Source organism: Arachis ipaensis, chromosome B1 (genome assembly GCF_059453495.1).
Source record: "Arachis ipaensis isolate K30076 ecotype BB chromosome B1, ASM5945349v1, whole genome shotgun sequence".
NCBI lineage: Eukaryota > Viridiplantae > Streptophyta > Magnoliopsida > Fabales > Fabaceae > Arachis > Arachis ipaensis.
The window spans coordinates 59,165,868-59,237,956 of NC_142436.1; the positions used below are offsets into that span (position 1 = coordinate 59,165,868).

At 37.8% G+C, this 72,089-nt stretch overlaps 3 protein-coding genes and 1 non-coding gene across 5 annotated transcripts; 3 read left to right on the plus strand and 1 right to left on the minus strand.

Annotated features, from left to right (window-relative positions):
• The first annotated feature begins 10,988 nt into the window (after positions 1–10,988).
• On the plus strand, positions 10,989–11,096 carry LOC148576720 (small nucleolar RNA R71). Its single transcript, XR_015903601.1, has one exon. It is a non-coding gene; the product is annotated as a small nucleolar RNA R71 (small nucleolar RNA).
• A 23,030-nt stretch (positions 11,097–34,126) lies between these two features.
• On the plus strand, positions 34,127–37,988 carry LOC148576721 (uncharacterized). Of its 2 annotated transcripts, XM_088503283.1 has the most exons (4): positions 34,127–36,330; positions 36,409–36,720; positions 36,810–36,915; positions 36,984–37,658. In XM_088503283.1, exons 1-4 carry the CDS (start codon positions 34,898–34,900, stop codon positions 37,656–37,658), a joined length of 2,526 nt encoding a protein of 841 aa, XP_088359409.1. In that variant the 5' UTR covers positions 34,127–34,897. The 2 variants fall into 2 exon arrangements, with proteins under 2 accessions (XP_088359409.1, XP_088359410.1); XM_088503284.1 differs by lacking the exons at positions 36,409–36,720; positions 36,810–36,915; positions 36,984–37,658 and adding an exon at positions 37,862–37,988.
• Positions 37,989–42,674: 4,686 nt separating this feature from the next.
• On the plus strand, positions 42,675–45,046 carry LOC107648514 (uncharacterized). The gene is made up of 6 exons (XM_088503285.1): positions 42,675–43,038; positions 43,150–43,385; positions 43,577–43,792; positions 43,899–43,991; positions 44,088–44,189; positions 44,669–45,046. Exons 1-6 carry the CDS (start codon positions 42,675–42,677, stop codon positions 45,044–45,046), a joined length of 1,389 nt encoding a protein of 462 aa, XP_088359411.1.
• Positions 45,047–47,651: 2,605 nt separating this feature from the next.
• On the minus strand, positions 47,652–49,074 carry LOC107618097 (uncharacterized). The gene is made up of 2 exons (XM_016320034.3): positions 48,557–49,074; positions 47,652–47,899 (listed from the first exon to the last, which is right to left on the minus strand). Exons 1-2 carry the CDS (start codon positions 48,951–48,953, stop codon positions 47,736–47,738), a joined length of 561 nt encoding a protein of 186 aa, XP_016175520.1. The 5' UTR covers positions 48,954–49,074; the 3' UTR covers positions 47,652–47,735.
• Between the last annotated feature and the right edge of the window lie 23,015 nt (positions 49,075–72,089).

The following is a 72,089-nucleotide window of genomic DNA, read 5'->3' on the forward strand; positions in this document are numbered from 1 at the left end:
CTTGTAATCCGGGGTCCCACACTTTGTTTTCACACCCGTCTTGAAGTTGACTCTCATTATTAGCCCATCCGGGTGCTGAGCAAGGTGAATTCTCTATAAAGTGACCAACAATCCTTCTAGACCCATCTAGGTGAGCACTACTCTAACCTTTATATCTCATGTTTGATGCATCAACCATAATGAGCCTTGATTTGCAACGCCACCCACGAAACATCTTTCTTTTACGCTTCATCCCACAAAGCATCCCAAGTTGGCCATCCCTTTAAAGCAAACCATATTCAAGTGGGATAATAAAGCTAATAGAAATGAGTTTCACCCACTCAAATGAAGGTGTAGACGGCTGGTGCACGAATTTGTTACATGTCAATGTCAATATTACTATCTTTTCACAAATTCACACAACTAACCAGCAAGTGCACTGGGTCGTCCAAGTAATACCTTACGTGAGTAAGGGTCGAATCCCATGGAGATTGTTGGCTTGAAGCAATCTATGGTTACCTTGTAACTCTTAGTCAAGAAAACAATTCACTTATCAAATTGAATTGCGAGGAATAAAAGAGCATGAAATAAATACTTGTTATGCAGTAATGGAGAATATGTTGGAGTTTTGGAGATGCTTTGTCTTTTGAATCTCTGCTTTCTCTCTGCCTTCTTCTTCACGCACGCACGTCCCTCCTATGGCAAGCTGTGTGTTGGTGGATCACCTTTGTCAATGGCTACCATCCTTCCTCTCAGTGAAAATGGTCCAGGTGCGCTGTCACCGCACGACTAATCATCTGTAGGTTCTCGATCATACCGGAATAGGATTTACTATCCTTTTGCATCTGTCACTACGCCCAGCACTCGCGAGTTTGAAGCTTGTCACAGTCATCCAATCCTAGAATCCTACTCGGAATACCACAGACAAGGTTTAGACATTTCGGATTCTCAAGGATGCTGCCGATGGATTCTAGCTTATACCACGGAGATTCTGATTAAGGAATCTAAGAGATACTCATTCAATCTAATGTAGAACGTAAGTGGTTGTCAGGCACACGTTCATAGGTTGAGAATGGTGATGAGTGTCACGGATCATCACATTCATCATAATGAAGCACGAATGAACATCTTAGATAGGAACAAGCGTGTTTGAATAGAAAACAGAAGTAATTGCATTAATTCATCGAAACACAGCAGAGCTCCTCACCCCCAACAATGGAGTTTAGAGACTCATGCCGTCAAAAAGTACAAAGTTCAGATCTAAAAATTTCATGAGATACAAAATAAATCTCTAAAAGTTGTTTAAATACTAAACTAGTAACCTAGGTTTACAGAAAATGAGTAAACTATGATAGATAGTACAGAAATCCACTTCTGGGGCCCACTTGGTGTGTGCTGGGGCTGAGACTTAAGCTTCTCACGTGCCTGAGCTGTTTTGGGCGTTCAATGCCAGGTTGTAACCTGTTTCTGGCGTTGAACTCCAACTTGTAACCTGTTTCTGGCGCTGGACGCCAGACTGCAACATGAAACTGGTGTTGAACGCCAGTTTACATCGTCTATCCTTGAGCAAAGCATGGACTATTATATATTTCTGGTAAGCCCTGGATGTCTACTTTCCAACGCAATTGGAAGCGCGCCAATTAGACTCCTGTAGCTCCAGAAAATCCATTCCGAGTGCAGAGAGGTCAGAATCCAACAGCATCAGCAGTCCTTTTTCAGCCTGAATCAGATTTTTGCTCAGCTCCCTCAATTTTAGCAAGAAAATACCTGAAATTACAGAAAAACACACAAACTCATAGTAAAGTCCAAAAATATGAATTTTGCCTAAAAACTAATGAAAATATACTAAAAACTAACCAAATCATACTAAAAACTATATGAAATTAACCCCAAAAAGCGTATAAAATATCCGCTCATCACAACACCAAACTTAAACTGTTGCTTGTCCCCAAGCAACTAGACAAATAAAATAGAATACAAATAAGTCACGAAGCAATAATATCTCAGAGTTCTTGAGTGAAGCTCAGATTCTAATTAGATGAGCGGGACTAGTAGCTTTTTGCTTCCGAACAGTTTTGGCATCTCACTCTAGACAAATAAAATAGAATACAAATAAGTCACGAAGCAATAATATCTCAGAGTTCTTGAGTGAAGCTCAGATTCTAATTAGATGAGCGGGACTAGTAGCTTTTTGCTTCCGAACAGTTTTGGCATCTCACTCTATCCATTGAAGCTCAGAACGATTGGCTTCTATAGGAACTCAGAATTCAGATAATATTATTGATTCTCCTAGTTCAGTATGTTGATTCTTGAACACAGCTACTTTATGAGTCTTGGCCGTGGCCCTAAGCACTTTGTTTTCCAATATTACCACCGGATACATAAATGCCACAGACACATAATTGGGTGAACCTTTTCAGATTGTGACTCAGCTTTGCTAAAGTCCCCAATTAGAGGTGTCCAGAGTTCTTAAGCACACTCTTTTTTTTTTGCTTTGGACCTTGACTTTAACCGCTCAATCACAAGTTTTCACTTGACACCTTCACGCCACAAGCACATGGTTAGGGACAGCTTGGTTTAGCCGCTTAGACCAGGATTTGATTCCCTTAGGTCCTCCTATCCACTGATGCTCAAAGCCTTGGATCCTTTTTATTACCCTTGCCTTTTGGTTTTAAGGGCTATTGGCCTTTTCTGCTTGCTTTTTTTTTTTTTTTTGCAAGTTTTGTATTCACTGCTTTTTCTTGCTTCAAGAATCATTTTTATGATTTTTCAGATTATCAATAACATGTCTCATGTTCATCATTCTTTCAAGAGCCAACATATTTAACATTCAAGAATATCAAATTCCAAAGACATATGCTCTGTTCAGGCATTCATTCAGAAGGCAGAAAGCATTGCCACCACATGTAAACAATTAGAATTTGTTTTATTAAAAACTCGAAAAATATTGCCTCCTTATTCTAAAGAAAATCTTCTATTTTATTCATGTTTAATGATGATGAGAAAAATAAATTATAGCTTAATTGGAGATAAAATCACTACTAATTACTACTGTAACTTCTAAGGTAAAACTCAAATAAGAACAATTTAACAGAGTTAAGGCCAAGATTAGAATTTAACAACCTTGAGTTTGGGATGTGGATGTTCCTCTAGTCTGTGGGGTGCTTGGTCCTTCCAGAGATAACTTCTGACGCTTCAGTTCCTTTAAGTCATGCCCTTGCTCTTCTTGTTCCTTGAGCAGTTTGCAGAGCATACTATTTTGATTTTGCTGTTCTTCCTTTATTTGGTCCATAGATTCTTGCAACTTGGTAACATATGCTTCAAGCTGTTCCCAATATTCAAACTGAGGGACTTCCGAGAGAAATTCTTGTGCCCTCCTCTTGATGGGGTCATCATGCACTTGTTGTTTTTCCATTGTGGTTTTAGTGATTGGTTGCTCCACTGAGATGTACTCCGTTATTCCCATCCTTACTCCAGCATCCTTGCAAAGCATAGAGATTAGGCTTGGATAAGCCAGCCTGGCATCCTTGGAGTTCTTGTTTGCAAGTATGTAGAATTCAGATGGAATCAGTTGATGAACTTCCACTTCTTTTTCCAACATAATGCAATGGATCATCACTGCTCTTTTAATGGTGACTTCAGAACGGTTGCTAGTGGGCAATATAGAACGCCCAATGAAGTCCAGCCATCCTCTGGCGACTGGTTTGAGATCTTCTCTCTTGAGTTGATTTAGGACACCCTTGCTGCTGGTGGTCCACCTGGCTCCAGGGATGCATATATCCTCTAGAATCTTGTCCAGGCCTTTGTTTGTTCTCATCATTCTTCTATTAAAGGAGTCTGGATCATCTTTCAGCTGAGGTAGCTTAAAGATCTCCCTGATTTTGTCAGGGTGGATGTGAACAATCTTTCCTCTGACCATAGTCCGATAGTCATAGAGGGCAGTTCCAGATATTCTCTGCCTGTCTGTTTGCCACAGATTAGCGTAGAACTCCTGAACCATATTCCTTCCCACTTTTGTTTCAGGATTAGCTAGGACTTCCCAGTTCCTGTTTCGAATCTGCTCTTGGATCTCCGGATATTCATCTTCTTTCAGATCGAACTTGACTTCTGGGATCACTGATCTTACACCCATTATTTTGTAGTAATGGTCTGAATGTTCTTTGGTTAAGAACTTCCCTTGATTCCAAAGTAGTTTTGCAATACTCTCTTTCTTGCCTCTTGGAGTGGGTTGTTTTCCTTTAGGAACCATGATCTTAGTGGGTATGGTTTAGTGATCACGGATAAACACACCAAACTTAGAGGTTTGCTTATTGGTGCACGAAATTGTGATGTCTAGGCTCAAACTATTCCTAGCACGTGAGCAACTTGGTACGCGTAATCGTGATTACACATTCATAATTTGTCACAACTTCGATACAACTGACCAGCAAGTGCACTGGGTCGTCCAAGTAATACCTTACGTGAGTAAGGGTCGAATCCCACGGAGATTGTTGGTATGAAGCAAGCTATGGTCACCTTGTAAATCTCAGTCAAGCGGATATAAAATGATTATGGAGTTTTCGAATAATAATTAATAGAATAGGGATAGAGATTCTTATGTAAATCATTGGTAGGAATTTCAGATAAGCGAATGGAGATGCTTTTCGTTCCTCTGAACCTCTGCTTTCCTGCTATCTTCATCCAATCAGTCTTACTCCTTTCCATGGCTGGCTTTATGTGATACATCACCATTGTCAATGGCTACTTTCGGTCATCTCTCGGGAAAATGATCCAATGCCCTGTCACGGCACGGCTAATCATCTGGAGGCATCACCCTTGCCAATGGCTTCATCTTATCCTCTCAGTGAATAATATGCTCACGCACCCTGTCACGGCACGGCTATTCATCTGTCGGTTCTCGATCATGCTGGAATAGAATTTACTATCCTTTTGCGTCTGTCACTAACGCCCTGCAATCGCGAGTTAGGAGCTCGTCACAGTCATCCAATCATTGAATCCTACTCGGAATACCACAGACAAGGTTTAGGCCTTCCGGATTCTCTTGAATGCCGCCATCATTCTAGCTTACGCCACGAAGATTCTGGTTAGGAGATCTGAGAGATATTCATTCTAGCTTACTTCATGTAGAACGGAAGTGTTTGTCAGGCACGCGTTCATAAGGGAGAAGGATGATGAGCGTCACACATAATCATCACCTTCATCACGTTCTTGGGTGCGAATGGATATCTTAGAAGAGAAATAAGAAGAATTGAATAGAAAATAGTAGTATTTTGCATTAATCTTTGAGGAACAGCAGAGCTCCACACCTTAATCTATGGAGTGTAGAAACTCTACCGTATGAAAATACATAAGTAAAGGTTCAGGCATGGCCGAGATGGCCAACCCCCTAAAACGTGATCAATAGTCTCCTAAGATGAACAATGGATTACAACTGAGACCAAAGATTCCTAATACAATAGTAAAAGGTCCTATTTATAATAAACTAGCTACTAGGGTTTACATGAGTAGGTAATTGATGCATAAATCCACTTCCTGGGCCCACTTGGTGTGTGTTTGGGCTGAGCCTGAGTGTTGCACGTGTAGAGGTCCTTCTTGGAGTTGAACGCCAGTTTTTGTGCCAGTTTGGGCGTTCAACTCTGGTTTTGGCTCCTTTTCTGGCGCTGGACGCCAGATTTGGGTAGAAAGCTGGCGTTGAACGCCAGTTTACGTCGTCTATTATTGGCCAAAGTATGGACTATTATATATTTCTGGAAAGCCCTGGATGTCTACTTTCCAACGCAATTGGAAGCTCACCATTTTGAGTTCTGTAGCTCCAGAAAATCCACTTTGAGTCCAGGGAGGTCAAAATCCAACAGCATCAGCAGTCCTTCTTCAACCTCTGAATCTGATTTCTGCTCAAGTCCCTCAATTTCAGCCAGAAAATACCTGAAATCATAGAAAAACACACAAAATCATAGTAAAGTCCAGAAATGTGAATTTAACATAAAAACTAATGAAAACATCCCTAAAAGTAACTAGATCCTACTAAAAACATACTAAAAACAATGTCAAAAAGCGTATAAATTATCCGCTCATCACAACACCAAACTTAAATTGTTGCTTGTCCCCAAGCAACTGAAAATAAAATAAGATAAAAAGAAGAGAATATACTACAAATTCTAAACTATCAATGAAACAGAGCTTCAATCATATGAGCGGGACTTATAGCTTTTTGCCTCTTGAATAGTTTTGGCATCTCACTTTATCCATTGAGGTTCAGAATGATTGGCATCTATAGGAACTTCAGATTTCGAATAGTGTTATTGACTCTCCTAGTTCAGTATGATGATTCTTGAACACAGCTTCTTTATGAGTCTTGGCCGTGGCCCTAAGCACTTTGTTTTCCAGTATTACCACCAGATACATAAATGCCACAGACACATAATTGGGTGAACCTTTTCAGATTGTGACTCAGCTTTGCTAAAGTCCCCAATTAGAGGTGTCCAGGGTTCTTAAGCACACTCTTTTTTTTGATTTGGACCTTGACTTTAACCGCTCAGTCTCAAGTTTTCACTTGACACCTACACGCCACAAGCACATGGTTAGGGACAACTTGGTTTAGCCGCTTAGACCAGGATTTTATTCCTTTAGGCCCTCCTATCCACTGATGCTCAAAACCTTGGGATCCTTTTTATTTGCCCTTGCCTTTTGGTTTTAAGGGTTATTGGCTTTTTCTGCTTGCTTTTTCTTTTTCTTTCTATTTTTTTTTCTATTTTATTTTTTTTTTCGCCCATTTTTTTTTCTTTTTTTTTCTGCAAGCTTTGTTCTTTGCTGCTTTTTCTTGCTTCAAGAATCATTTTTATGATTTTTCAGATTATTAAATAACATGTCTCCTAGTCATCATTCTTTCAAGAGCCAACATATTTAACATTCTTAAACAACAACTTCAAAAGACATATGCACTGTTCAAGTATACATTCAGAAAACAAGAAGCATTGTCACCACATCAATATAATTAAGCTAAGTTCAAGGATAAATTCGAAACTCATGTACTTCTTGTTCTTTTGATTTAAAACATTTTTCATTTAAGAGAGGTGATGGATTCATAGGATATTCATAACTTTAAGACAAAGTTACTAACTACTAATGATCATGTAATGAAGACACAAACATAGATAAGCACATAACATAGAAAACGAAAAACAGAAGAAATAAGAACAAGGAATGAATCCACCTTAGTGATGGTGGCATTTCCTTCTTGAGGAACCAATGATGTCCTTGAGCTCTTCTATGTCTCTTCCTTGTCTTTGTTGCTCCTCCCTCATTGCTTTTTTATCTTCTCTTATTTCATGAAGCATGATGGAGTGCTCTTGATGTTCCACCCTTAGTTGTCCCATATTGGAACTCAATTCTCCTAGGGAGGTGTTGATTTGCTCCCAATAATCTTGTGGAGGAAAGTGCATTTGAGGCATCTCAGGGATCTCATGGAAATGAGCTTCTGGCGCCTCTTGAGCTCCATGACTGGGCTCTCTTGCTTGCTCCATCTTTTTCTTAGTGATGGGCTTGTCCTCTTTAATGAGGATATCTCCCTCTATGTCAATCCCAACTGAATTGCATAGGTGGCAAATGAGGTGAGGAAAGGCTAACCTTGCCATAGTGGAAGACTTGGCAGCCACCTTGTAGAGTTCTTGAGGTATAATCTCATGAACTTCCACCTCTTCTCCAATCATGATGCTATGGATCATGATGGCCCGGTCTATAGTAACTTCAGACCGGTTGCTAGTGGGAATGATTGAGCATTGAATGAACTCCAACCATCCTCTAGCTATAGGCTTGAGGTCCAATCTTCTTAGTTGAACCGGCTTGCCTTTGGATTCAACCTTCCATTGAGCTCCTTCTACACATATGTCCATAAGGACTTGGTCCAACCTTTGATCAAAGTTGACTCTCCTTGTGTAGGGGCGTGCGTTCTCTTCCATGTTTGGCAAGTTGAACGCCAACCTCACATTTTCCGGACTAAAATCTAAGTATTTCCCCTGAACCATTGTAACATAGTTCCTTGGATCCGGGTTCTTACTTTGATCATGGTTCTTGGTGATCCATGCATTGGCATAGAACTCTTGAACCATTAAGATGCCGACTTGTTGGATGGGGTTTGTTAGAACTTCCCAACCTCTTCTTTGAATTTCATGTCGGATCTCCGGATACTCATTTCTTTTGAGTTTGAAAGGGACCTCGGGGATCACCTTTTTCTTGGCCACAACATCATAGAAGTGGTCTTGATGGGCTTTGGAGATGAACCTTTCCATCTCCCATGACTCGGATGTGGAAGCTTTTATCTTCCCTTTCCCTCTTCTAGAGGATTCTCCGGTCTTAGATGCCATCAATGGTAATGGAAAAAAAAAAGCTTATGCTTTTACCACACCAAACTTAGAATATTACTCGTCCTCGAGCAATAAACAAAAGAATAGAAGAAGAAGAAGAAGAAATATGGAGAGGGAGAGGGAGATGTGGTTTCGGCCAAGAGGAGTGTAGAGGGGTGTGTTGTGTGAATTTGATGAAGAATGGAGGTCTTTATATAGGGAAGGGAGGGGGGTTAAGGTTCGGCCATATGGGTGGGATTGGGTGGGAAATTGGTTTTGAATTTTGAAGGTAGGTGGAGTTTATGAGGTAGGTTTATGGGGAAGAGTGGATGGATGTGAGTGGTGAAGAGGTGATGGGGAAGAGAGTTTGAGGTGATTGGTGAGGGGTTTTTGGGTAAGAGTGTTTATGGGGTTGTGTGAAAGAGAGTGGTGAGAAGAGGTGAGTGGAGGTAGGTGGGGATCCTGTGGGGTCCACAGATCTTGAGTGGATCCTGTGGGGTCCACAGATCCTGAGTGGATCCTGTGGGGTCCACAGATCCTGAGGTGTTCAAGGATTTACATCCCTGCACCCATTAGGCATGTAAAAATGCCTTTGCACCTAACTCTGGGCGTTCAGCGCCAGGTTGATAGCCATTTTGGGCGTTCAACGCCCATTTGTGTGCCATTTCTGGCGTTGAACGCCAGAACCATGCCTGTTCTGGCGTTCAGCGCCCAGAAGCTGCCCATTTTGGGCGTTCAGCGCCAGAACCATGCTCTGTTCTGGCGCTGAACGCCAGACAGATGCTCCTCCAGGGTGTGATTTTTCTTCTACTGTTTTTAATTCCGTTTTCAATTTTTATATTTATTTTGTGACTTCACATGATCATGAACCTACAAAGACATATAATTAAGAAAAATATAGTTAGATAAATAGAAATTGGGTTGCCTCCCAACAAGCGCTTCTTTAATGTCAATAGCTTGACAGTGGGCTCTCATGGAGCCTCACAGATGTGCAGAGCTTTGTTGAGACTCTCCAACACCAAACTTAGAGTTTGGATATGGGAGTTCAACACCAAACTTAGAGTTTGGTTGTGGCCTCCTAACACCAAACTTAGAGTTTGACTGTGGGGGCTCTGGTTGGCTCTGCTTTGAGAGAAGCTTTTTCTGCTTCCTCTCCATGGTTGCAGAGAGAGATCCTTGAGTTTTAAACACAAGGGAGTCCTCATTCCATTGAAGGACTATTTCACCTCTGTCAACATCAATTACAGCTCTTGCTGTGGCCAGGAAAGGTCTTCCTAGGATGATGAATTCATCCTCTTCCTTTCCAGTATCCAGGACTATGAAATCAACAGGGATGTAAAGGCCTTCAACCTTTACTAACACGTCCTCTACTTGTCCATAAGCCTGTTTTCTAGAGCTGTCTGCCATCTCTAATGAGATTCTAGCAGCTTGCACCCCATAGATTCCCAGTTTCTCTATTACAGAGAGGGGCATGAGGTTTATTCCTGAACCAAGGTCACACAGAGCCTTAAAGATCATGGTGCCTATGGTGCAGGGTATTATGAACTTTCCAGGATCCTGTCTCTTCTGAGGCAATGTCAGTTGATCCAGATCACTTAGTTCATTGATGAACAAGGGAGGTTCAACTTCCCAAGTATCAATGCCAAATAATTTGGCATTCAGCTTCATGATTGCACCAAGAAACTTGGCAGTTTGCTCTTCAGTAACATCCTCATTCTCTTTAGAAGAGGAATACTCATCAGAGCTCATGAAGGGCATAAGGAGGTTCAATGGAATCTCTATGGTCTCTAGATGAGTCTCAGATTCCTTTGGTTCCTCAGAGGGAAGCTCCTTATTGATCACTGGACGTCCCAGGAGGTCTTCCTCCTTGGGATTCACGTTCTCTCCTCTCCTCACAGGTTCGGCCATGGTGCTTATGTCAATGGCCTTGCACTCTCCTTTTGGGTTCTCTTCTGTATGGCTTGGGAGAGTACTGGGAGGGATTTCAGTGATCCTTTTACTCAGCTGGCCCACTTGTGCTTCCAAATTTCTAATGGAAGACCTGCTTTCATTCATGAAACTTACAGTGGCCTTAGATAGATCAGAGACTAAGTTTGTTAAATTAGAAGTATTTTGTTCAGAGTTCTCTGTCTGTTGCTGAGTGGATGATGGAAAAGGTTTATTATTGTTAAACCTGTTTCTTCCACCATTATTAAAGCCTTGTTGAGGCTTTTGATCCTTCCATGAGAAATTTGGATGAGTTCTCCATGATGAGTTATAGGTGTTTCCATAAGGTTCACCTAAGTAATTTACCTCTGCTATTGCAGGGTTCTCAGGATCATAGGCTTCTTCTTCATAAGAAGCCTCTTGAGTACTGTTGGATGCAGCTTGCATTCCATGCAGACTCTAAGAGATCACATTGACTTGCTGAGTCAATATTTTATTCTGAGCCAATATGGCATTCAGAGTATTAACTTCAAGAACTCCCTTCTTCATAGGCGTCCCATTACTCACAGGATTCCTTTCAGAAGTGTACATGAACTGGTTATTAGCAACCATGTCAATGAGTTCTTGAGCTTCTGCAGGCATTTTCTTTAGGTGAATGGATCCACCTGCAGAAGTGTCCAGTGACATTTTAGATAGCTCAGATAAACCATCATAGAATATATCCAAGATGGTCCATTCTGAAAGCATGTCAGAAGGACACATTTTGGTCAACTGTTTGTATCTTTCCCAAGCTTCATAGAGGGATTCACCTTCTTTCTGTCTGAAGGTTTGAACATCAGCTCTAAGCTTGCTCAGCTTTTGAGGAGGAAAATACTTGGCTAAGAAAGCCGTGACCAGCTTATCCCAAGAATTCGGGCTGTCTTTGGGTTGAGAATCCAACCATAATCTAGCTCTGTCTCTTACAGCAAAAGGGAAAAGCATGAGCCTGTAGACTTCAGGATCTACTCCATTAGTCTTAACAGTATCACATATCTGCAAGAATTCAGTTAAGAACTGAAAAGGATCTTCAGATGGAAGTCCATGAAACTTGCAGTTCTGCTGCATCAGAGAAACTAATTGAGGTTTCAGCTCAAAATTGTTTGCTCCAATGGCAGGAATGGAGATGCTTCTTCCATGTAAATTGGAATTAGGTGCAGTAAAGTCACCAAGCATCTTCCTTACATTATTATTATTTTCGGCTACCATCTCCTTTTCCTGTTCGAAAATTTTTGAAAGGTTATCTCTGGATTGTTGTATTTTAGCTTCTCTTAATTTTCTCTTCAGAGTCCTTTCAGGTTCTGGATCTGCTTCCACAAGAATGTTCTTATCCTTGCTCCTACTCATATGACAAAGAAGAGGGCACAGAAAAATAATAATAATAATAGAGATCCTTTATACCACAGTATAGGGATCCCTGTGTGAGTAGAAGAAGAGGGGGAGACAAAGAATGTAATATAATGGAAGAAACACAACTGTGAGGATGGCAGAGATGTGAGATGAGATGTTAGGATATGAATGAATAAATAGAATAAGATGGGGGAGGGATAATTTTCGAAAATTATTTTGAAAAAGAGTTAGTGATTTTTGAAAATGGTTTTTGAAAATTGTTGGTAGTTTTTCGAAAATTTTTTTTTTAAAATTAAAAATAAAAATAATTAGTTAATTAAAAAGAAATTTTTGAAAAAGAGGGGAGATATTTTCGAAAATTAGAGAGAGAGAGTTAGTTAGGTAGTTTTGAAAAAGTTAAGAAACAAACAAAAAGTTAGTTAGTTAGTTGAAACAAATTTTGAAAAGATAAGAAGTTAGGAAGTTAGAAAAGATATTTTGAAAAAGATAAGATGAGAAGATATTTTTGAAAAGATATGATAGAAATTAGTTTTTGAAAAAAGATTTGATTTTTAAAATCACAATTAATGACTTGATTCATAAGAAATCACAAGATATGATTCTAGAACTTAAAGTTTGAATCTTTCTTAACAAGCAAGTAACAAACTTCAAATTTTTGAATCAAAACATTAATTGATTATGTTATTTTCGAAAATTTGGTATAAAAATAAGAAAAAGATTTTTGAAAAATATTTTTAGAATTTTCGAAAATAACTAAGAATTTTGAAAAAGATTTGATTTTTGAAAAAGATTTTTAAAAAGATAAGATTTTCAAATTGAAAATTTAATTTGACTCATGAGAAACAATTTGATTTTAAAAATTTTTGAAAAAGTCAATCCAAATTTTCGAATTTGATGGGAGAAAAAGGGAAAGATAATTTTTTGATTTTTGAATGTTTATGATGCAAGGGAAAAACAAGAAAAATGATGCAATGCATGAAATCTTTAGATCAAAACAATGAATGCATGCAAGAATGCTATGAATGTCAAGATGAACACCAAGAACACTATGAATGTCATGATGAACATCAAGAACATATTTTTGAAAATTTTTAATGCAAAGAAAACATACAAGACACCAAACTTAGAATTCTTTAATGCTTAGACACTAAGAATTCCAGAATGCATATGATAAACATGAAAAGACACAAAACAAAAAAATCATCAAGATCAAACAAGAAGACTTACCAAGAACAACTTGAAGATCATGAAGAACACCATGAATGCATGAGAATTTTCGAGAAATGCAAGATGCACATGCAATTGACACCAAACTTATGATATGACTCAAGACTCAAACAAGAAACAGAAAAATATTTTTGATTTTTATGATTTTCTAATTTTTTTGGATTTTTTCGAAAATTATATGAAAAAGAAAAATAAGGATTCCAAAATTTTTAAGATGAATTCCAGGAATCTTGCCATGTTAGTCTAAAGCTTCAGTCCAGGAATTAGACATGGCTCACTAGCCAGCCAAGCTTTCAATGAAAGCTCCGGTCCAAAACACTAGACATGGCCAATGGCCAGCCAAGCTTCAGCATGTAATTCAGATATGACATGCCTGACATACTCATTCCCAAAGGAATAGACATGGCTTTACAGCCAGCCAGGCTTCAACATGCTTCATGAAACACTGGAATTCACTCTTAAAAATTTTGAATAAAAATTTTTTTTGAAAACATTTTTATTTTTTTTTTTTCGAAAACAGATGAGAAAATTTTAGAAATATTTTTGAAAAGTTTTTTTTGAAAAGGAAAAGAAGGTTACCCAATCTGAGCAACAAGATGAGCTGTCAGTTGTCCAAACTCGAACAATCCCCGGCAACGGCGCCAAAAACTTGGTGTTGTTGCCGGGATTGGGATCTCAGACGATTCTTGGCGCCAAACAGGAACAATTAAGTCCCCGGCAACGGCGCCAAAAACTTGGTGCACGAAATTGTGATGTCTAGGCTCAAACTATTCCTGGTACATGAGCAACTTGGTACGCATAATCGTGATTACACATTCATAATTTGTCATAACTTCGATACAACTGACCAGCAAGTGCACTGGGTCGTCCAAGTAATACCTTACGTGAGTAAGGGTCGAATCCCACGGAGATTGTTGGTATGAAGCAAGCTATGGTCACCTTGTAAATCTCAGTCAGGCGGATATAAAATGATTATGGAGTTTTCGAATAATAATTAATAGAATAGGGATAGAGATACTTATGTAAATCATTGGTAGGAATTTCAGATAAGCGAATGGAGATGCTTTTCGTTCCTCTGAACCTCTGCTTTCCTGCTATCTTCATCCAATCAGTCTTACTCCTTTCCATGGCTGGCTTTATGTGATACATCACCATTGTCAATGGCTACTTTCGGTCATCTCTCGGGAAAATGATCCAATGCCCTGTCACGGCACGGCTAATCGTCTGGAGGCATCACCCTTGCCAATGGCTTCATCTTATCCTCTCAGTGAATAATATGCTCACGCACCCTGTCACGGCACGGCTATTCATCTGTCGGTTCTCGATCATGCTGGAATAGGATTTACTATCCTTTTGCGTCTGTCACTAACGCCCTGCAATCGCGAGTTAGGAGCTCGTCACAGTCATCCAATCATTGAATCCTACTCGGAATACCACAGACAAGGTTTAGACCTTCCGGATTCTCTTGAATGCCGCCATCATTCTAGCTTACGCCACGAAGATTCTGGTTAGGAGATCTGAGAGATATTCATTCTAGCTTACTTCATGTAGAACGGAAGTGTTTGTCAGGCACGCGTTCATAAGGGAGAAGGATGATGAGCGTCACACATAATCATCACCTTCATCACGTTCTTGCGTGCGAATGGATATCTTAGAAGAGAAATAAGAAGAATTGAATAGAAAATAGTAGTATTTTGCATTAATCTTTGAGGAACAGCAGAGCTCCACACCTTAATCTATGGAGTGTAGAAACTCTACCGTATGAAAATACATAAGTAAAGGTTCAGGCATGGCCGAGATGGCCAGCCCCCTAAAATGTGATCAATAGTCTCCTAAGATGAACAATGGATTACAACTGAGACCAAAGATTCCTAATACAATAGTAAAAGGTCCTATTTATAATAAACTAGCTACTAGGGTTTACATGAGTAGGTAATTGATGCATAAATCCACTTCCTGGGCCCACTTGGTGTGTGTTTGGGCTGAGCCTGAGTGTTGCACGTGTAGAGGTCCTTCTTGGAGTTGAACGCCAGTTTTTGTGCCAGTTTGGGCGTTCAACTCTGGTTTTGGCTCCTTTTCTGGCGCTGGACGCCAGATTTGGGTAGAAAGCTGGCGTTGAACGCCAGTTTACGTCGTCTATTCTTGGCCAAAATATGGACTATTATATATTTCTGGAAAGCCCTGGATGTCTACTTTCCAATGCAATTGGAAGCTCGCCATTTCGAGTTCTGTAGCTCCAGAAAATCCACTTTGAGTCCAGGGAGGTCAGAATCCAATAGCATCAGCAGTCCTTCTTCAACCTCTGAATCTGATTTCTGCTCAAGTCCCTCAATTTCTGCCAGAAAATACCTAAAATCACAGAAAAACACACAAAATCATAGTAAAGTCCAGAAATGTGAATTTAACATAAAAACTAATGAAAACATCCCTAAAAGTAACTAGATCCTACTAAAAACATACTAAAAACAATGTCAAAAAGCGTATAAATTATCCGCTCATCACTTATCCTCAAGCAAAAGAAAAGAAAGGAGAGGGATAGAAGGAGAGCTAGTGTTGAATGGTGGATGAGAGGAGGGAGGCCGAATGTGGCTTTAAAAGGGAGAGGGGGTTTTCGAAAATTTTAAAAAGATAAGATAGAAGATATGATTAAAAAATAAATCTGATATGAAAAGATGTGATTTAAAATTGAAAAGATATGAAAGATATTTGAAAAAGATAAATCTGGATTTTGAAAAAGATAATGTGGAGATTTCAAAAAGATAATGATGAGTTGAAAAGATTTTAGAAGGAAAAAAAATATAGATTTGTTTTGGAAAATTTGAAAAAGAGTTGGATTGGATTGAAAAAGAATTTGTGTTTATGGATTAAGATACATTTGATATTTTTAAAGTAGGGTTTTTAGAAATTAGGAATTTTAGAAATCAGGGTTTGTAACATGTTTATGCAAGAAATCATGAATTGAAACATGAAAATTAAAATTAAAATGAAAAATATGAAGTAAAAATAAATTTACCTCCTCCCCTCCATCCTGGCGTTAAACGCCCAAATGCTGCATGTTTTGGGCGTTTAACGCCCAAATGCTGCTTCTCCTGGGCGTTCAACGCCCAGCTGTTGTTTCTTTATGGCGTTGAACGCCAGGAACTCCTTTGTCACTGGGTGTTTTTTTGAACGCCCAGGACGTTGTAAATCTGGCGTTAAACGCCCAGAAGGAGCTTCTTTCTGGCGTTTAACAGCCAGATAGCTATCCTTACTGGTGTTCAACGCCCAGTGGATGCTTCTTTTGGGCGTTGAATGCCCAAAACAGACTTTTACTGGCGTTTTCTTGCCAGTGAGCTCTCTTTCTCTATTTTTGTGTGCTGAATCCTTCTATAACCCTGTGAACTTATACAATTGACTCTTTACCTTTGTAGCAACGAACTTTATATAAACAAATAAAATCAAGAATAGGACAAAATAACAGAAAAAGTCTTCCCAATGGCTGGGTTGCCTCCCAGCAAGCGCTTCTTTATTGTCTTTAGCTGGACCTTGCTAAGCTTTTAATCTAGCTTCAGCCTTGAGCACTCTTGCTCAACATTGCCTTCAAGATAGTGCTTGATTCTCTGTCCATTAACAATGAACTTCTTATCAGAATCAATGTCTTGAAGCTCCACATAACCATATGGTGATACACTTGTAATCATATATGGTCCCCTCCACCGGGATTTCAGTTTCCCGGGGAATAGCCTGAACCTAGAGTTAAACAACAGAACCTTTTGTCCTGGTTCAAAGATTCTAGATGACAGCTTTCTGTCATGCCACCTTTTAGATTTCTCTTTATAAAGCTTGGCATTTTCAAAAGCAGTGAATCTGAATTCCTCTAGCTCATTCAGCTGGAGCAATCTTTTTTCTCCAGCTAGTTTGGCATCAAAGTTTAGGAATCTGGTTGCCCAGTAGGCCTTATGTTCCAGTTCCATGGGCAGGTGACAAGCCTTACCATACACAAGTTGGTACGGGGAGGTCCCTATAGGAGTCTTGAATGCTGTTCTGTAAGCCCACAGAGCATCATCTAAGCTTCGTGCCCAATCCTTTCTACGGGTACTTACAGTCCGTTCCAGGATTCTTTTTAGTTCTCTGTTAGAAACTTCAGTTTGCCCATTTGTCTGTGGATGATATAGAGTCGCCACCTTGTGGCAAATCCCATACCGGACCATGGCAGAGTAAAGCTGTTTGTTGCAGAAGTGAGTGCCCCCATCACTGATTAGTACCCTAGGGACACCAAACCTGCTGAATATATGTTTCTGGAGGAACTTCAGCACTATTTTAGTATGATTGGTGGGTGTGGCAATGGCCTCTACCCATTTTGATACATAGTCAACTGCCACCAGAATATAAGTGTTTGAGTATGATGGTGGGAAAGGCCTTATGAAATCAATTCCCCATACATCAAACAACTCAATCTCCAAGATTCCTTGTTGAGGCATGGCGTAACTATGAGGCAAGTTACCAGCTCTCTGGCAACTGTCACAGTTACGTACAAACTCTCGGGAATCTCTGTAGAGTGTAGGCCAGTAGAAACCACATTGGAGGACCTTGGTGGCTGTTCGCTCACCTCCGAAATGACCTCCATATTGTGACCCATGGCAATGCCATAAGATGCTCTGTGCTTCTTCTCTAGGCACACACCTACAGATTATTCCGTCTGCACATCTCTTAAAGAGATAAGGTTCATCCCACAAGTAGTATTTTGCATCAGAAATTAATTTTTTCTTTTGTTGCCTGCTGTACGCCTTGGGTATGAACCTTGCAGCTTTATAGTTTGCAATATCTGCAAACCATGGTGTTTCCTGAATGGCGAACAAATGCTCATCTGAAAAGGTTTCACAGATCTCAATAGAGGGATAGGGCGTCCCTTCTACTGGCTCTATTCGGGACAGATGATCAGCCACTTAGTTTTCTGTCCCTTTTCTGTCTCTTATTTCTATATCAAACTCTTGCAGAAGCAATACCCATCTTATAAGCCTGGGTTTTGAATCCTGCTTTATAAGTAGATATTTAAGAGCAGCATGGTCAGTGTACACAATCACTTTTGATCCTACTAAGTATGATCTAAACTTGTCAATGGCATAGACCACTGCAAGCAATTCCTTTTCTGTGGTTGTGTAATTTTTCTGGGCATCATTTAAAACACGGCTAGCATAATAAATGACATGCAGAAGTTTGTCATGCCTCTACCCTAGTACTGCACCAATGGCGTGATCACTAGTATCACACATTAATTCGAATGGTAATGTCTAGTTTGGTGCAGAGATAACTGGTGTTGTGACCAGCTTAGCTTTCAGAGTTTCAAACGCTTGCAGGCACTCTGTGTCAAACAAAAATGGCGTGTCAGCAGCTAGCAGGTTGCTTAGAGGTTTTGCAATTTTTGAAAAATCCTTTATAAACCTCCTATAGAATCCTACAAGCCCCAGAAAGCTTCTGATTGCCTTAACATTGGCAGGTGGTGGTAATTTTTCAATTATCTCTATTTTAGCTTGATCCACCTCTATTCCCTTGTTTGAAATTTTATGCCCAAGGACAATCCCTTCAGTCACCATAAAATGACATTTTTCCCAGTTTAAAACCAGGTTGGTCTCTTGGCATCTTTCCAAAACCAGTGTCAGGTGATCAAGATAAGAGCTGAATGAGTCTCCATATACTGAGAAGTCATCCATGAAGACTTCCAGAAATTTTTCCACCATATCAGAGAAAATAGAGAGCATGCATCTCTGAAAGGTTGCAGGTGCATTACACAGCCCAAATGGCATCCTTCTGTAAGCAAACACTCCAGATGGACATGTGACTGCTGTTTTCTCTTGATCTTGGGGATCTACTGTAATTTGGTTGTAGCCTGAATAGCCATCCAAAAAACAGTAATAATCATGACCTGCTAGTCTTTCTAGCATCTGGTCTATGAATGGTAAAGGAAAATGATCCTTTCTGGTGGCTGTATTGAGCCTTCTGTAGTCAATACACATGCGCCACCCTGTAACTGTTCTTGTAGGAACCAATTCATTTTTTTCATTATGAACCACTGTCATGCCTCCCTTTTTGGGGACAACTTGGACAGGGCTTACCCAGGGGCTATCAGAAATAGGATAAATAATCCCAGCCTCCAGTAATTTGATGACCTCTTTCTGCACCACTTCCTTCATGGCTGGATTTAGCTGCCTCTGTGGTTGAACCACTGGCTTAGCATTATCCTCCAATAAGATCTTGTGCATGCATCTAGCTGGGCTTATGCCCTTAATGTCACCTATGGACCACCCAAGAGCTGTCTTGTGTGTCTTTAGCACTTGAATTAGTGCTTCCTCTTCCTGTGGATTTAAAGCAGAGCTTATGATTACTGGAAAAGTGTCCCCTTCTCCCAGAAATGCATATTTCAGGGATGGTGGTAATGGTTTGAGCTCGGGTTTAGGAGGTTTTTCCTCTTCCTGAGGAAATTTCAGAGGCTCTTTCAATTCCTCTGAATCCTCAAGATCAGGCTGAATATCTTTAAAGATATCTTCCAACTCTGATTCAAGACTCTCAGCCATGTTGATCTCCTTTACTAGAGAGTCAATAAGATCAACTTTCATGCAGTTTTTTGGTGTGTCTGGATGCTGCCTGGCATTGACAGCATTCAACTTAAACTCATCCTCATTGACTCTCAGGGTGACTTCCCCCTTTTGGACATCAATGAGAGTTTGTCCAGTTGCTAGGAAAGGTCTTCCTAGGATGAGAGTAGCACTCTTGTGCTCCTCCATTTCCAGCACTACAAAGTCAGTGGGAAAGGCGAATGGCCCAACCCTGGCAATCATGTCTTCAATCACACCTGATGGGTATTTAATGGAGCCATCAGCAAGTTGGAGACATATCCGGGTTGGTTTGACTTCTTCAGTTAAACCAAGATTTCTGATAGTGGATGCAGGTATTAGATTGATGCTTGCTCCAAGATCACATAAAGCTGTCTTGGTGCAATTACCCTCTAGTGTGCATGGTATCAGAAAGCTCCCGGGATCCTTAAGCTTTTCTGGGAAGCTTTTCAGAATGACTGCACTACATTCTTCAGTGAGGAGAACTCTTTCAGTTTCTCTCCAATCCTTCTTATGACTCAAGATCTCTTTCATGAACTTGGCATAAGAAGGTATTTGCTCAAGTGCCTCTGCAAATGGAATCTTTATTTCAAGAGTCCGAAGATAGTCTGCAAAGCGAGCAAATTGCTTATCCTGCTCCTCTTTGTGGAGTTTTTGAGGATAAGGTATCTTGGCTTTGTATTCCTCAACCTTAGTTCCTGCAGGTTTACTTCCTACAGAGGTGGTTAGAGAAGCCTTTTTAGAGGGGTTGTTATCAGCACTGGTGTCTGTCTGATCCCTCACTGGCATTTGATTGCCAGAGTCAGAAGCTGGAGTGGCGTTGGACGCCAACTCCTTACTTGTTCCTGGTGTTTGAACGCCAGAACTGTGCTTCTTTTGGGCATTCAACGCCAATTCCTTGCTTGTTTCTGGCGTTGAACGCCAGGACTGAGCATGGTTTGGGCGTTCAACGCCATCTTTCCACCCAATTTCTGGCGTTTGATTGCCAGAATTATTCCTCTCCGGGCTCTTAATGTCCTCAGATGGATTTTGGGTAATTTGCTCATTTCTTGGCTTCCTGTTATCTTGAGGTGGGGAATCTAATGTTTTCCCACTTCTCAATTGAACTGCTTGGCATTCTTCTGTTATTTGTTTTGACAGCTGCTGCTTTGTTTGCTTTAATTATACTTCCATATTTATATTAGCCATTCTTATCTCTTGTAGTCTCTCTTTGAATTCGGCTAACTGTTTTGTTAGAAAATCCAATTGCTGATTGAATTCAGTAGCTTGTTCTGTAGGACTCAGTTCAGTCACTATTCTAGCCTCTTCTTTCATAGAAGGTTCACTGCTTAGGTACAGATGCTGATTTCTGGCAACTGTATCAATGAGCTCTTGAGCTTCTTCAATTGTCTTTCTCATGTGGATAGATCCACCAGCTGAGTAATCTAGAGAAATCTGAGCTCTTTCTGTAAGCCCATAATAGAAGATGTCTAACTGAACCCACTCTGAAAATATTTCAGAGGGGCATTTTCTTAGCATCTCTCTGTATCTCTCCCAGGCATCATAAAGAGATTCATTATCTCCTTGTTTAAAGCCTTGGATGTCCAGCCTTAGCTGTGTCATCCTTTTTGGAGGGAAATATTGATTCAGAAATTTTTTTTCCAGTTGTTTCCATGTCCTTATGCTAGCCTTAGGTTGGTTATTTAACCACCTCTTAGCTTGGTCTTTTACAGCAAATAGAAACAGTAATAGTCTGTAGACATCCTGATCTACTTCCTTATCATGTACTGTGTCAGCAATTTGTAAAAACTGTGCCAGAAACTCTGTAGGTTCTTCCTGTGGAAGACCGGAATACTGGCAACTTTGTTGCACCATGATAACGAGCTGAGGATTCAACTCAAAGCTACTGACTCTGATGGAGGGTATACAGATACTACTCCCATATGAAGCAGTAGTGGGGTTAGCATATGACCCCAGAGTCCTTCTAGACTGTTCATTTTTACTTAGATCTATGATGGAGAAAGGGAGATGATGTGGCTTTATTTTATTTATTTTATTATATAAAAAAATTCGAAATAATAAAATAAAATAAAATAAAAACTATAATAAAATAAAAAAATTGAAAATATTTTATGAGGATTTTCAAAAAAATGAAGAGAGAGAATAAGTGGTTAGGAGGTTTTGAAAAAGATATGATTTTTTTAAAAACTTGACAACTAAGATATGATAAGATAAAATTTTTGAAATTGAAATCTAAATTTTTATGAAGAATTTCGAAACATTAGCTTGAAAACAGTTAGAAAAGATATTTTTTTTTTAATTTAATAAGGAAAGAGAAAAACAATAAAATAGCACAAGATTTAAAATTTTTTTAGATCTAATGCTCCTTGTTTTCAAAAATTTTGGAGGGAAAACACCAAGGAACACCAAACTTAAAAATTTTAAGATCAAGACATAAGGAAAACTCAAGAACACTTTGAAGAATCACAAGAACCACAAGAACATGAAGGTAGAACACCAAACTTAAAATTTTTAGCAAACCAAACTAAAATTTTCAAAAATTATAGAAAGATTAACAAAAAAACACCAAAATTAAAGTTTGGCACAAGATTTAATCAAAGAAAAATTATTTTTGAAAAAAAAAGATTTTAATAAGAAGATACCCAATTACCAAGAACATAGACCAACGCTCTAGCCAATTGGGCAGTAAATGTAACACTTGTTTTGAAGAAGTATATATATATATATATTTTATAACTGAGAATAATTTTTTTTGAAAACTAATGTTTTGAAAAGCCACACGAAAAACAAGAAAAGAAACAGAAAAAGAAAAACTAAAGATCAAACAAGAAAAATAAACAAGAACAACTTGCAGATGAAGGAAGAACAAAGAACACAAATTTCAAAAATTTTAAAAGAAATTTTTTTTCTAATCTAAGCAACAAAATAAACCGTGAGTTGTCCAAACATGAACAATCCTCGGCAACGGCGCCAAAAACATGGTGCACGAATTTGTTACATGTCAATGTCAATAATACTATCTTTTCACAAATTCACACAACTAACCAGCAAGTGCACTGGGTCGTCCAAGTAATACCTTACGTGAGTAAGGGTTGAATCCCACGGAGATTGTTGGCTTGAAGCAATCTATGGTTACCTTGTAACTCTTAGTCAAGAAAACAATTCACTTATCAAATTGAATTGCAAGGAATAAAAGGGCATGAAATAAATACTTGTTATGCAGTAATGGAGAATATGTTGGAGTTTTGGAGATGCTTTGTCTTTTGAATCTCTGCTTTCTCTCTGCCTTCTTCTTCACGCATGCACGTCCCTCCTATGGCAAGCTGTGTGCTGGTGGATCACCTTTGTCAATGGCTACCATCCTTACTCTCAGTGAAAATGGTCCAGGTGCGCTGTCACCGCACGGCTAATCATCTGTAGGTTCTCAATCATACCGGAATGGGATTTACTATCCTTTTGCGTCTGTCACTACGCCCAGCACTCGCGAGTTTGAAGCTTGTCACAGTCATCCACTCCTAGAATCCTACTCGGAATACCACAGACAAGGTTTAGACTTTCCGGATTCTCAAGGATGCTGCCGATGGATTCTAGCTTATACCACGGAGATTCTGATTAAGGAATCTAAGAGATACTCATTCAATCTAATGTAGAACAGAAGTGGTTGTCAGGCACACGTTCATAGGTTGAGAATGGTGATGAGTGTCATAGATCATCACATTCATCATAATGAAGCACGAATGAACATCTTAGATAGGAACAAGCGTGTTTGAATAGAAAACAGAAGTAATTGCATTAATTCATCGAAACACAGCAGAGCTCCTCACCCCCAACAATGGAGTTTAGAGACTCATGCCGTCAAAAAGTACAAAGTTCAGATCTAAAAATGTCATGAGATACAAAATAAATCTCTAAAAGTTGTTTAAATACTAAACTAGTAACCTAGGTTTACAGAAAATGAGTAAACTATGATAGATAGTGCATAAATTCACTTCTGGGGCCCGCTTGGTGTGTGCTGGGGCTGAGACTTAAGCTTCTCACGTGCCTGGGCTGTTTTGGGCGTTCAACGCCAGGTTGTAACCTGTTTTTGGCGTTGAACTCCAACTTGTAACCTGTTTCTGGCGCTGGACGCCAGACTGCAACATGAAACTGGCGTTGAACGCCAGTTTACGTCATCTATCCTTGAGCAAAGTATGGACTATCATATATTGCTGGAAAGCCCTGGATGTCTACTTTCCAACGCAATTGGAAGCGCGCCAATTGGACTTCTGTAGCTCCAGAACATCCATTCCGAGTGCAGAGAGGTCAGAATCCAACAGTATCAGCAGTCCTTTTTCAGCCTGAATCAGATTTTTGCTCAGCTCCCTCAATTTCAGCCAGAAAATACCTGAAATTACAGAAAAACACACAAACTCATAGTAAAGTCCAGAAATATAAATTTTGCCAAAAAACTAATGAAAATATACTAAAAACTAACCAAATCATACTAAAAACTATATGAAATTAACCCCAAAAAGCATATAAAATATCCGCTCATCAACGGCAACCTAGGCAAAGGTGATTCCAAGGGTCTTGACAAGGCGTATTCAATTCCCATCCTCCTTTTTCTAAGGACTTCCACCTCTTCACAAGATCTCTTAATTTCAATCATTTGTTCAACAATTTTATCTAAACCTTTTTCCTTACTCAAATCATAAATGGGAGGACGAGAGAGATTTACCTCCACATTGCTTTCAAATCCAATGGGGGAAGGTTCTTCATATTCAAAGGATTCTTCACCACTAAGACTTGGTGCTTGCTCTTCCTCACCATGGGAACTCAATTCTTGCTTTATCCCATCCAAGGCTTCATATGGAATATGCCTTGGAAGGTGTGCACTTTCCTCCCTAGCATCAATTTCAATCATCTTGGAGGGGTTTTCTTCAACTCTATGTTCCCAAGGAGGTTCCGCATCTCCTAAGTCTTCAACCATTTCTTCCTCTACATCAACAATTATGGCTTCCTCCAATTGTTCCAATACAAAGCAACTTCCCTGATTCTCCACTAATCTCTCCTTCATGTTATGCTCTTCATTTGATTCTCCACATGTAGCCATGGGAGTTCCTTGAGTGTTCAAGCATTGGGATGCCAACCGGTTTACCACCTCATCCAAGGCAGCCTTGAATTGTTCTACATCCCTTTTCATCTCCTCTTGTTCTTGAACAAGAACATTAAAGATATCATCCATTGGAGGTTGGGGTGAATGGAAGGGTTCATCAATTTGGGGGAAGGATTCAGAGTCGGAAGGTGGTTCTTCTTGGTAGAGTTGTGGTGGTCTAATATTTTCCCTTCTTTCCATTTGTTGCACAACACACTCCATGGTTGCTTGGAATTGTTCCAATGTCTCCTTGAAACGATCCTTTGACTCTTGCTCCTCTTGGATATCATGAGTAGGATCATATGGCTCTTGGATTGAAGGGCATGAATATTCTTCCATGCGAGGTTGTGGTGGAAAGTAGTATTCATCTTGTGGTTGGAAATTTTCATACATTGGAGGTGGTTCATCTTGGTAATAATATGGAGGGGGTGGCTCTTGAAAATGTTGATGTTGGAATGTTGGTGGCTCTACATGTGGTTCATATGGCTCATATGGTTGTTGGTAGGATGGATATGGATTAGGGTCATATAAAGATGGTTGGTGAAAGGTGGCTTGTGAGTATAGTTGATGGCTAAGTTGAGGATATAGCTCATAGGTGTATGGTAGTGGTTTTTGGAAGTCACAAGGGGATTCACCATAACCATTGGATTGGTATGCATCATAGAATGGCTCTTCTTCATAGTGCATTGGTGGAGGTTATTGCCAAGAGGATTGATCATATGCATATGGCTCCTCCCACCTTTGGTTATCCCATCCTTGATGCACATCTTTATTGAAGTTCCCATTTCCTGCAACATAGTTGTAATCACACTCATAGCCAAAGTGAGAATTCATAGTGTAAAGTGAAAATAAGAAAAAAAAGCTAACAAGAAATAATGAAACAAAGTCCTAAAACTAGCAAAAACTAACAAGCAATCCAAAAATCAAGCTATTCACAATATTCACATATATATAATAACCAATAACAAAACACCATTGCAAGTCCCCGGCAACGGCGCCATTTTGATGAACAGACTTTTGTGTGGTTTAGAATTTCTCAAATGAAACCTCGTTGCATATATAGTTTCTAAACCAACAATAGCCCCTTCATACAAAATTTTTGGTTGTCACAAGTAACAAACCTCTAAATTTATAAACCGAAGTATTTAACCTCGAGTCGTTCTCCCTAGGAATTACAATAAAGTGCCTTATTATTGGTTATGGAGCATGTTTTAGGGTTTTGATAAGAGACATGAAATGTAAATAGCAATAAAAATAAACTAACAACTAGAAAAGCTCTTGACAAGGAATAAGAATTAGAAGTCCTATCCTAGTTATCCTCCTCAATTGTGACCACAATTGTCCATTGCTACCACTTAGTTAACCTCTAACCATGGAGGAAAGTCAAGTGGATGAATTAACTTGATTCCACAAGTCCTAGCCAACTCCCAAGGGAAAGACTAGCTTTAGTGGTATCCAAATCAATTTGCAACTTCTAATTATCAATCTACAAAGGAATTAGATAACTTAAGCGTCACTAATTACTCTACCAAAGCCAATAGGAATAAAATCTATACTAAAATCCAACCAAGCATTTTATCAAACACTTGGAAGGCATAAAAGGAAAACATAGTAAATTGCAAGGAATGTAATTCTACACTACTCAATTGCTAGGAATTAAACAATAACAAAATCAAATCAATAATAAAGGAACATAAATCATAAATTGCATTGAATTGAAAATGGAAGAACACAAATGCATCAACATAAAAGTAGAGAATTACATGAATTAAATGCAAAACTAGAAAGAAGAAGAGTAGAAGAAGAAGAATTACAAAAGGAAAAGTAAATCAAAGCATGAATTAAACCTAGATCTAAGATGGAAATATCCTAAGAACCCTAATTCTAGAGAGAAGAGGGAGCTTCTCTCTCTAGAAACTAACCTACATGATGCTAAGTTACAAACAATTGCTCCCTCTTTGTTTGGACTTCAATTCTGCATGAAATACACTCAGAAACAAGTTAGATTTGGGCCTGGGCAGCTCAGAAATCGCCCCCAGCGTTTTGTGTTTAAGTGGGTCATGTAAGAGTATTGGCGCATACGCGCCATGTGCGCGTGCGCGTCAATTGACAAAATCTTCATCCGCGCGGATTCGGTATGTACGCGTGCGCGTCTATAGGCGAGACCACTTTTGCGCGTGCGCGCCTCGTGCGCGTGCGCGCCTCGTGCGCGTGCGCGTTCTTTGATGCATTCCCAATCTTTGTTTCTTCATGCATTCTCCCCTTTATATGCTTTTCTACTCATTTCTTCCATCCAATACTTGCCTTATAAACCTGAAATCACTCAACGCACACGTCAAGGCATCGAATGGAATTAAAATGAATCAAAATTACCAATTTTAGGGCCTAAAAAGCATGTTTTCACATTTAAGCACAATTCAAGGGAGAATTACAAAACCATGCTATTTTATTGAATAAATGTGAGAAAAAGTGGTAAAATCCCCCAAAATAAGCACAAGATAAATCACGAAATCGGGATTTATCACTACCCAGGTAAATCTAATCCCACTATCATCTCCCTTCAGTTGGATGATATCCTTGAGTATAGGGTCTTGATGAGCAGATATTTTATACACTTTTTGATGTCATTTTCTTATTGTTTTCAGTATATTTTGTTAAGTTTTATTATGTTTTAGTAGGTTTTAAAGCAAAATCTACTTTTTGGATGCTAATTAGAGCTTTTGTATTTTTCCTATGATTTTAGGTGGATTTTGGGTGATTTTGGCAAGTTTTGGCAAAGTTTGATTCAAAGGCAAGGAAAGCATAGCAGATGCTGTCAGAATCTAACCTCCGTGCATTCAAATGAGCATTTTTGGAGCTACAGAGATACAATTGACGCGTTCTCAATGGCGTCAGAAAGCTAACTTCCAGAGCTTTCCAGCCCTATATAATGGTTTATACTTTTTTTCAGATTGCTCTGCCCAAAATGGATGTTGAACGCCCAAACTACCCTTTTTCTGGCGTTCAACGCCCAAGAAGGACCAACCTCCCAAGTTGAACGCCCAAACTGGCGTTCAACGCCACAAAGGGAGCAAGGAAGCAGCATGGACACTCCCTAGTGGGCGTTCAATGCCCACTCCCTCAAGTTGGATGCCAAGCTCATCCCAAACACTCACCAAGTGAGCCTAGAAGTAGATTTTAGCACTCCTTAGCTTAGTTTCACATATCTTTGTAATTTTAATTTTAAATAACATCTTTTAGGGTTAGCATCTCCTATTTAAGGAGGAGAACACTTAGGAATTAGGCACACCTTCGAGGGAGGATAGATACCATTAGACACACCTAAGTTTCTCTGTACAGTTTGAGCAACTAAACCTCCTAAGTTAAGGTTAGGGGCTCTACTGATTCCTATAGATTAATGCAATTACTTTTCTACTTCAATCTGTGTTTGATTCTATTCTATGATGCATTATTGTTCTTCATACTAATGAATCTCGATTCTACATGAGTTTCTTATGAGTCCTGACCCAGATAGTATTGAACTACAGCTTGAGGGTGCATCACGGGTTCTAACCGAATTATCTGGACTAATTGGGGTATGTGACATATAACCTCGTTAGTCAGGGGCAATTGAGGTTCCTGTGGCTCTAAGGGCTAGAACCATAAGAGCATCAGTGTCTGATCCGGAAGATCCGACCTTGTCGCTGGCGTTTTAAGTAGGATCATCAAAGAGATTGAATTGCGCGCGCTTCACCCTCTCCCAGATTGATCTAGTCCGTTCGGATGTTTGGTCTGGACCGGAGGAAATTAATGACCACGACCAATGGCTTAATCACTTACAGCCTTGCTATTGAAGGAATCATTCATCATTGGAGTAGTGAGTATGACATGTTAATCCAGAAGAAAAAGCATCTCCAAAGCCTTAACTGACTGCTAATTACTGTCTTTATCTTGTTCATTTATCACTTTCATTATTGTTTGTTTATGCGCCTACAACAATCAAAACTACCTTTCTATTCGCCTGACTAAGATCTGCAGGATAACCACAACTTGCTCAATCCGGCAATCCTTGTGAGATTCGACCCTCACTCACCTGAGGTATTACTTGGACGACCCGGTGTATTTGCCAGTTCAGTTGTGCGAGTCACAAATTCGCACACTAGGTCTATTTTGACCACTCTTCTCCCTGCCTTCAATGACTTCACTGCCAGAGAGTTATCTGACGCAACTAGAATCTTGTTCATTCCTGGATTTTTATCCAAAATAATTGTTACTTCTACTTCTAGGCTTGAAGTTGCGACAATTTTTGATGTCGTTCTTACAACCATTTTTCCTTTTCCGTCCTTGTCAACTACAGCCACCACTGCCTCACCCATTATTGCTTTATAGGGTGCATCAACATTCATTTTCATCCATGGTTGTGGAGGAGGATTTTAGGTAACATGTCATCTTTTAACTTTTGCTTCCGTCTACATTATTGTTTGCTCATCCATGATTGCTTGTGTGTATTCCTTGTCCATTATTTCTTCTCTGATAATTGTTGCTCTTGGCTTAATTTTGTTGCTTTGATAAATTGCATGGTTCCTTGACTTCCAAACCTCCCAAATCAGGAACGTCAATTTGCTAATCCATTGTTCCTGATCTTCCTTGACATTATCTCTAATCTTCTTTATACACTCTTTTAACCACCTTCCAAATGAAGTAATTGAATCTTTTGTGGGTATTAGTTGAATTTGTGCAACGAACCACACTGCCTGAGTCCATAGACATAACAAAATAACATGTTCTGTGCTCTCTATCTCATTTTTACAAATTTGGCAGGTTGGTTGCCTAACAATTTTTCTCTTGTATAAATTTTGATTTACTGGAATTATACCTTAGACAACTTTCCATAAAAATATTTTAATTTTTTAGGAGCTTGAATCTACCATAACTCCCTCCATTGCCTTTCAAATCGATACTAGTGGATGCCAATTAGGTTCACGTTCCCTCATTTCCTTTCTAGCCATGTGATAGCATGTTTCAATTTCATATTTCCATCCGCTCTATCAGGTTAGATTAATTCATCATCTCTATTAATAAGATTGAGTGGAGTTTTTAAAAATTTATCCCTTACTTCTTGAGAAAAAGGCTGGTCTATTTTCACTTTGTCCTACCCCCTCTTTCGAAGTAACTAAATCACTTACATACTCAATTAATGGATCTCTATTGCCGTATATTTTATCACTACGGCAGAGGCGGACGATAGCTGCGACAAAATAGTGGCATTGGCCATAACCGCTGCTCATTCGAAGGATAGCGGCGCAGGTGAGTGGCGGTCTTTACCGAGGCCGCAAAACACCCCTAGATAGCGGCCCAGCAGTGAAAATCGCCGCTCATTCGGGGTATATATCCTCAGGCCCGCTCGATTTGGCAAGCCTTCTTGGCGCGAAGAGAAGCAGGAGCAGAGGCGCGCAACATGCCCGCCCTTCGTTTCGCAACAATACCTGGCGATTACCTCAAGAAACGCAGCTAAGTAGGTTTCAATTCATTGTTTCAATTCCCCCCGTTTCGTACTTCCAGCATTTGATTCCCCCCAATTGTTCAGAAATCCGCGTCTTGTGTTTTTGGTAGCGCGCCAAACGAGCAGGCGCAGAGCCCCGATTCATCAGCGGAAGAACCCACCCAGGTGAGCATTTGATCACAATTCAATTTGGCCATTCCCCTTGTCCTGTTACAACCATTAATCGAATTCCCCAAATTTGCAGAAACCCCCAATCTTTCGAGCTTTCCTCTGTCATCCACAATTCCTGAAACTCATACTCTCTCCTGTCTAGTCGCGCAGTTCCCATCACGACCTCTCCCCGTCACTGGTTAGTCCTGACACTCTGATCTTTTCTTGCTTTTTTCATTCTTGGTTAGAATTTTGCAAAAAAAAATTTGATTTTAACTGTCTTTTAGTAGGGTTAATTGCTGCTCTTGAGTGATTGGAATTAGAAGGTACCCGTTTTTTTGATTTAATGGGTGCTTTGCATTGAAAGTGATAGTTAGAGTAGATAAATCAAAAAAGGGTCGTTATCATTATTATAGGGATGACTTTCCTTGGTTTGCATCTCTATTGCATCTTGTTCCTGTTTTTTTAAGTACCCAAGAATGTGTTTCTTTGGTTTGCATCTCTCCTCCACAGGAGAAATTGAGGAACTTTGCATTCTCTAATCTGCATCTTTTGTTTAATTGATAACTTTATCATGTAAAGTACAAGACATTGGTTTAAATTTATAAATTATATGGAGATGTAATAACAAATATGATGACATAGTACTTGATCATTGCCCTCTTGTGATTCGAATGAGTGGCTAAGATGTATTGTTATGAACTTGGATAAGATGAAGCTTTCTAGGTCTTGCATTTTTTGCTTTCTTTTTGGATTGGAAAAAAAGAGATAATTTCATTAAGATGAGAAGATAATACAAATTGGGGATAAGGATTCCCTATACAAAGAATTTGGAATAAGGTTTATTACACGCACACGAGCTTTTCACTTTGTCTTTCTTCTGTATCTCTTGATCTTCTTAGCTATATCTATATCATATCACCAAGAATCTGATCAATCTACTATGAGAAACTATAGTTTCATAAAAACTCTAAAAACTGTTAGCAAAAAAACTGCAATTTTATGTTCTAAATTTGAAACTAATTGTAGTTGATTCCGTTGGTTTTCTTTCTTTCCATGATGCTTCGATCCTTGTTCCAAAAAGATTATAGAATTCAGTTTTTTTTTTCGAAAAATTGATTACAAGAAAAACACGCACGCATGCTAGTTATTTTCATTAAAATATTGATACCATTGTGTGATGAGTGTGGAGTTGAGAAACAAGATTGAGGTGTTTGAGTGATCAGAGGAGCATGTTGATACCATTCTATTGTTTTAATTTTACAGATTCTGTTCTTCTCAATTGATTGTTCATTGTTGCTTTTTTCCTCCCCTTTTTCTTATGATCAATCATCAATGGCAAAATTGAAGAAGTGGATGATGATGAGAAACCGTGTTGTTGTTTGATCATGTGTGTGTTTTTATTTTCATTTTGAAGAATCAAAAGTGGTAACAAAACAAGAAAAGTAAGATTTGTTTGCTGCATGTATGTGTACGAACTTGCAATGGATATTTTCAGTTGATGTTTAATTTCCTGAAGAACCTCTGCATAAACAGAAGAACATAGCTAATAACAAAGTCATTAAAGAAAGATTGAAATTGGGAAAATAAATATAGATTCATGATGTTAAAGTTTGATTTGAAGTGAACTTTCAATTAAGTAACTGGAAATTTGACTATAAGATTTAATTAAGTTATATGTTCGTACAGTATTATCAAAATTTTAAAACAAAATCTCTGTAGTTTATAATTTTATAATTATATTCTGATGTTATATAAATTTTCCAATAGATTCCTAACAAGTAGAAAATGTAAGATACTTGCTGGTTAATAGCTCCCTTTCAGTGCAATGGCAAGGCATGGTAGTTAAACTCTCCCAAGTAGCCAAGACCTTTATATAGTAGTAGAGAAGTTGATTTAAATAGCTACTAGCTCCCTTTCTGTAATTCACCTCTTTTGATGCACCATTTTCTTAAACTCTTGTTGATTCATTTGCTCTTAGCAATAGGCATAACACAGTTATGATGTAACTCTACATATCTAATTCAATATACTTGCTGGTTAACATTCATTATATAACAAGTATATGGTCATGGTTGGATTGATTATGTAGTATTTAATCTTGTTTTTATTGTATTATTAGTTAAATAATCTTATATGGAATCCTAAATTAATCTAGTTTTAAATAGGATGCAAGTTCTGAGGATAATAATAATATCTGGATTAATCTAGTTTTAATTATTAGGATGCAAGTTCTTGGACCTTGTCGATAATAATTTCCTGATTGCATTGACTATGGCTAACTAGGAGGAATGCTACTTTCAATTTGATATTTTCAAACGGTCACATCTCAAGTTGACAAGATCTAGTCAATATTGAGAATAATATCTCTTAAATAATGTGACAGTATCAAATTGAAAGTAACACAAAGATTAAATTAAAGGGAAATTAAGCATTGAATCTTGCTGGAGTAACAGAAAGCAATAGAGTCATTGAATAAAGTGACTTTATTCGATGTACATAATACTTTCATGCTAATCCATCACAAATTTGATTGGATTATTGGATTTGGTCATGCTCTTATATTGTAAATGCAATAATTGCAACTGGATTCGAAGCAAATTCATAGACAAACCTTGTGTGTTTGAAGTCTCCATTAATTGATTCTTGAATGATGGATCAGGCATGGTTCTAAACAAAGTATCTTGATGAGAAGCTTGTGTATTCATTCATTTTCTTAGAATAGGGAGAAAAAAATTGAAGAAAAAAAAAATTAATCTTGTTAGAATGGTTTCATATTATAGCATAAACTAAACTTCTAAATTTTAAGTTATTTTTGTGCAGCATAATCCGTGATAAAATAATTATAATTCTTATCATATAAAATCATTACTGAATACTATTGGCATTTTTTATTGTTTTATGATTTATATCATTTGTTTGGTTTTGTTTTTATACTGTGTATGGTCTTTCATGAAGATGCCGTTTTGTTTGGTGATATAAGAGTCATGAACTAATGATAGTCCATGAGAATCAAATTTAAATGTATTTAACTGAATAGTGTTTTCAATGCTTTAATCATTGATTCTTTGTTTTTTAGAGAATATTATCCATATATCTTTTCCGAAAATATTCCTGAATGAAGGGTTAATAATTTATTTTTTTCACTAAACTAATATATGCTATTTACACGGTCGAAGACAGGGGAACTAAAATTTGGCTTTCTTATAAGCATACAAGGCATAATATATCTACAATTTTAAGATCCTATCCTCTATCTGTTATAATTGTCCACCTAGTTTTTTTTTTAATTGTTTTTTAATTCTAAATTTCAATTATGTTATGTCTTCTATCAATAAGATATTTTGTATATTTTATTCATTGTACTTTATGATTTTTTAGTTATATTCATTGACTTATTTATTTTTAAAATTTTAAATTTATTCTTGTTTTCTTTTTCAATTTTTAAGGAAGTTTTTCTTTGTCTTTTCTTTTTCTGGACTTGGAACCAGCAGTTCTTTCTACCAGTAATCTTTTAAGAAAGCACAGAATTTTGCAATGAGTAAGCCTCTTTTCCAATACCTTTCGTGTGCTTCATGTTATCCGGAATGCAAGTAACTTTGTTTCTATTTCTCTTTTGAATTATTCCGTCGCTCCCTACATGGTATTGCTTGTAATATATTGTCGAATTTATTACGTATGGTACTCTCTCATATCATAATTGTGATCAACTGTTATTGGTTCTCCTAACACACACCCCCTTTTTTTTAGTTCCATTTCTTTTTAATACTAATAATCTATTTGTATGTGCTAATTCATTTATTTAGACATTGATAAGAGCTGGATTACAAAGCCACGGGGTAGTATAGAATATAAGAATGGACTGAATAGATTCCTTGACTTTGCGTTTGACAATGCATCATCCGATGGGATGATACATTGTCCATGCCCTCTGTGTGGGTTCCGGTTTTTCCAAACTAGAGAAGCTGCATACGATCATCTTCTGATGAAACCATTTCCCCCTAACTATACCTTTTGGTTACATCACGGTGAGAGGATTGTAGACGAGAGACCCAGCGGTAGGGAAGAACTAGATTCCACTATAAATTCAGGAGATCAAATGCGTGACATGATCCACGACGCATTCAATTTGCCGGGACTGCAGAATGAGGATGAAGATTCCATGGATGGGCATGCTGGAGCCGTTGCGGATGGGTTGCCGTACTTATCCGAAGGACCTAGTCACGAGGCTCGTGCCTTTCAAGACTTGCTAAAGGACGGCGAGCAGGAATTATATCCGGGATGTTCTAGATTTTCGAAGCTGTCATTCTTGGTCAGGCTGTACCATATAAAGTGCATGTGCGGAGTGAGCAACAAGGCTTTCGGATTGATTCTAGAGCTATTGGGGGATGCCTTTGAGCATGCACAGATTCCGAAGACCTTGCACGATGCCAAGAGGATCATAAGGAAGCTGGGTATTGAGTACAAGAAGATAGATGCATGTCCAAATGACTGCATGCTATACTAGGGTTCCGACCACGGTCTTTCTAGATGCAAACGGTGTGGAGCATCGAGGTGGAAGCAAAAGACCAGGAAGAATGCTTTAGTAAGGATCAACGCCGTTGTTAAGAAGAATGGTAAACCTCAGGCGGCGAAAGTTCTTCGTTATTTTCCTCTAATTCCACGGTTGCAGCGATTATTTATGTCCAGCAAGACAGCTGTGGACATGTTGTGGCACAAGAGAGGCACCAACTCTGACGGTTTCTTGAGGCATCCCAGAGACGGCGAGGGTTGGAAAGCATTCGACATGAGATATACTGACTTTTCCTGCGATCCGCGCAGTGTTCGCTTAGCCTTGGCCAGTGATGGCTTCAATCCTTACGGAAACCTCAGTTCAAAGTACTCAATATGGCCAGTGATTCTTATTCCATACAACTTACCCCCATGGATTTGCATGAAACAAACCAACTTTATACTCTCTATGATTATTCCCGGTCCTAAAATGCCTGGCAATGACATAGATGTATACCTGCAGCCCCTGATCGATGAGTTGAAGCAGTTGTGGGCCGGTGTTGATACCTACGACGCCAGTCAGAAGAAAACATTCAAGATGCATGCAGCGTTGATGTGGACTATCAGCGATTTTCCTGGCTTGGGCAATTTATCTGGTTGGAATACGTACGGCGGGAGAGCTTGCCCCACGTGTAATTTGGACGCCGAGACTAGGCGACTCACCTTCAGTCAGAAATGGTGTTATATGGGTCATCGTCGCTTCTTGAATCGCGATCACAGATATAGACAAGACCGGATTAGATTTGATGGTAAAGTAGAGGATAGATCCCCACCTACCAAATTGACTGGCAGGGATATCCTGAGACAATTGGAGGGTGTGCCCGTCTCACAGGGCAAGGTGCAAGCGGTGGGGGGTAAAAGAAGACGCGGACATCAGACCGTGCTGCAAGACGAGTCACCCTGGAAGAAGAGGAGTGTATTCTTTGATTTGCCATACTGGGAGAACAACGAATTACGTCACAACCTTGACGTCATGCACATAGAGAAGAATGTGTGCGACAACATTGTATTCACCATGTTGAACGAGAGCGGTAAATCCAAAGACCACCTAAAAGCTCGTAAAGATCTCCAGTTGATGGGAATCAGGCATGATATGTGGCCACTTGAAGGTGGAAAGTATCCCGCTGCAGTCTTTACCATGTCGAACCCACAGAAGGATGTCTTTCTTAGGACCATCAAGAATGTGGTCTTTCCAGACGGGTACTCTAGCAACATCTCTCGCTGTGTTGACTTAAAACAGCGCAAGTTATTTGGTTTGAAGAGTCATGACTGCCATGTTCTAATGGAACATCTGTTGCCAGTTGCGTCAAAACACGTATTGCCCACCCCAGTGTCCGCCGTCTTGGCTGATTTATCAGCCTTCTTCCGACTAATATGTAGTAAATCTATAGATCCTCAACAACTTCCTCTCCTTCAGGATCATGTGGTCCATACTCTGTGCCACATGGAGATGATATTTCCACCTTCCTTCTTCACAGTTATGGTTCATCTAACGGTGCATTTGGTTGAGGAGGTACGTCTCGGTGGCCCAGTGCACTACCGGTGGATGTACCCAATCGAGAGGTAAAGATCTACTTAGGCTTTTTCGGCCTGTTTTAGTAGGATATCTGTCACCTAGTAATTTATGTTATGTTCTCGAAGGTACCTATGTCGTCTCAAGCAGTACGTGCGTAATAGGGCCCAACCAGAAGGATCGATTGCAGAGGGCTACCTATCCGAGGAGATTCTCACATTCTGTTCAAGATACCTAGATAACGTGGAGACTAGGATCAACCGACCGACACGCGTTGACGACCGTCCGAGCGATGCTCCACCGAGCGAGATTGCCAACATGTTCCCAGAGGTTGGAAAGGCAGTCGGGGCAGCTTCATTTTTCACACTAAGTCCAACCGAAAAGCTTCAGGCACATCGTCATGTACTGGTTAACTGCATTGCTGTAGAGAAATTCTTGGAGTACGTATAGAGCTTGGGTTCTAAAATTATACAATGAGCCAATTTGATATTGATGGTACTGAACTTGAAGTATCTTTTTATGTGCACAGTGAGTACAGAGCCATCACAAAAAGAAAACTGCGAAGTAAAACAAGGTCCCAGTCTCACATAGATAGTGTTGTGCACAGAGGATTTTCAAACTGGCTCAGGCATGAGGTAATCTCTAAAATCCAAGGATCCTACTACCCTTTGGTGCTTTCTTGCCTCTAATGTTTCAATGCCAGGTCCCATTTGGAAGCACCAATCATTCGAACGAGTTGCAATGGCTCGCCTGCGGTCCAATTGCTCAGGCCAAACGCTATCAGGCGTACAACGTCAATGGATTTAAATTTAGGACCATGTCAAGGGAGGAAGGGATGAAAACACAGAATAGCGGGGTTTATGTCACTTCGGATACTAGAAGTTATGCAAGTAAACGGGATGCCAATGTTGCTGTTGGCGGTGTCTCGTATTACGGGAGATTAGTAGACATCATCGAGCTTAACTACAGTGGTCAATTCACTGTAGTCTTGTTCAAGTGTCTTTGGGCAGATACCACGTCGGGGAGAGGCATCCGACAAGATGTTTTGGGCCACACCTGTGTCAATTTTGCCATGCCGATTCACACCGGTGAACATGAAAACGATGAGCCGTACATCTTGGCATCTGAGGCGCGTCTTGTGTTCTACGTGGAGGATGAGGTGGAGAGCGGATGGAGTGTAGTAGTCCATGTGAAGCCAAGAGATTTGTTTGACATGGGCGAAGATTATGAACACTGTGAGGTCGACCTTCATCCACAGTCTTGTATGACTAGCTTGCCTGAATTTGATGTCGAAGGCCTGCGGTTGACAAGAGACGGCGATTTAGAGGAGACCATTACCGACGGGGTTGAAGATTGTGATGAGGCAGCCGATTCCTAAAATACTGAGTTGTATTTAGTGGAGTGTATTTTAGTCATATCATTAGACAGTATATCATTAGACAGTAGGTTGAATGGAATGAGTTTTCTTATATTCTTTAAAATTTATCCTTTTATATAAAATTCTCTTATCTAATTGGGTCTTCACAATATTTAAAATTTATACTGTCCTTGAACATTCTTTACATCTCCGTTGACTTTCAGGGAAATTGGAGAGCAGAGACTTCTTTCTCATTTCCAGAAGCCGTTGGTTTGCAGAGAAGATGATAGATGCGTCTCCTTTCTCTTCATTGGAGGACGCAATCTCATTTGCAAGGCAGTTGTGGTTTAAAGAGTCCCGTATACAATCATGGTTGGATGCCTTCTCTGGACACAGTCACCTCTTTCGAGCCATTCGTTATGCCCCGGGATCAATGATGAGGGTTTGTTTGCCGCTGCCCGATTTAATTTTGTAAATCCTTTTCTTATTCGTGAATGAAACCCATATTCACATGGTTATGTTTAAATTTTAGGAAATGCTTCATTGGGACCGAAAGTACCGGGCTAAATTTGGGTTTGAGTTTATAACAAGTACGGAAACATGGTTATCACAGGAAATACTTGACGAGGTGAAGGTAAAATAGTTTATATTTTCCTTGCTATTTATCTAAAGTATATAAAACTGAACCTTGATATTTGCTTTCTAGAGTTAATAAATTTGAGTCATTAAGGCGAATCACCTTTGAGGCTGGGTAGTTTAATTGTATTTTGTATAGCAAGATTAACTTGATGAGATATGTTTGCTAGAAGATAATAGCATATAATAGAGAGTTTATAGTTGTACTCAATCATATAATATAGACCCTCTTGCAAAAAGTTTTAGAAGGGTTGTGTTAACTATAAGGAGAAGTATTAGAAGGATATTTAGGAAGGTATATCCGTATGCATAAAAGAATTTCTAAGTTGCAACAAGAAGGGCATTCTCTTCTGGATAAAATCTATAAGTTGTGAAAGTAATGGGATCGAACAAGAATAAATGTAGGGGATGAAATGTGGAGGAAGAAAAGATTTGCTCGAGGAGGAAACCTGGCACAACCAGCAGCCCTTTAGCTGCTCTAATGCAACACTGCTGGCATGCAGATTGGAGCAGATTGAATGTAGCTGTTACATATTCATATATGGTATGATGACATATGGAAGAGAAGTGGTGGCTTGCAGCAGCATGTAGTGATCTAGCAGTAAGGGGCTGCAATTTTAGTGGCAATGAGGCAGTTCTTTCCTGCATTGGTTCAGTAGTACAGTGTTGAGGTGCTGCAGTACCTGGGGGAAGGTTGCTCTTGACGTTAGTTTGTGGCACTAGAATGGGAACTGGAGATTGGGATGTTTACTGATCGAGCTGTTGGTTTTTGTGATCTTTGAGCTATGTGCTGCATTTCTTTTCTGAACTTTCTTCAATTGGTATGGCTATGTTTTGGAACATGCAGCTAAGCATGAGATTAAGGCTATTTTTTGAACTGATTAAAGTTTTCCTTTTTCTTTATCGTTTTACTTATTCTGGATTTGTTGCATTGTGAATATATGGTTTTGTTGTTTTGGGGTTCTGGTTGAAAAGCTCCCGCAAGGCAACATTATTGCACTATAGGCGGGCAGCACACTGTATGTGTATATGCATAAAGGGCATGGGACAGATGGTTATCTCAGGTTCTTGCAAAAAGTTTTTCTACATTATCTTGGTGGTGTGTTGTGTAGGTACGCTATGAAAATACTCTTGTTGTTGAACTGGATATTGCAGCACGAGAGGAATTCAAACTCATAGAACATGGACTCGAACGACTATGGGAACGTAAGATGATCAACTTTTTAGTAGTTTAATTAGTATGATTATGTTCATACACTGATTCTGGATATTCTGTGCTTATATTTGGCTATGATGTACCTCTCAGGATTAGCTCGATCCCAAATTCAGGAGGCATCGGTAGAAACGGGGGAGGTGGTTCCGGATTCAGTGGAGAAAGAGGCCGTTGTCTCCTCCGATAACTCTGAAGAGGCTGATTCTGCTGGACAAAAGGGTTCGATGCTGTCATATGACCTCAATAAAACGCCAGATGAGAATGAATATCCGTATAGTGGAATGTCTCCTGATAAGAAGAATGCTTGGCACCTATCTATGTGGGCGACACGATACCTGAACCCTTGAGGATATTGCAATAGTATAATTGAAAATTTTGGTTTCAAATTTATAGGATGCCCAAAACTTGTGTTTTGAAGTTGTCGTGACTTTATAACGCTTCATATTATTTTTAGGGATTGTTAGTATGCTGCATTGAAGACCATTAGTCTACTATTTTAACTATTTCTGCATTTTTTTATTTTGACTACTCCAAGATGCTGATTAATATAAAGTTTTTTGGGACAAATTCAGTTTCATTGTTGTTGGCAATGAAAATATGCCAAATGATCAACAAGCCCAATTTGATTTTCCAGGCATTGCAGAATAATCTTTGCTGCACGTGTATCATTCAAGATACACAAAAAAATAAAGGTTTCAATTGCCATGAAATTGTCACTATTTCAATTTCACGGTGTTGAATGCTTATGTTTAAGTACAAAGTCCTTGCAAACAATAAAATGGGAATAATAACTAGTGAAAAATTTAAGTTCAAATCTTGTTAAATGCTACAAATGCTACAGTATGAGCAAATAGAAAGTATGGCAAATCCTTTGCAAAATAGAAAGATAAGAACCAGCTGCACCATGAACTGCGGCAAAATTGGGAAAAGTTTCTCCTCCACTGAAATATCATAACCATAGTGAAGATAGATGTGATAGAAATGGATGGGAAGAAATTTGGATCAAGAACCAGGATAATAGGGATGTTGTAAATTATGGGATAGATCCTGAAATGGACAATAAATCCATAGTAAAATATATTATTTTAGCATTAAATACAAAAATTTTATCACTGTTAATATATATAACAATCAAAATTTATTTATAGATATTGAATAATTAATAATAAAATACAAAAAAAATTATTAACGAAAATTTTGGTAAAAATATAATTTACCAAAACTTAAAAATTCTTGTAAGGTATTTTAAAAAAAATAATCTAATTATTAAATTATATTAAAAATACAATTTAATCAATAAAAGAATAAATTTTTAACGGGTATTTTGGTAAATAAAATTTAATGATAAATAATAAAATTTGTACTAATGGATTTTTACTTTAAATTAAATATTTTTTTCTTATAAAATGGATATACTTAACATTAGTTAATACAAAAGGTTTAAAATGGTTTAAAGAGAAACTTTTATTATTATTATTATTATTATTATTATTATTATTATTATGATTATTATTACTATTATTATTAAAATTATTATTATTAATATTTCTAAATTAAAGAAGCGGTAATAAATTTTGATTGTACAATATTTTTATTGTTTCAATTTCCTCTTGCTATAATCATTCCCGCGTCTCACAATTTTTTCTTTTTATTTGGACAATGCTATGATCATTATATAACAACTAGTGGGTATGGTTTTACCCAATTTCAAAAAAACCCAGCTACTGCGCCCTACCCCTTCTCCTCACTCCTTATACACATTAAAACCCACAAAGCCCTAGCTCACTATTCTGCTCTGTCTTTGTTGTCGACGAAGAGTACTTCTCATCCGCATCCTTGATTTTCAGGTTCAGAACCTCCCGGTCACCTCGCTCTCTCTATCATTTCAAGTTCCAGAACCTGCCACCCTCTCTATCCCGGTAACCACCCCAATTTCTTTCAAATACATTTGTGATCTTCTAATGTTATTGCTTCTTGCTATCTGTCAATACTTGTTGGGAAACAAGTGTTGTGTTTACTTTCACAATTTAGAATGAGAGGTGGAGTATAGGTTCATTACTACTACTGTAATTATCTTGCTTCTCATGTACCCATGAAGATTCTGACTTTAATATGTTTTGATGAACTTGGATGCATCATAAGCTTGCATTTATGCCATCTACAACTTGATTTATCATATATGCCATTTTTATCAACTCAGAATATGCTTGGGAGTTTGATGTAATTAGGAAAAAAGGATGAAGGGTAGAGATTTTGGGAATTAAGAACTCCCAGTTATAGGTTGAAAATTTGTTATTAACCAATTATTACATACACAATAAAATTGGAATAGTTACTTGGTTAGCAAATAAGCGTGTTATGTGTTGTAACTTCTCCCCTGTTTACACGTTACCATTGGTACATATTATTAAAAGTTATTTGTGTTTGGACTTTGGTAATGAACAAATCAAGAATAGAGTCATGGGTGAAACATTATTTTATTTTTTATATAATCAAAGTATGCTTGTTTTTTTTATTTTTCTTTTTTTAATAAAATGGCACATTTGTAAATAAGGTTGCTTAGTGAAGAAGAATGGATTTTGGCAGTTCCAAAAGAGTGAGTACTATTGTTTTAGTGGTATGATATAATGCTACACGACAACAAGATAAGAAAATTTGGTCCATATATATATACTAGAGTTTTAATGATTAATTAGGTCATACAGGGACATTTTTTCTATTAGATTTTGTTATTTAACTTTTCAAGATTTAGCTATTTCAGATAAGCAAATATTTGTAACTTATATATAGGTCAGACAAATTATGCTTATATAGAGATCTATGCTGGTGGGTTTCTTAGTCAGGACCTTGTAGTATTTTTAATAGTCCAATTTTGGTGCATTTGTATTGTGCTTGTAAATGCATTTAGATAACTGTGTCAAAAATTTAGTTTTTCACATTGCTAATTATTTTGACGTGCCGGGCAATATTGTTCAAATGCATCTTTTAAATTCTTGTAGCAAATCATTACTATTGACTACTATAAACCCAGATTATGAAACATGTATATACCTTCTGCTCCAGTGATTTTTTCTGTTATAATTGTTGATGAATGCTGTTCGAACTCGATCATGGTTACACAAAAATTATTTTAATTGGATATTAATTTGACTTGATTTTATCCTGTCCACTGGTGTTATGGCATTTAGATGGCTAGGAAAGGTTGGTACACGAAAAAGCCAAAATCAGGACCAGGATGTCAGCAACCTCTAACCGCTCCACCTTCGGGCTCAGGTTCCCACCAGGCTGACTCTCAAGTCCTCCCCACTGGTGGTGACGGCATCCCTCCAACTTCCCGCCCATTTCGTCCGCCGCGCAGTGAACCTAGGCCTGCTACACAAATGAGCGCAAATAGCGTTCACAACTCGGAGCTAGGCCAGGAGACCCTTTTGGAGGCTAATGCTCCAGAGGTAGAATCTCGTGATCATGAAGATGACGACCACTCTAGTGCTTCTGGAGCTCAGAGTCGTAAAAGGCGCAAGACTACAGAATTTTGGACAGTTAAGATAATCGGTAACGTATTTTATAATTTTTCTATGATCGATTTGAGCTATGTTAAATAATTTTTTTCGTGCATACTTTCAACAACGGATGCACACATAAGGATTTATATTTTGCTTATAGATTCTGACGGCACAGTCAAGCCGGCAAGATTAAGCGTGAGGGAGGCTATGGAACGGCCTAATGGGAGAAGGATCGTGCTGAGATTCAACAACGAAATGCAGCCAATTGGAGACGAGGCTGGACTGCTAAGTGGGGTGCTTGGTCTGCTTGGATCTGACTACGCAAAATTTCCTATTGGTAAGGAAAGTTGGCACAAGGTTACCACTAAAAACAAGGTGTATAACGAATGTGTGAAGGTAAAGATTTAAATCCCCTTTGTAACAAATTTGCTTATTGTTCAATTATTGACAAATTGTATTATGAAATATATGTGCAGTAAAAATTTCAAATCTGCTTCAATTTAAATCCCCTTTGTAACGATTTAAAACCCCTTTGTAACAAATTTATTTTATTAACAAATCTGCTTATTGTTCATTTATATGTGCAGCAAATTTTTCATTTTGACGAAGATAGTGAAGGTAGTATCAAGAAATATATTTTGCAAAGTATGGGAAGGTCTTGGAAGGAAACTAGGCTGAGGTTGTATAATGCCTTCTACGAGCCAACATTCACATTTGAGCAGAATATCGAGCACCGTCCGCCAGGAATTGATCGAGAGCACTGGAGAGAGTTCCTAGAATATCGCGCCAAACCTGAGACGAAGGTAATCCAGTATACCATTGGTAGAATGTGCTGTATTTTATGTAGCATTAAGTGCTGTTAAATCAGTATCTAATTGTGACTTTAATTTGGCTTTTATGGACCGATAGGAGAAATGCAAGAAGAACGCGACTAATCGATCAAAACAAGTATATACCCACACTGGCGGTTCAAAAAGCTTCGCACGGCGGATGGAAGAAGAGGTACTCCACTTGTTATTCACTGTTTGGACTATCTATATGACTTCAGTTTTCTTGATTGCGTGGAATACGGTAATGGCGTAAATGTTGTTGTTACAGTCTGAAGAACAAGGAAGAAGAATTGGTAGAGGAGAGCTATGGATAAAAGTGCACAAGAAAAATGATGGCTCCTATATGAATGAGGAAGCAAGGGCAATTGGTGTAAGTACTACTTCTCATAAATTTTCGGTAAAATTATGTTTTCAAATACGTTAATAGTTTAGTTCTCTATTATATTTTGTTCTGTTTTTCTTTGCTGAATGGTTTGGACTTGGGTTAGAAACAGCAAGAAGGTATTGAAAGATGAGTTTCTATCAATCCTAATTCAAAATGGACCCACGGAAAATTTTTTTTCCAACACTGGTTTCTTTTATTAAGTTTGCTATTTTACCTCAGTTATTTCTAGAGAGTTTAAACTTCTATGTAATTTAGAGACAGCTAGGTTTAAATTGAAATAAATCAATTTAAATTATTCCTTATTTCTTTTTATAGTGTTAGCAACATCCTATGTGACGTGCGTTATTTTGGTTGTTTTACATAAATTACTTTCGAACCATATATCTTTCTCTCATATTTGACTGAGTTTTTATTGACATAGACCGATAAATGCTATGATTGTATTTGCTAATTTGTGTCTGTAGGAAAGAATTGAGGAGATTGAGCAACAGGATGAATCTTCTAGAGTGTTGTCTCAAAATGACTCCATTGCTCAGGTTTTTGGTAAAGAGAAACCGGGTAGAGTACGTGGTGTGGGTTTCGGTCCGACTCCTACCCAACTCTTCGGTTCGAATTCACGTGCGCCAGGCAACAGAGTCGAAGAAGAGGAGACCCAGAGGAAGTTGTGTGCACTGGAGGCAGAATTGGAAAGCGAGAAGTTGAAGAGGAAGGCGATGGAAGACGAGGCAGCAGCAGATAAGAAAAAGATGCAGGCGATGGAGAGAGCTCTGATTTATCTTTTTCAAAGGCAGGGTGAGGAGCTGCCGGGAGACATCGCTGTAGGGATGAGTTCCGTCGAATGAAAGAGTGAACAATAATAGTAGGATTAGATAGTGTTTGGATCGAATCAAGTATTTTTTTTCTTTAAATTAGACTATGCAACTCTTTGCAAGAGATTTGTACTCTTCATATTTTTATGAAAATATTATTTTGGCTTGCAGATAATTTATTTGTTTTTTGTACAATTTTACATTCTAAATTCTAAAATATATTAACACTTAAGATATTACAAAAATCTAAAAAGCCACAAAAAGAAAACAAAATAGATCTGATATTAAAAATTACACGATTTTTTTAATAAAAATTCTATTTTCCTGTTTTTTAATTATTCTTAATTTTGCAGCGGTTTAGAACAGCCGGAAAATCGAACAAAGTAATTGGAAAATTTGCATAGATTGCGGCGGTTACAAACCGCCAGAGAATGTTTCGGAAAAACTGGACCGTTTTGTGGCGGCTCTAAAAACGCCGCAAAACAAGCGGCATCAAGCAAAGATCAAACTGAATTGTGGCGGTTTTGGAACCGCCGGTGAACATGCCAGTAATTGTGTCACCCTCGTTTAGCGGCGGTTTTTTGAACGAACGCCGCGAAATACTTATTTGGCGGCGGTTATGCCAGCGGTTATTAAAAACCGACGCCGAATATAACCCCCGCGCCCATAACCGTGGCAGTTGGGAGAGCCGCCGGTCTTTGATTTTGCGGCGGTTTAAAACCGCCGCTAATCATTTTAAAAAACGCCGCTATGCTCCGCCTCTGCTGTAGTGTATTGAGCCTGAAAACTCATTTATCATCCCACACTATCATTTTTCTTCCATTGCCTATTAACCGTTTGCAATTTCTCCTAAAAAATTCCTCCCATGTATTAAACTTCTCCGAAAGCATGAAGCTTTTTTGTGATCTTTGGCTTCCTAGAATGAACAATTTGAAAAGGTATATAACTTTAAGTGTCCTGGCTCTAACAAAATTTGGATTCTCTAGAATTCTCTATGCTTACTTTGCTAGATGAGCCACATTTTGAGTATAAATCCTTAAAACCCAATCCTCCATTATTCTTGCTCACGGTTATTGAATCCTATTTATTTTCAATGAATTTCACGCTCTTGCCTAGATGAAACCCACAAAAATTTTGCTACCCTCGCACTCAATCTTTGACAATAGATCAAAAATTACATTCATGGCATAGGTAGGAATCACCTGGACAACGACCTTGATCAAAATTTCTTTTCCGGCTTGGTTCAAAAGTTTTCTTTCCATCCATCTAATTTGTTTGTTACTTTTTCTTTGATCCATGCCAAAACTTTATTTTTGAATCTCCCATAATGACCAGGTAGTCTTAAGTACTTCCCAAGGTTATCCCAAGTCTCTATGTCTAGAATTTTTTCTATATCACTCCTTTTTTTGATGGAATAAACCTGATTTCTAAAAGTTAGGCCTGATTTATTCAAGTTGATTCGTTGACCTAGCACATCCATATATTCATTAAGGATATAGACAATTTGGTAGACTTCTTCCTCAGTAGATTTCGGGAGAATTATGCAATCATCTACAAATAGAAAAAAATAATTGGTACAGTAGCGCTCATTCTAAATCTGTGATTGCTCTTTTTTTCTACGCTTCTTATATCAAAATAGAAAAGAATTTAGCTGTAATTATAAACAAATATGGTGACAAAAGACCTTCTTGTGTCAATCCTTTTTAGGGCACTATTCTATTTGATAATACCACATTCACTTTAAATTTATAGGATGCTCATGTGAGGTTGTGACACATTTCATAATTAGCTCGTTCCATTCTTTTTGAAATCTAAAGGCCTCTAGGACCTTTTTTATAAAATTCTACTCCATCCAATCATACGTCTTGCTTATGTTTAATTTAATTACCAATTTTTTTTCTCCTGTTCTATTTTTTCACCTTAATCCATAAGAAGCTTCTTAAACTATAAATATTATCCTGAATTAGCCATTTATTAACGAACACACTTTGAGTGGAAACACTACTTTGTCTAGTACTTTCCTTAACTTTATTACCAAAATTTTTGAAATAATTTTATTGATGAAGTTACAACATGAGTCTTAGGTGATTCAAGATTTCTGACTGCTTCACTTTTGGTATCAACACAATCATAGTATTGGTTACACATAGAAGGAATGTTGATTTCACAAGCCTTCCTCGAAGTTTGGGCTCAAAACATGTCGGCCTCAAATCGCAAGTCCTAATGTGCAACAGAAGCACGGAAGATTCAACTCTCCTCCTACAGCGATTCATGAAGAATGTTGAAGACAAGCACCCTCCTTCAAAAACGATAACATTTGGCCGTTTTCTATTTCATTTTTAACGATTTACCACTCTCGTTTTTAATTATTGGAAAAGTATAAGTGGATAATAAAAATACTAAATAATATAAATAATAGATATATCATATGTTCAATTTATTAGGTGTACGAATGATTTTTCAAATATTAAAATTTAGGTGAATAATTTAAAAATGTAGTGTATTTTTATTTTTTTTTAGGCTAATTTTAGAGTTTATTTTTTCACATTGTTTACAAAAACTATTTTCTAGCTAGTAAAATTCTTAATTATTACCGCACTAATTAGTTTCGAAGTAACAAAAAATATAAACTTAAATGTTTATGCCACTTGTAAATATTTGAATATCTGGTCAATAAATAGCCAAGCATACAAATATAGGTGGTGCATATAGTTGTTCATATCTATAGCAAGAGATGGACAAACATCATCCATGGACACACATGATCAATTGCTATGTTCTTTTTCTCAGAGCAACAAGTTTTCTTAGGAAGAGGAGGAAGAGCCTTTGGGCACAAAAAGAAATTCCTTGAACCCAAGTTCATCACCTTCTCATCTCGCTCCAAACCTACATGCACAGCCAAAATCATACACATATCCTTATTACATTATCATGAAATTAATTAATTAATTAATTAATATACAGAGTTCTGCATATATATATATATATCAGGTCATCAGTAAATTGGGCATCAAAATTGAAAGAAAAGTTAGTTGTTAGTTATTACATGCAACATTAATAATAATGGTAAGCTCAGATATGCAATTATAATGAAACTGATTTCAAATAATTGTTGTCTGATCCGTACTTTTTATTCTAGATAATTAAGAACCTTAATAGACAAGACAAATTTTTATCATCATATTCATTAGTCAAATTATGAAGACATTAATTCATAAATGAGTAACTAAACATATATGAACATTATTTTTAGAAGATTCTATTTTATAACATAATTTAAAACTCCCTTAAAATGTTTTCATATGAACAGTCTCTCTGATTATTATTTTATTTATTTTCTCTTGGTATATATTATGGAGTCATTTTGAGTTTAAGGAAAGACAATAGTCATATGATGAGTAATTTAATAACAATAATGCTGCATAACTTGTTAAAGATTTTAAGTTACCATTCAGGTGTCATATTATAGTCTAATTTATTCAGTGAAAATATAGATAGAGCAAGAAAATGAAAAATAAAAGATAAGATAATACTAATAATTACTTTCAAGGGCAAAAGAGGAGTAGTGAAGGTCATAGCGGTTAGGATCAGTGTCCTTCAAGAATGGTCTCCTCTTCTCCTTCTCATAAAACGCCAATGCTGCCTTCACCAAGTCGCCGACGGTGTCCTCTGCCGGTATCACCACTTGCATGGCACCCGGGCTATTCTCTAATGTCACGTTCACCAACAATTTTGCCGGCCGTCGAGGACTGTTTCCTCCGTTTTGCATGGCGAAAAATGGAGGAACCCTCGGGGGCGTAAGAGATGTAGGAACTAGTGTGCGAATGAGGCCGGAATTTTTCTCTGGCAGCACATTTTGGAGTTTAATACGGCGGCCAAAACCCAACGGGCCGTTATCGGAGATTAATTTTCTCCGATGACCCTGTTGTATAGGAGTCATGCTTATTAGGATAAGTATTTTTGCGTTTTCTTTTTCAAAGCTGCGCTATGTTTGCATGTATTGCACTTGAGGCACTTGAGAAGCAAAAGTATTGAGGGAGCTAGTCCTATTCCTAACTTCCAAGTAAATACTAACAATGCAAGCAGAATGGAGATATAAAATGTAAGGTTTTGTTTGGATTATTATAGGAAGCTTCTCGGAAAGTGTTGAATCAATTTATGTGTAGATATCGTTTTTGGCTAAGGAGTTTTAGAATTAAAAATGATATTTAAGTAATAAAGAGTAACGGTAGAGAGAGAATAATTTAAAATTATTTTATTTAATTTAATATTTATAATTTTATATATATAGTTTTTAAAATTATATATTTATTATATTTAATATTATATATTTATTTTAAAAATAATTAATAAATATAAAATAAAATAACTTTAGACTAATTTAAATTGATTTTTATCGTTCCCAAACATTTTTGTTAAGAGTAAAACCATGCAATGACAAATCATTTAGATCTTTAATCTTTTTGCTTACACAAGCTCGCTTCACAACTTGGGTTGATTTTTTTAAATTTTAAGTGTACTTTTGTTAAAATGATATGATACTTTTTATTTAATTCAATATCTAGAAATTGATATGTGATTTTCGCTCATACTTTCTTCTTAAATATTATCAAATTTCTTTTGATAAATTAATAAATAATTCTGAGGACATGTTGGAAGAGGTAGCGGCAAGGCAGAGCCGGTAGTACTTGTACTTTCTTACGAGTGAAATTTCCTACGAGTTGGTGGAGTCTGATGTCTTTTTTTGTTTGTGTCCTTTTAAGGTGACGTTTTGCATGGACTCTATCATAGCCGTAAAGGTAAACTAACAAAATTACCTTTGATTTTTTAAGACGCTGATAAAAATATTTTTATTTTAGGTAAGGATACAAATATCCTTAAAATGTTTTAAAATATATTAAAAATAGTTATGTTAGATATATATTTTTAAAAAATACTTAAAAATTAAATTTAAATATTATTTTTTTGCAAACATAATTAAAAAGATAGACAACTTTATTTTTTAAAAATTAATAAATTTATGCTAAGTAGATTTTTTTTGGCCAATTTTTTTATTTATGACCAAGAATAATTTTGAAAAATAAAAATAAAATTTTAGAGATCAGCATTTTATCTATTTTTTAATGTACTTTTTAAATAGCAATGTTATATGACTAATAAATATTATTATTTTGAATAAGCACTTTACAAGCAATAGTTTAAACCTACATTTACAACTAGGAGCGGAGTTAGATAAAATATTAGAGGGGGATCAAAAATATTTACACAATAAAATAAGACTAAAATAAAATTTTAAAGGAGAATAAACTGAAATTTACATATAATTTACATGTAAAAATTTAAAATTAGGAGCCATTGCCCCCCTCCCCCTTCTCACTATGTGGCTTCGCCCCTGAATTACAACGCACATGAGTTTACACACAAAAAATACATACTTTCATAAAAACATTAAAAAAATTATAAAAAATACTAAGTTATTAATGTCTTTCATTCCCAAACTTTAATTTGACTCCCAAACATTTCGATTATATATTGGCACTACAAAAAAACAGCTCTATTGCCACGCTTTTAAAGCGTGGCAAAAAGAGAAATAAAAAAGTAATAGAAAAAAATTATATTTTTAAAATAATATTTTAATTTTAACCAAAAGATAAAAATAACATAAAATATATAAAACAAAAAATAACATATTATAAATATTATGAACAAAATTAAAATTTTAATCAAAATATTAAAAATTAAAATAATACTTTATTGTAATAAATAAATTTTTTTGTCTTGGTACCCTAATAAATATTACTTTTAGTCATACACACTCACAAACTCATGTATCTTAACAAATATTTGAATAGTATGTTGTTTTCTTCCTTTTTTTTTTTTTCTTTTGGGTCAAGTTACATAAGGTTAGAGTTGAACCTGAAATTTCTAGGCGAGAAAGGGAGACATATGACATTGAGCTATAGGTCATTGAAAATAGTATGTGAAATGACCTAATTTCTGGTAGGTCGGGATCACTACCTATTATTAGGTTCTACTTCTTAGTTAACCTATAAGATTCTAGACTCTGTACTATTTATATACATATGAGCCTGTCGCGTTATCGGACTCACAAATATTTACCAAATTTTATATGTTTTGCGGTTTCAATCTTAGAAAAAAGCTGAGAAATACCATACAGAAAATAAATAAAAGCATTTATCACTTAATTGAACCAAATAACCAACAAGTAATCATAACAGCAAATCAAATATCATATATATATATATATATATATATATATATATATATATATATATGTACAGACTTACGATTTTTCAGACATCTGGTCCATGTAGCAAACTCTTAGGCTGACATTCAGACTAGCTAAAGAAAATCAAGTCTTAGCCCTCAAAACGACTCTACTAGAGTGAGGGAAAACAGAGTCTAAGAAAACAATGACCATATAGACAAAACACCGTTGAGGTGTACACCCGATTTATTCATCTTAGAACTAGTCTCGAACACCACTTGCAACACCTCTACTACTGGCAACATCAATAGCTGGCTCTGTGGACCATCAGATCTCCAATGTGGGTCCTCATCAGGGTCCTCGTCAGAAAAAGTAGAGAGGTAACTGACGCATGCACATCATATTGTGTTTTTCTACTCTTTTTTATATAAGAAATTAATACATAATGATTAATTATGGAGTGTTTTGGTGCTTGAATTGAATATTGCTTTAATTTTTTGAGTTAATGAATTTTGCAGGAAATAATGAAAAAAGAAGCAAAAAGCACAAAACAAGCTTAAAAGAAGAAAAGAGGAAGTTTTGGGAACACTTTAAAGCTGAGGACATGCTTTGGAACCTTAGGCCACGCTTTCAAAAGTGTGGCCCATGAAAAGAGGAACCACTGGAAGTGCAAGAAAACACGCCAAGGAGAATGGGCGTGTAGAATGGAAACGCCTTCGATATGGGACTCATGCGTACGCATGCCTCATGCGTACGTGCAACACCTGAAAAATGTGGATTCATGCGTACGCATGCTGCATGGGTACGCGCAAAAGCTAGAAAAATGAGGGTTCATACATACGTATGCTGCATGCTTACGCGCAATTGAAGCCTTTTGTCATGGTCATGCTTTCGCATGCCTCATGCATACGCACGGCCTAGTGAATAGTGGATGTTCCACACGCCAGGAAGAACGGGCGTTTGTGCTTTACACGCCTTCGGCACTTAAATGAAGGCTTTTTCTTTGGCAATGTACATGGGCGTGTAACGCCATATTTTGGGCATGTCACACGCCATATTTCACCTCCTAGGACCCTATTTGCTAAGTGGCATTTCACACGCCAAAGCCCAGCATTACACGCTAGGCCAAGTTTCCATAAGACTATTTTAAAGACCCCATTTGGGCGTTTTACACACCACAACGATGGCATGACACATGCCGAGGAAAGAAGAGTTCCAAAGACCAGAGAAGAGCGGCGTTTAATGGCACACCTATGCGTGTCACACGCCTAAGGATTATTTTTGAATCTTACTTGAAATTGAAACAGAATTGTGCTTCACTTCTTTTTCTTAAGTAATTGACTAAGGAATTAGCTGTTAATTAAGTTAAAGAGAAATTACATTACCAAGGAATTGGAATTTGATTATTTATAATTCGTCGTGATTAATCTTTGCATACCTCATCTAAATAAACACAAGGTTTGTTTTCCTAAGGAGTGAACATCTCTGACACGTTAACTATCTTTATCATCTTACTTTCTCAACCAATTTTTGTATGCTTTTGTTAAATTTTCTGTTTTCATGCTATTTATTATTGAAATACTTTTTCTTGATTGTCTGACTAGAGTAGTTAATTGACCATTGCTTGGTTAATCCGTTAATCCTCGTGGGATCGACACTCACTCAACATGAGTTATTACTTGATACAATCCGGTGCACTTGCGAGTGTTTTGTGGTTTATGAAATCCGCATCTAGTTTTTGGCACCGTTGCTGGGGATTAATTGTGGTTAACAAACTACCAATCAATTGATTACCTAGATTAGACCTTTTTTACTTTTTGTTTATTTACTGTTTTCGTTTTATTTCCCCCTGGGAATTCTCTTCACATAGTGAAGGGAGTTCCAATTTGATTTTCTTGTTGTTTTTGTCTATGCAGAATAACAGGGATATAGAAACGCTTCAATACGATTCTAAGATTAAAAGAACTCTTTGGTGACAAAGGAAACACCCTAGAAATCAAAGAGTTGAAGAAGACATTGAAGAAGTAGTTGAGGAAAATTCTGAGCAAGGTATGGCAGAGAACAGCAATGCCAATGTTCCTCCACCTAGGAGGACTCTTGGATCTTTCACTACCCCCAATCTAGGGAGTTGTGGAAGAAGCATTGTAACACCTACTGTCAATACCAACAATTTTGAGTTGAAGCTTCAGCTTGTTACATTGGTTCAAGAAAATTCTCAATTCAGTGGGAGACCGCAAGAAGATCTGAATTTGTTTTTCTCCAACTTCTTGCAAATTTGTGGCATTGTCAAAACCAATGGCGTACCGACTGAGGTTTACCGACTTTTGCTCTTTCCTTTTTGATGAGCGAATATTTTATACGCTTTTTGGCATCATTTTCATATAATTTTTAGCGTGTTTCTTTTGAGTTTTATTAAGTTTTCATAGGTTTTAGTGTAAAAGTCACATTTTTGGATTCTACTTTGAGTTTGTGTGTTTTTATGCACTTTCAGGTATTTTCTGGCTGAAATTGAGGAGTTGGAGCAAAAGTCTGATTCAGAGACAGAGAAAGCACTGCAGATGCTGTCTGGATCTAACCTCCTTGCACTTGAAAGAGCTTTTCGAGAGCTACAGAAGTCCAAATGGAGTGTTCTTAACGGCTTTGGAAAGCTGACTTCCAGGGCTTTCCAAAACTATATAATAGTTTATACTTTGTTTCAGAATTAAAGGCCTAAAACTGGCGTCCAACGCGAGCCTCCTGCCCTAGTCCAGGCGTCCAGCACCCAAAGGAGGAGACCAGCATCCAAACGCCCAAAGAGGACCCCTAGCCAGCGTTCAACACCCTAGAGGCCTCCTAGCACGTGAATTTCATCAAAGCTCAGTCCAAACACTTACCAAGTAGGCCCCAGAAATAGATTTTAGCACTAAAAGACTTTTTTACCCTTTCTTATGTAATCCTTAGTCATTAGCTTAGTTTTTAAATAACTTTTACACGATCTTCAAGGCAAGATCAGCCATATTTCATTTTTCACATTGTATTTTCTATCAGTATGAGTTTCTAAACCTCCTAGGTTGAGGGCAGGAGCTTTGTTGAGTTTTATAGATTAATAAAAGTATTACTGTTTCTTTTCAATCCGTGTTTGATTCAATTCTGAAATGTATCTTCGTTCTTCAACTTGGTGAATGGGATGACCCGTGACAATCATCTTCGTTCTTCAAACTAAGATCGCGTGCCTGACAACGACCCATGTTATTCTAGGGTTTATGTGAATACGTAACTGGAAAGCATCGTACCACCAGCTTGATTATACATCTCTTAGACGGCTTATCCACGACTTCATTGGGGACTTCTCGAGACACCAGTTTAGCCGAAGTATGGGGAGATTAAGGTCTCTGTGGTAGAGGCTAGAATCCAAAGGCACAATATTCTCTGATCTGGAAGATTCGACCTTGTTTGTGGCATTTTGAGTAGGATCATTAAGGAGAATGGACTGCAGGAGCTTCACCCTCAATCAGAATGGATCCACACTAACCCTGGGGTTTAGATCTGGAGAAGCATTGGTGACCTCTCAACGGGTGACAATCACATACGGCCTGCCATAGAAGAAATCATTCACAATTGAAGAAGACAGTAATACTAGAGTTAATCCAGAAGGATAAAGCATCTCCAAGCCTTCACCATCTTTTTATCATTGTAAACAGGTCAACCTAGTTTAGATCTCATTATTCCTTTTATGCAATTAAACAACATACCAACATCTCCTACTCACCTGACTAAGATCTACAAGATAACCATAGCTTTCTTCAAACCACAAACCTCATGGGATCGACCCTGACTTGCTCAGGTATTACTTAGACGACCTAGTGCACTTGCTGGTACAGTTGTACAAAGTGTGGGGATTCGTGCACCAAGTTTTTGGCGCTGTTGCCGAGGATTGTTTGAGTTTGGACAACTAACGGAAGGACTACATGGTAATCAAGGTCCTTCAACCTCCACTACCCCCTGACAAAGGAGGTACTTCCATGCAGAGTAAAATTATGGAGCCTCCTCCCCTGGTGAAAACTCATACAGTTTCCCCAGATATCAAACTTAAGTTTGGTGTTGGACAATCATCACCCACCAAGGAGGAAGGTCCTGATGACAAGTCATCTTATGCTAGCTTTTCAAGCATTTTTCACTTGTTTCATTAGGTTTTATGCACTTTCTTCCATTATAAGTAAGTGATTTAGAGTGGATTTGCATGGTTATGTCAATTCAATCAACCATCAATAATTTGCCACAAAATTATAAGGTTTAAGCTAGAATTAGTTGGTTTTTGAATGATAGAGAGATATTGTGAATTTGGTGATGCTTTGTTTGGTAGGTGTAACGACCCAATTTCTGGTACGTCATGATCATACTAGAAACTGAGCGCTACCAACTTGTCTACCTATCTATTATCTATTATGTATTATATGAGCCTGATTCGTTGTTAAAAGCGTAGTTATTTTACGAGGTACTTTTTTTTTTAAAACATTTGGATTAATAGACGAAATCATTCATAAGCAATTCACAACTGATAGTAGATAAAACAGTTATAAACAACCATACATAAATATATCACATGCAGTTGATATCATTCGGTTATCCAGCCTTTATTAGAGTAAAGATCTTTAGTTAGGACACCCCTAGATATAGATAAATAATATCTATATACATATATATACATACAACATCCCAGGCCCTGACCTGTTCAAGAAGTCCCTAAGCTGGCACCCAGGCTAGCCTAGACTCTATACTCACCTAGTCCCTCTAAACTACTAAAGCGAGGGAAAGTACGTTCTAGGTCTTCAAAACTCAAGTCAGGTGGATCGTCATCAAAAGGTGGAAGGTCGTCTACTAATCCTCTGCACGATCATATGTCATCAAAGAGCGTCTCTCAAGTACTTCATCGAGTGGCCACATAACAGCAACATCGTACGGAGGACTTAGGTTAAAGTTTGTAGATAAGCAGGGTGCAGATGTTGGCTGGTCTCACAGTATTTACATATAAACAGAAACAGAGTTCACTCTAGACTCAGCAGACTACCTAGAGCGGAATCTTTTTTGCGAACGGTCGTCAGTGAACTACGGAAGTGTACCCAAACTTCCATCTGAAGGGGGAAGAGAGAGAGAAGGGGTAAGAACTGGGGAGTTCTTAGTAGGGTCGGGGTTATTAGTTAAGTTCATTAATTTGGGGTCGATTAGCAGACAAATAACATAATATAGCGAAGCAGTAAATAGAAAATAAAGATAGAAAGAGAAAGTAGAGACAACAGAAAGCAGAACACAAGCAAAAGAATACAAGAAAATAAAACACAGAAATAGCATCAAGCAGACAAACATAAAGAAATAGACCACACTCAGAAAGGAATGCAACAGAGAATGATGTGCAGACAAGAATGATGCATGTCTAGCCCTAGTGCAGGTAATGAGCTCATCTGTCGATTACTAACCCGCTCCCGACGTTATCCAGCAACCTCTGTCTGGATAAGGCTTTCCTATTGGCTATACCCCTGTGTACAGGAAATAACCCCTCTGCCACCACAGGGTCCACTGCACGCAGGAAATAACACATCTGCCACTGCAGGGATGTATGCCGACACACCTTCTGTATAAAGGAAATAACCCCTCTGCCACTACAGAAATGGAACAGGTGGTCACGGTACTTCTGTAGCAGGAAATAACCCCTCTGCCTTACAGAAATAAAATATGGATCTGTACCGTAGGAAAGCGTTCTCAGTGGTCGCACCACTATCTATCTGACTGCCTTCACGCAGTAAATCATCATACAAGTATATCTGGCGTTGCCTTAGCGCAACAAATAAATAAACACATCTCTTGGGCTTACAGAAATAGTGCCCCTGCAAGTGAACTTCGGCTTACAGGAATAATATAAACACAACAGAACAACTTTCTGTAGGTGAACTTCGGCCTACAGAAATGGCACCTCTGTAAGTGAACTTCAGCTTATAGAAATGGTGCCCCTGTAAGTGAACTTCGGCTTACAGGTATCACAACTATCTGTAGGTGAACTTCGGCCTACAGGAGCAACACCCTGAGATACACAATTGATATTCACTGCAGGTGAACTTCGGCCTACAGGAATAACAACTCACTGTAGGTGAACTTGGGCCTACAGGACCTCTAGGGCCAATGGAAAAGCAGCAGATGAACATACAACAGAACATCATGCCACAAGGCTTAACTCTTTATCCTTATACTCTTCTCCTCTATTCTTTTTGTTATATTACTCTTTTCTCATTATCATCATTCATTATCATTCTCGTTATTCATCATCACTTTCACATTCTTATACAGTACTTCTTTCTTTCTCTGTTCAATTATACTATACAAACTTTACAGCTTTTACTTTTACAACATCTCAACTCAAACCATTTCTCTTTATCAGATTACTCTTTTCTCTGTATCCCTTTATTCTACTCTAGTTACTCTGTTCTCTGTATCTCTTTACTTCTCTCTGGTTACTCTGTTCTCTGTGTTTCTCTACTCTGCTCTGATTTCTCCGTTTAACGTATGTATTTAAAGATTATGTAAATTTCGGTATGAATAGTTATCCTGTCCCAAGTATAGGTTCATTAAGTCTATACTGAAACAGTTTAACTTTTCATATTATACCTAACCCTAGTCGCAACTCAAGGACTAACTATGTTGCCCTAGTTCGTTCACTAATTTCTGTCTGTTTTTCTATCATTAAAACTTAACAGACTTTTCTTTTGGTTTTTATCTTTTCTTTAACTTTTCATCTTTCCTTTATCTTTGCCTCACTAATATATTCTTACCACTCCCTAAGTGTTTTATGAAGGTAATTATGAGATTCTGCGCTTAAAGTTGTCTTTCTAAAGCTTTTACAGAAAACTGCCTTTTCTGCATTATTTTATTATTTTTATTAAAATATTATTTTTATTTAAATATTATTTTTTAATATTTTATTATTATTTATTATTTTATTAATATATTTTCGAAAATTATCTTAACTTTACCCTTAACCTTTAAAATTCACTTTTTACCACCCGTAACTTTTAATATTTCTACTTTTACCACCCTAACTTCCAGAAATTACAAAATAACCCCTCAAACACCAAAATATTTACTTCCTTGCCCTTTTCAAGATCTAAAAGGTGTTCTTCATTGTACTTCACCACACTCAAAGTGTTCTTCATGTTCTTCATAAATTCTTCAGATTCTTTCTCTGTTTTTACCCGTTTTTCAGTCTTTTCAGCAACCGATTTTTACCAAAATTCAAAATAAATTTCCAGCCACTAAAACCCCATCTTTTCTACATGATTTTAACATAAATTTAACCTCAATTTAAGCCCTAGGGTTTCGTTTTTCCAGCTGCCCCAAGAACACACATTCATAGCTTGAATTTCATCAAATTTCATCAAATTTTCACCAAAATTTCAACAAGAATTACTCATACAAACAATCAATTTCAAGCACAGCCAAACCATATCATAATCACACAACTCAAACAAAATCAATCAAGATTAAATTCGTCAATCCCTACCTGGTTTTGCTGCTCCTAATTTGGTTAAACTTTCAGGTGGTCCTTAAGCACTTTTTCCTCCTAAATCACATCAAGAACAACTTTAAATCCAAAAACTCTCAACTGACCAAATCTCACTCAGTATGTTAGGAAGAGATATCTCACCTTAGACTTGCTGGAAATTCACGTTTCTTGGCCCTCAAGTCAAGTTAAGCATGATTCCTAAGGAAGAACATCAAGAAAACACATGTTTTGCATGGTTTTCCTTGAAAACCGAATTGAAATGGGAGGGAGACAGCCATCTCACCTTATTTCCAGCCTTGATATGTTATATGGTTATGTAGAGGAAGAGGAGAGGATCATTTATGTGAAAACGGAGTTTTGATTTGAGTTTTAGTTCAGAAGAAATCAAGCTTTGAAGATTAAGTGTTCATGAAAGTTTCTCTCTTTTCTCTCTTGTTATTTTCGGCCAAAATGATGAAATGAGACAGCCTTGGAGGTCTTGGGGGTGTAAGGTGAGTTGTGATTGGTTGGCTTGGAGGTGGGTTAAAATAATATTAAAATATCTCAGGTGTACAACTACTAAAACTAGATGTATCAGAACACTTGTAAAAACATCTCTAAAAATTATTTTCTGAGCTACTAGCATAAATGACACTAGTAACATATTTATTATGAGAATAAAACATGAATAATGAGGCCTTAGCATTGCTAAAGTCACCAGAGAGTGCTGGTGCTAAGCTGCACCAGTAAACCGTAAACCCGGTTAAACCGATTTTCTGTTTTTAACTAAAATAGACCAGATAACCTTATAATATCATTCAAGCATTTTCTAATAGTAATATAATGATAATGTTATACTATTATCTCTCTCCTCTCATGAATCGAGTCTGGTTTGTCAAACTGAGACTATTTACGAAAAACCGAATCAAAACCCCTAACCGATACGGTTCAAAAACTAGGTTCTTCGTGACCGCGTTATCGAGCTTGTCTCAACTAAGGTCCTGAGTTAAAGATAATATAATGACAATGAGGATTGAGATGCTTGATGATACAGAAGAGGTATTCCCTTTACTGATCTTTCGGAGAAATCCGTGTATTCAGAAACGATCTCGCGTACTCGAAAATCGGGGTTGTTACATTCTACCCTCCTAAAAGAAATTTTGCCCTCAAAATTTCAGCTGCGTGCAAGAATCCATCTTCAAGAAGTCTATTTCCTTCAAGCCATCCTGACGAAGAGATCGGATCGTTCCTTACAACATCTAAATATCACATAGCCATGGCCTTGGAGATCATAACAGCTATAAGAATAGTTGTGCCTCTCACGAATTTGTCGTTCGGAACTCGATTAAACCATGCCTATTCATAGTCATTGAGGTCTTATCCGCACCAAACAATCAATATTAAGGTGATCAGTCTTAATATCTTAAGTTAGGCACGAACATTCCCAAAATGAGCACTCATAGACATTCATGCCAAATGTATCTTGAAGATACCCTAACAGCATGGGACACACAAGCAGAGTATGCAACGAAGCATAGTCAGTCCACTCCCCAGGCTCTATTGGGAACGAACTGCTCTGCTACCAAATTGTAACGACCCAATTTCTGGTACGTCATGATCATACTAGAAACTGAGCGCTACCAACTTGTCTACCTATCTATTATCTATTATTTATTATATGAGCCTGATTCGTTGTTAAAAGCGTAGTTATTTTACGAGGTACTTTTTTTTTTAAAACATTTGGATTAATAGACGAAATCATTCATAAGCAATTCACAACTGATAGCAGATAAAATAGTTATAAACAACCATACATAAATATATCACATGCAGTTGATATCATTCGGTTATCCAGCCTTTATTAGAGTAAAGATCTTTAGTTAGGACACCCCTAGATATAGCTAAATAATATCTATATACATATATATACATACAACATCCCAGGCCCTGACCTGTTCAAGAAGTCCCTAAGCTGGCACCCAGGCTAGCCTAGACTCTATACTCACCTAGTCCCTCTAAACTACTAAAGCGAGGGAAAGTACGTTCTAGGTCTTCAAAACTCAAGTCAGGTGGATCGTCATCAAAAGGTGGAAGGTCGTCTACTAATCCTCTGCACGATCATATGTCATCAAAGAGCGTCTCTCAAGTACTTCATCGAGTGGCCACATAACAGCAACATCATACGGAGGACTTAGGTTAAAGTTTGTAGATAAGCAGGGTGCAGATGTTGGCTGGTCTCACAGTATTTACATATAAACAGAAACGGAGTTCACTCTAGACTCAGCAGACTACCTAGAGCAGAATCTTTTTTGCGAACGGTCGTCAGTGAACTACGGAAGTGTACCCAAACTTCCATCTGAAGGGGGAAGAGAGAGAGAAGGGGTAAGAACTGGGGAGTTCTTAGTAGGGTTGGGGTTATTAGTTAAGTTCATTAATTTGGGGTCGATTAGCAGACAAATAACATAATATAGCGAAGCAGTAAATAGAAAATAAAGATAGAAAGAGAAAGTAGAGACAACAGAAAGCAGAACACAAGCAAAAGAATACAAGAAAATAAAACACAGAAATAGCATCAAGCAGACAAACATAAAGAAATGGACCACACTCAGAAAGGAATGCAACAGAGAATGATGTGCAGACAAGAATAATGCATGTCTAGCCCTAGTGCAGGTAATGAGCTCATCTGTCGGTTACTAACCCGCTCCCGACGTTATCCAGCAACCTCTGTCTGGATAAGGCTTTCCTATTGGCTATACCCCTGTGTACAGGAAATAACCCCTCTGCCACCACAGGGTCCACTGCACACAGGAAATAACACATCTGCCACTGCAGGGATGTATGCCGACACACCTTCTGTATACAGGAAATAACCCCTCTGCCACTACAGAAATGGAACAGGTGGTCACGATACTTCTGTAGCAGGAAATAACCCCTCTGCCTTACAAAAATAAAATATGGATCTGTACCGTAGGAAAGCGTTCTCAGTGGTCGCACCACTATCTATCTGACTGTCTTCACGCAGTAAATCATCATACAAGTATATCCGGCGTTGCCTTAGCGCAACAAATGAATAAACACATCTCTTGGGCTTACAGAAATAGTGCCCCTGCAAGTGAACTTCGGCTTACAGGAATAATATAAACACAACATAACAACTTTCTGTAGGTGAACTTCAGCCTACAGAAATGGCACCTCTGTAAGTGAACTTCAGCTTACAGAAATGGCGCCCCTGTAAGTGAACTTCGGCTTACAGGTATCACAACTCTCTGTAGGTGAACTTCGGCCTACAGAAGCAACACCCTGAGATACACAATTGATATTCACTGCAGGTGAACTTCAGCCTACAGGAATAACAACTCACTGTAGGTGAACTTGGGCCTACAGGACCTCTAGGGCCAATGGAAAAGCAGCAGATGAACATACAACAGAACATCATGCCACAAGGCTTAACTCTTTATCCTTATACTCTTCTCCTCTATTCTTTTTGTTATATTACTCTTTTCTCATTATCATCATTCATTATCATTCTCGTTATTCATCATCACTTTCACATTCTTATACAGTACTTCTTTCTTTCTCTGTTCAATTATACTATACAAACTTTACAGCTTTTACTTTTACAACATCTCAACTCAAACCATTTCTCTTTATCAGATTACTCTTTTCTCTGTATCCCTTTATTCTACTCTGGTTACTCTGTTCTCTGTATCTCTTTACTTCTCTCTGGTTACTCTGTTCTCTGTGTTTCTCTACTCTGCTCTGATTTCTCCGTTTAACGTATGTATTTAAAGATTATGTAAATTTCGGTATGAATAGTTATCCTGTCCCAAGTATAGGTTCATTAAGTCTATACTGAAACAGTTTAACTTTTCATATTATACCTAACCCTAGTCGCAACTCAGGGACTAACTATGTTGCCCTAGTTCGTTCACTAATTTCTGTCTGTTTTTCTATCATTAAAACTTTACAGATTTTTCTTTTGGTTTTTATCTTTTCTTTAACTTTTCATCTTTCCTTTATCTTTGCCTCACTAATATGTTCTTACCACTCCCTAAGTGTTTTATGAAGGTAATTATGAGATTCTGCGCTTAAAGTTGTCTTTCTAAAGCTTTTACAGAAAACTGCCTTTTCTGCATTATTTTATTATTTTTATTAAAATATTATTTTTAATTAAATATTATTTTTTAATATTTTATTATTATTTATTATTTTATTAATATATTTTCGAAAATTACCTTAACTTTATCCTTAACCTTTAAAATTCACTTTTTACCACCCGTAACTTTTAATATTTCTACTTTTACCACCCTAACTTCCAGAAATTACAAAATAACCCCTCAAACACCAAAATATTTACTTCCTTGCCCTTTTCAAGATCTAAAAGGTGTTCTTCATTGTTCTTCACCACACTCAAAGTGTTCTTCATGTTCTTCATAAATTCTTCAGATTCTTTCTCTGTTTTTACCCGTTTTTCAGTTTTTTCAACAACCGATTTTTACCAAAATTCAAAATAAATTTCCAGCCACTAAAACCCCATCTTTTCTACATGATTTTAACATAAATTTAACCTCAATTTAAGCCCTAGGGTTTCGTTTTTCCAGCTGCCCCAAGAACACACATTCATAGCTTGAATTTCATCAAATTTCATCAAATTTTCACCAAAATTTCAACAAGAATTACTCATACAAACAATCAATTTCAAGCACAGCCAAATCATATCATAATCACACAACTCAAACACAATCAATAAAGATTAAATTCATCAATCCCTACCTGGTTTTGCTGCTCCTAATTTGGTTAAATTTTCAGGTGGTCCTTAAGCACTTTTTCCTCCTAAATCACATCAAGAACAACTTTAAATCCAAAATCTCTCAACTGACCAAATCTCACTCAGTATGTTAGGAAGAGATATCTCACCTTAGACTTGCTGGAAATTCACGTTTCTTGGCCCTCAAGTCAAGTTAAGCATGATTCCTAAGGAAGAACATCAAGAAAACACATGTTTTGCATGGTTTTCCTTGAAAACCGAATTGAAATGGGAGGGAGACAGCCATCTCACCTTATTTCCAGCCTTGATATGTTATATGGATATGTAGAGGAAGAAGAGAGGATCATTTTGGTGAAAACGGAGTTTTGATTTGAGTTTTAGTTCAGAAGAAATCAAGCTTTGAAGATTAAGTGTTCATGAAAGTTTCTCTCTTTTCTCTCTTGTTATTTTCGGCCAAAATGATGAAATGAGACAGCCTTGGAGGTCTTGGGGGTGTAAGGTGAGTTGTGATTGGTTGGCTTGGAGGTGGGTTAAAATAATATTAAAATATCTCAGGTGTACAACTACTAAAACTAGATGTATCAGAACACTTGTAAAAACATCTCTAAAAATTATTTTCTGAGCTACTAGCATAAATGACACTAGTAACATATTTATTATGAGAATAAAACATGAATAATGAGGCCTTAGCATTGCTAAAGTCACCAGAGAGTGCTGGTGCTAAGCTGCACCAGTAAACCGTAAACCCGGTTAAACCGATTTTCTGTTTTTAACTAAAATAGACCAGATAACCTTATAATATCATTCAAGCATTTTCTAATAGTAATATAATGATAATGTTATAATATTATCTCTCTCCTCTCATGAATCGAGTCTGGTTTGTCAAACTGAGACTATTTACGAAAAACCGAATCAAAACCCCTAACCGATACGGTTCAAAAACTAGGTTCTTCGTGACCGCGTTATCGAGCTTGTCTCAACTAAGGTCCTGAGTTAAAGATAATATAATGACAATGAGGATTGAGATGCTTGATGATACAGAAGAGGTATTCCCTTTACTGATCTTTCGGAGAAATCCGTGTATTCAGAAACGATCTCGCGTACTCGAAAATCGGGGTTGTTACAGTAGGTTTGATTACTTGTAGGTGAAGAAATGGTGAAGAGAAGAAAGAACCATGAAAGCATGCCTTATCAAAGCGTGTCCTAGGATATAAAAGCGTATCACTCAAGGAACCAAGCATAGCGCTCTCTATTTGAGCGGAGCGTTCACTCTTTGAACGCTAGTTGGGAGCACCAAAGCTCCCACCAAGAAGCAAACGCTCAAGCATAGCACTACGTTGAGTGCCCAAACGGAGCGCTCAAAGGAACCAAAGAAAACAAGGGTAGCGCTCAATTGGAGAGAGCGTTCCGTTAACTCTCTTCACTTTTTCGGGCTCCCACCAAAAGAAACAAGGCGCGACACTCCCAAAATAAAGCAGCCAAGGTTTGAACCATACACACAAAGGCGTGCTACACTACACCAAGCAAGGAAATTGTTAGTAAAAGGAAGCCAGCAAGGTTCGAAGAGGGGCACACACGCATAGAGAGGGCGCTATGTTCTCTTCACTCACTGAGCGCTACACATGATGAGAAAATTGGCAAAAGGGGACAGCCAGAGCTTGAAAGTGGAAACCAACACACAAGGCATGTAGCGCTACATTAAAACTCTTCACTAAGTGCTACACTAGAGAGCTAGGCACAAGGCAAGGGAGCGCTACATTTTCTTTCTTAACTGAGCGCTCCACTGGAGGTGGCCCTTGTTTCAATTTTCAATCAAAAGCCATCTTGGATCCACTTCTTCACTAACTTGAAAAGCCCAATCCAAATTCTGAAAACCAAAAATAGAAAGTGTATAAATAGGAGTTAATTTGATTTGTAAAAGAGAGGATTATTATCCTTAGCTCATTTTTAGTTTTACCTTTAGCTCCATTTTAGTTTTCACTTTGATTTGAATTGTTCTAAATTTGGGAATATAGATCTGAGTTTTTCTTTCTGCATTTTCATTTCTTCTGCAACTTCTGCTATCTGTTCTTGGAATTTGAATTGAGATTGAAGAGCTTCATTGATTCTAAGTTTGAGAATCATCTTTTACCTTTCTTCTCAATTGTTCTAAGAATTGGATTTGAATTTAGCTTTCTATTTTCATTCTATGCAACTTCTACTTTTCTATTTTGGGTTTTTGTATTGAGATTTAAGAATTCCATTGAATCTGGATCTGAGAATTTAGATCTAAGTTTCTTTTGATGTTTTAAATTTTATTTTCTTCTGCAATTTCTTTCTGCTTGATCAAGGGAGTAATTGAGATCTAGATCTGCTTTCTAATCTCATTACTCTCCTTCGATCTTCAATTTATCTTTAAAAATTTCATAATTGAATCAAGTTTTCTTACTATTTGTTTCTTCAAGCTATTTTAATTTCTATTTTACTACTGGGTTGAATCCTTTCATCTGATAGTTTTCTGATTTGCTTTGATTTACATTTTCTTATTAAATTCTGGATCCCAGCACCCAAATCCCTTTTACTCTTCAAGCAATTTACATTTCTCAGCAATTTAGATTCAGAAATTTACATTTCTTGCACTTTAAGTTTCTGCAATTTACTTTTCTTGCAATTTAAGTTTCATCTCTTTTACTTTCTTGTTCTTTAAGTTGCATGCAATTTATCTCTTCTGCACTTTATTCTTTTGCTCAATTTACCTTCTGCAACTTTATTTACTTTCAATTTAGCTTTTTTCAATCAAAATCACTCAATTCACCAACTGTTTGCTTATCTAAATTCATCACCTAACTAAAATTGCTCAATCCATCAATCCCTGTGGGATCGACCTCACTCTTGTGAGTAATTATTACTTGATGCGACCCGGTTCACTTGCCGGTGAGTTTTGGTGTGGAATCTGATTTTCACCCATCATATTTTTGGCGCCGTTGCCGGGATTGATCTAGATTGCCAATGATTAAGTAAGGTGGTGGTCTAGATTAAGCACATTTTCTTTGTTTTTCTTTATTTTTGATAAGCACACTAACTATTTGAGACTTTGTCTCTACTAACTCTCACTACACTCAAGCTACAGAGTCCTTTGTGTGTTTCTTGTTGTTTTGGTTATATGACAGAAGCAAGGAGAGAGGTCTCTACCTCTGGTGATCGTGACGAGAGAACTCTTCAAAGACTGAGAAGGGAAGCCAGAGGAAAGGGGGTGATTGGTAAAGAAACTTCTGAAGAAGAATATCAAGAAATGGAAGAGAATCCAACAAATCCACCAGTGGGAGTAGCCAACAACAATGGTCAATCCCAGAGGAGAGTCTTGGCTTCTTACATATTTGCTAATCCAAGGCATTGTAGGAGTAGCATCCTTACCCCAAATATCAATGCAAATAACTTTAAATTGAAGCCCCAGCTCATCACTTTGGTACAAAACAACTGCTCCTATGGAGAAAGCCCACTAGAAGATCCAAATCAGCATTTATCTATCTTCCTGAGGATCTGTGACACAGAGAAATCCAATGGAGTGCATCCTGACATATATAAACTCTTGTTGTTCCCATTTTCATTAAAGGACAAGGCTGCTCAATGGCTGGAAGCCTTTCCACAAGAAAGCATCACTAGCTGGGAGGATCTAGTGAGCAAATTTCTAGCCAAGTTCTACCTACCTCAAAGGATTATCAAATTGAAGACAGAGGTGCAAACCTTCACACAGATGGATGCAGAATCCCTCTATGAGGCTTGGGAAAGATACAAGGCCTTGATACAATGAATGGGACATACTTCAGAATTTCTATGAAGGATTGACTCTGAAAGCTCAGGAAGCATGAGATCATTCAGCAAGAGGTTCATTGCAACTAATGAAGACAACAGAGGAAGCACAAAATCTCATAGATATGGTGGCAAACAATCAATACTTCTTTGCTCATCAAAGACAACGTCAACCAGCCCAGAGAAAGGGTGTATTGGAGTTGGAAGGTGTGGACACTATTCTAGCCCAAAACAAGGTGATGCATCAGCAAATCTAGCAACAATTTGAGCAGATGGCTAAGAGGATTGATAGTCTACAAGTTGCATAAGTAAATGTCACCAATCAACCACCAGCTGGGTGGGGACAAAATAAGGAAAATTGTGAAGATCAGCAGCAGGAACAAGTAAACTACATGCACAACCAAGGATCCAGCCAGAATGAATTCCATGGAGACACATACAACCCCTCTGGGAAGAACCATCCAAATATAAGGTGGGGAGACAACCACAGCCAGCAACCTTGGCAGAAAAATTCAAACCAAACCAACTCAAGAAATCCAAACCACAGCAACCAGCAAAACACTAACCACAATCCATACAAAAAACCCCAAAACAACTACCCAAATTCCAGCTACTATCCACCCAATAACCCAGCCACTAACCAAAACAACTATCATCCACCTTCAACATCCCACAACCAGCCACAAATACCATAAGAAGCTCAAAGGATCTCTAACTTGGAGATACTAATGGAAAAGATGATGAAATATCAGGAGATGACCAACAAGAATCATAAAGCTTCAATGAGAAATTTAGAAAGGCAAATTGGGTAACTGTCGAAGCAAGCAGTGATTGAGAGACCAACAAGCTCACTCCCAAGTGATACCATTCTGAATCCCTAAGAAGAATGCAAAGCTATTCAATTAAGGAGTGGAAGAACCTTGGTGAATGACAAAGAAGTCAACAAGAAGCCTATGGACAATGACAAGGCTAGCAGCAAGAAAGATGAAGCCAACAACAAGGAAGCAAACAAGCAGGACCTGGAGAAGCTTAAAGAGAAAGATGAGCAGCCACAATCTTCAAGGAGAGAGAAACAAGTCATGGAAGAATCATCACAAGAACAGAGGAAGGAAGTGAAAACTTATACACCTCCTTTGCCATATCCTCAAAGGCTATAAAAAGAACTCAAGGATCAACAATTCCCCAAGTTCCTTGAGGTCTTCAAGAAGCTGGAGATTAATATCCCACTTGCTAAAGCATTAGAGCATATGCCTCTATATGCAAAGTTCCTGAAGGAGCTCATCAACAAAAAGAGAAGCTGGCATGAGAAGGAAACAGTGCTTCTAACACAAGAATGCAGTGCAGTGATCCAAAAAGGGCTCCCTCCAAAACTCCAAGACCCTGGAAGCTTCTTCTTACCTTGCACCATTGGTAATATGACCATAAAAAAGCACTGTGTGACTTAGGAGCCAGCATCAATCTAATGCCTTATTCTATGACGAGAAAGCTATGCATAGAGGAGGTAAAGCCCACACAGATGTCACTAGAGCTCGTGGACAAATCATTGGTATTTCCCAAAGGAGTGATTGAAAACCTTTTGGTCAAGGTGGATAAGTTTATATTCCCTACAAACTTTGTAATCCTGGACCTAGGAGAAGAAGGGAGTAACTTTGTTATCTTGGGAAGACCATTCCTGGCCACAGCAAGGGCCATCATAGATATTGAACAAGGAGAATTGACCCTAAGAGTGCATGATAAGAGCATCACTCTGAATGTCTTTCATAATGATGAAAAAGAGAACTGCATGAAGGATGACAGAGAAAACTTGCATTGGAAGGAAGAATCCAAGGAGATACTCATTAGTTCCCCTCCAAAGCAAGAGACAAGCAGCAAAGCAGGACAAAAGGAAAATGAGACTATACTGAATGATGAGAGAAAGCAAGAAGAAAGTGAGCTGTTGGCCACTAAGAAGACAGATCCCAAAATACAGCCCACTGTCAAAGCAGAAGGATCAACAAAAAAGGGGAAGAAAAGCAAGAAAAAGGCTCTAAAAGGGTGAAAAAACAAAAAGATCCCAACTGAAGGATTCTCAAAGGGAGATAAAGTACAACTAATCTACCAACGGTTGGGGACAGAGCAACAATCTGATGATTACTACACTATCAACAGTATACTCTCACTGGAGCATACAGAGATTGAACACTAAGGCAATGGAAGAAAGCTTACAGTGAGAGGAGACAAACTGAGACACCACAATCATCAACCACACTAATAAGGAGTCAATGTCAAGCTAATGACAATAAAAGAGCGCTCTATGGGAGGCAGCCCATGATTTAATATTCTTGCTTTGTTTTAATTTCAATAAATGGTTCTCCTAGCACATATTTGAGTTCTTACAAGCATATTTGATAATTGCACATATCATTGTGAAGCATATGTCTGATTCCTAAGTTTGGTGTACCTAAAGGCACTCCAAAATAACTTCTCAAGCTATCTTAAGATATATACTTATTCATTCAGGTGGAGTATATAGCCAAACAATAAGTTTGGTGTCTACATATGCATTGAATCTCAGAAAAACCATTTTTGCTCAAAGGATCAAATTTATGAATAGATGAACCATACATTATTTCATTTTATGAGTCCTTGGTAGAAAATAAAATGTCCCTTATGATGAATATACCAATTGTGAATCACACTTTTCACAACTCGTACCACTAACCAGCAAGTGCACTGAGTCGTCCAAGTAATACCTTACGTGAGTAAGGGTCGATCTCACGGAGATTGTCAGCTTGAAGCAAGATATGTTTATTTTGTAATTCTTAGTCAGGAAATCAATGATAAGAGTAATTATATTTATGAAGAGTAAAAAGCATAAATTAAATAGTACTTATTATGTAGTAATGGAGAATATGTTGGAGTTTTGAAGATGCTTTGTCTTCTGAATCTCTGCTTTCCTCCTGTCTTCTTCTTCACGCACGCAAGGTTCCTCCTATGGCAAGCTGTGTGTTGGTGGATCACCGTTGTCAATGGATACCATCCGTCCTCTCAGTGAAAATGGCCCAGGTGCGCTGTCACCGCACGGCTAATCATCTGTCGGTTCTCACTCATGCTGGAGTAGGATCCATTGATCCTTTTGCGTCTGTCATTACGACCAACCCTTGTGAGTTTGAAGCTCGTCACAGTCATCCAATCCCTGAATCCTACTCGGAATACCACAGATAAGGTTTAGACTTTCCGGATTCTCAAGAATGCTGTCAATGGATTCTAGCTTATACCACGAAGATTCTGATTAAGGAATCCAAGAGATACTCATTCAATCGAAGGTAGAACGGAGGTGGTTGTCAATCACGCGTTCATAGGTTGAGAATGGTGATGAATGTCATGGATCATCCCATCCATCATATTGAAGTGCGAATGAACATCATAGATAGAAACAAGCGCGTTTGAATAGAAAACAAAAATAATTGCATTAATTCATCGGGACACAGCAGAGCTCCTCACCCCCAACAATGGAGTTTAGAGACTCATGCCGTCAAAGAGTACAAAGTTCAGATCTAAAATGTCATGAGATACAAAATAAATCTCTAAAAGTTGTTTAAATACTAAACTAGTGACCTAGGTTTACAGAAAATGAGTAAACTATGATAGATAGTGCAGAAATCCACTTCCGGGGCCCACTTGGTGTGTGCTGGGGCTGAGACTTGAGCTTTGTACGTGCCTAGGCTGTTTTTGGGGTCAAACTCTAGGTTGTAACCTATTTCTGGCGTTTAACTCTGCTTTGCAACCTGTGTCTGGCGTTTAACTCTAGAATAGGGCAGAAAGCTGGCGTTGAACGCCAAATTGCGTCATTTATCTTCTAGAAAAGCATAGACTATTATATATTTCTGGAAAGTCCTGGATGTCTATTTTCCAACGCAATTGAGAGCGCACCATTTGGACTTCTGTAGCTCCCGAAAATCCACTTTGAGTGCAGGGAGGTCAGAATCCAACAGCATCTGCAGTCCTTTTTCAGCCTCTGAATCAGATTTTTGCTTAGGTCCCTCAATTTCAGCCAGAAATTACCTGAAATCACAAAAAAACACACAAACTCATAGTAAAGTCCAGAAATGTGATTTTTATTTAAAAACTAATAAGAATATAATAAAAAGTGACTAAAACATATTAAAAACTACCTAAAAATAATGCCAAAAAGCGTATAAATTATCCGCTCGTCACAACACCAAACTTAAATTGTTTCTTGTCCCCAAGCAACTAAAAACAAATTAGGAAAAAAGAAGAGAAGATACAATGAATTCCAAAAAACATCTATGAAGATCAGTCTTAATTAGATGAGCGGGGCTATTAGCTTTTTGCTTCTGAACAGTTTTGGCATCTCACTTTATCCTTTGAAGTTCAGAATGATTGGCATCTATAGGAACTCAGAATTCAAATAGTGTTATTGATTCTCTTAGTTCAGTATGTTGATTCTTGAACACAGCTACTTTATGAGTCTTGGCCGTGACCCTAAGCATTTTGTTTTCCAGTATTACCACCGGATACATAAATGCCACAGACACATAACTGGGTGAACCTTTTCAGATTGTGACTCAGCTTTGCTAAAGTCCCCAATTAGAGGTGTCCAAGGTTCTTAAGCACACTCTATTTTTGCTTTGGACCTCGACTTTAACCGCTTAGTCTCAAGTTTTCACTTGACACCTACACGCCACAAGCACATGGTTAAGGACAGCTTGGTTTAGCCGCTTAGGCCAGGATTTTATTCCTTTGGGCCCTCCTATCCACTGATGCTCAAAGCCTTGGA

Excerpts from the sequence above, each read along its gene's own strand:
- LOC107618097 (XM_016320034.3), bottom strand. The coding sequence starts at position 48,953 with ATGACTCCTATACAACAGGGTCATCGGAGAAAATTAATCTCCGATAAC. Across the intron at positions 47,900-48,556 it reads CTCCTCTTTTGCCCTTGAAA|GTTTGGAGCGAGATGAGAAG; the intron begins GTAATTATTAGT and ends CTGTGCATGTAG.
- LOC148576721 (XM_088503283.1), top strand. The coding sequence starts at position 34,898 with ATGTCCAGCAAGACAGCTGTGGACATGTTGTGGCACAAGAGAGGCACC. Across the intron at positions 36,331-36,408 it reads TGGATGTACCCAATCGAGAG|GTACCTATGTCGTCTCAAGC; the intron begins GTAAAGATCTAC and ends ATGTTCTCGAAG. Across the intron at positions 36,721-36,809 it reads GCTGTAGAGAAATTCTTGGA|TGAGTACAGAGCCATCACAA; the intron begins GTACGTATAGAG and ends TTATGTGCACAG.
- LOC107648514 (XM_088503285.1), top strand. The coding sequence starts at position 42,675 with ATGGCTAGGAAAGGTTGGTACACGAAAAAGCCAAAATCAGGACCAGGA. Across the intron at positions 43,039-43,149 it reads TTGGACAGTTAAGATAATCG|ATTCTGACGGCACAGTCAAG; the intron begins GTAACGTATTTT and ends TTTTGCTTATAG. Across the intron at positions 43,793-43,898 it reads GCGCCAAACCTGAGACGAAG|GAGAAATGCAAGAAGAACGC; the intron begins GTAATCCAGTAT and ends ATGGACCGATAG.